General features: G+C 37.3%; 4 protein-coding genes across 11 annotated transcripts; 1 reads left to right on the plus strand and 3 right to left on the minus strand.

The window, feature by feature from the left end:
* Positions 1–442: 442 nt before the first annotated feature.
* Positions 443–28096, minus strand: TRIP11 (thyroid hormone receptor interactor 11). Its single transcript, XM_015865259.1, has 21 exons — positions 27958–28096; positions 25766–25842; positions 24578–24688; positions 23466–23741; positions 22693–22761; positions 21837–22002; positions 19892–20251; positions 18912–18952; positions 18346–18441; positions 17731–17937; positions 13789–16818; positions 12810–12950; positions 12091–12284; positions 10671–10834; positions 10232–10335; positions 9408–9507; positions 5666–5747; positions 4803–4917; positions 4128–4250; positions 3271–3418; positions 443–2571 (listed from the first exon to the last, which is right to left on the minus strand). The coding sequence occupies exons 1-21, from the start codon at positions 28094–28096 to the stop codon at positions 2363–2365; spliced, it is 5952 nt and encodes a 1983-aa protein (XP_015720745.1). The 3' UTR covers positions 443–2362.
* A 1384-nt stretch (positions 28097–29480) lies between these two features.
* Positions 29481–41609, minus strand: ATXN3 (ataxin 3). Of its 4 annotated transcripts, none has more exons than XM_015865262.2 (12): positions 41498–41609; positions 39590–39754; positions 38995–39039; positions 37907–37992; positions 37403–37469; positions 37014–37049; positions 35052–35139; positions 34670–34802; positions 33543–33718; positions 33000–33123; positions 32179–32267; positions 29481–31774 (listed from the first exon to the last, which is right to left on the minus strand). In XM_015865262.2, the coding sequence occupies exons 1-12, from the start codon at positions 41519–41521 to the stop codon at positions 31680–31682; spliced, it is 1128 nt and encodes a 375-aa protein (XP_015720748.1). In that variant the 5' UTR covers positions 41522–41609; the 3' UTR covers positions 29481–31679. The 4 variants fall into 4 exon arrangements, with proteins under 4 accessions (XP_015720748.1, XP_015720751.1, XP_015720749.1 ...); XM_015865265.2 differs by lacking the exon at positions 41498–41609 and adding an exon at positions 41342–41362; XM_015865263.2 differs by lacking the exon at positions 37014–37049.
* Positions 41610–41800: 191 nt separating this feature from the next.
* On the minus strand, positions 41801–43968 carry NDUFB1 (NADH:ubiquinone oxidoreductase subunit B1). Of its 4 annotated transcripts, none has more exons than XM_015865267.2 (3): positions 43772–43968; positions 42974–43118; positions 41801–42141 (listed from the first exon to the last, which is right to left on the minus strand). In XM_015865267.2, exons 2-3 carry the CDS (start codon positions 43111–43113, stop codon positions 42105–42107), a joined length of 177 nt encoding a protein of 58 aa, XP_015720753.1. In that variant the 5' UTR covers positions 43114–43118; positions 43772–43968; the 3' UTR covers positions 41801–42104. The 4 variants fall into 4 exon arrangements, with proteins under 4 accessions (XP_015720753.1, XP_015720754.1, XP_015720756.1 ...); XM_015865268.2 differs by having other exon boundaries at positions 42974–43115; positions 43772–43920; XM_015865270.2 differs by lacking the exon at positions 43772–43968 and adding an exon at positions 43580–43598 and having other exon boundaries at positions 42974–43115.
* CPSF2 (cleavage and polyadenylation specific factor 2) lies at positions 43935–57738 on the plus strand. 2 transcript variants are annotated; one of them, XM_015865260.1, is made up of 15 exons: positions 43935–44039; positions 44493–44678; positions 45581–45740; positions 45827–45932; positions 46342–46471; positions 47765–47880; positions 48031–48218; positions 48646–48936; positions 49986–50086; positions 50407–50607; positions 51289–51441; positions 51957–52182; positions 53748–54047; positions 54879–55013; positions 55119–57738. In XM_015865260.1, the coding sequence occupies exons 2-15, from the start codon at positions 44530–44532 to the stop codon at positions 55209–55211; spliced, it is 2349 nt and encodes a 782-aa protein (XP_015720746.1). In that variant the 5' UTR covers positions 43935–44039; positions 44493–44529; the 3' UTR covers positions 55212–57738. The 2 variants fall into 2 exon arrangements, with proteins under 2 accessions (XP_015720746.1, XP_015720747.1); XM_015865261.1 differs by having other exon boundaries at positions 43939–44043.
* Positions 57739–59597: the final 1859 nt, after the last annotated feature.

The following is a 59597-nucleotide window of genomic DNA, read 5'->3' on the forward strand; positions in this document are numbered from 1 at the left end:
GAAAAAAATCAGAGGAGAAAAAATATTTTCACAAATCTTTCAATAAAAACAAATAATGAAAGTTACTTATAGCAGTGGGTGAGACCATTTAAGAAACAGAACCAAGGCAATGTATTTGCTCTTCACTTTTCAGTGGGAAAGCACTGGCTGGAACACAGAACACATTTTATCTCCAAAAAAGAACAAAACCCACTAATGTAAATTTAGAATAAGTCCTAGAACAGAAATTTCTGACCCATGGAAGATTTTTGCTACAGTTCAACAGATCTCCTAGTATTTAAGGACCAAAGCCTCTTACATCCCCCCCCCCCAGAGGACTTTCTCCTTCTCTCCAAAGGACCTTAATGAAGAATTCTGAAGTCCTTCAGTACTTTTGCTTGGTTTTATATTTCCCTCCTCAAAGTATTTTGTCTTACTGTAGAAATGAAGCTGATTTACAGCATCCTGAAACAAATGGTGTCACCATGCTTTATTGGCATTTATAAAGTCTCCTGGAAGAGAAACAGAGATGTTAACTTCTCTATCATCGAACAAAGAAAATTATGCTAAAGATCTGCTTAGGTTATATATTCCATTTGTAATATGTAACATACACGATCTTACAAACATTTATTTGTGCTCTGACTCACCCAAAGGCAATTTTATTATGGAGCAGTTGTGCATCTTCAAATGAACATGATTACAAGAACAAGGAGGACTGCATATAAGACACCCAGTATCAGTTTTCTTTATATTTGTTATAGAAAAAAAAAATTACCTATTCCAGTTCAGTAGTTTAAATAAAGATGTACATTTGAGGTACCAAACTGAAATGTTTCCAGAAGAGATAATTTTAAATTCTCATTTCATTTCTTACATAATGCAGAATTTATTTTGGTACAACATCCGTGGCTGCCATTCTGTCCGAAGTCAGACAGCCAATAGACCTTGTCTACTAAGGGAGTAAAAAATGTAGAATAAAAACCCAATGTGGTCAATGGAGAAAAGGGACTCAAGTTCTCAAGGTAAATACAGTTATTAAAATAAACTTTGCTAGATTTCAAGGCAACAAGAGAAATTCACTACTTGACCTCTACATAAATAAATGCAAAGAGTTCTTGCATTATTTTGGTTGATTCTGTACACATTTCTGATTAATTTTATTTAAATATAACTCTTACAACAATTTAATCCAGGATCTTAATGAAAATGAGAAGGTTGACAGTTCTAATATAGAACCTGCACAACAGTTATCTTTCAACACTGACTAAACAAACAACGGGATATAAAAAGCTTTAGAAATTACACACTTTAAAGTGAAGATGTTTTACCTTGATTAGCTGTTGCTACAAGATGAATTTCTCCCTTTATTATGCAACACCATTTCTTACTTGCCAACAATGCGTACGAATTATCACAGCAAAATTTACAGAAAAAATTGACTTTGGCCTCGGTCTTACAAAGACCTATTTACATATTTGGGATAAGTAAGCATGTTCTTCCCTTTAAATTCTGTACATATGTTAAAGCTTTAAGCCTATATTTGAATCTACAAAATACAGCAAGATAAAAAGTCTGTCAAATATACATCTTAGACCATTACAATACAGCGTCTTTACATACACGAACTTATTTTTTTGCTCAGTTATCACTCTTCATCACATGAGCACCTCTAAAAAATGGAGCACTCCCACAGTTAACTCCTTGGTGCTGATGGGTTTGACTGCTGAAAGCAGTTATTAGGTGGGGAAAAAAGGATCAAATCCGTGTGCAAAAGAGATTAATACACCCCAAATTGCTCCCCAAAACTAATAACCCTGTAAATAAAGAGATACATATCTTAATAAAACTAAGCATAATGAATTCCCTGTGGGGAAAAGTACAGCTACTCAATAATCACGCTCCCGCTTACTCAATTTTTCATTCTTTGGAGTTTATATCATTAATTCAACACCTCAAATAAGTTCAATTTTGGCGAGGTGTTTCTATTCATTTATTTTTACATTTTGATTCTCGAAGCTCTGCTGCCACTGGCAGATCATTTTCACGAGGAAAAGGACCTCAACACCAAAGAATTAATGTTGTATATGCATAACTGAAAGGACTCAAGAGTAAAACTAGTGTTTAGACGTCCTTCAAACTGTCTTGTGACAATTCAGCAACAAAATCTAACCTCTGTCCCAAATGAATACTCGCTACAAAGAAGGCAACTGTGCATGCAATCATTTAAATTTACATTAGTTTGTAACTGAAAGAAAAACAAGATACAATTGCAAACAAGTATACAACTTTATACAGAAGGCCTCACTGTGGTAAATTATTTATAGCATAGTGTTCTTGTTTTACTTAAAGTGCTATCAATATCATACTGGTTCAGGGTCATCTACTGTTTTAGGAGGTCTTTTAGTACAGCACCAGCGCTGGCATCAGGGGACACTGGCAGTGGTGTAAAAGTAGGCAAAGCATCTGAAATAGGTTTCATAAGCAGATGTCCTGAACTAGAAGCAGGTGTTATGAGAGGCACTGCTGCAGATCGAGGTGCTATAAATGGGTTTGTATCTGGTCTTCTGCTCATTCCCAAGACTCCAGAATCTGAAACATAAAACAAACAAGAAGCTCCACTTTGTTGGAAAGTTTCTGTAATCCTATCCAATTTTAGAGCATTTGCCCTGAAACAAATATTACAACTGCGTATTACTTTTGCAATACAAGAATTCCACCTGCTTGCCACAGACTGCAGACTCTCTTACAGACTTATTTCTGTCTTCTCTCATATTGGATGTTACCTGCCCCATTGCTTCTTTTGATCAACAATTCCTGTGTCTACACTAAAAGTCAGCAGTTAAAAATCATGGCACTTCTAGGACATGTCCAACCACATTGTGCTTGTTGGCATGAAATTCAGTAGACACTCATGATATGCAATAAAATCTATGCATTTTTGTGACATGGAACATGAACACCCTATGCAAAGGTTCACTTCACCTATGCGACATCAAACACAAAGTATCTGCACATTGACTCCAGCACTAAGCAAAGACATAAGGGTCCATTCACACGCACTAATACACAGCACTCAGGTAATGCTTCCTATCCTATGCATTACTGGGGCAGCAGCCACAGGGTCTGTTTCAAGAAAACTCACGTAAATAAAGATCACTGACAGTGAGTCACACCTAAATCTTGAGTCCTCATGTTAGCACACTGGTCAAATTATTACAACAAATAAATGTATTTGTAGTGAATATTTATTTGTTCTCAGCGTAACTTCTAATTTTCTTTAATTGTTACCTGATAATTGACTGCTGCTTGGAGTACTGCTAGTTTTACCAGTTCCCGCTGCTCCTAATGGTTTCATATCGTGAACAGAAAGCTTGGGTGGAGGAAGACTTGGGCAAGACTCTGTTTCAAGGAATTTCACAAACAGTTCTGAAAAAGACTACAAAAAGCTGCGAGTTATTAAATTTTACATGCTCTTCAAAGGAACATCAGTAGCTTAAAAATAAATACTTTTGTTTTGTTTTTTTTTAAAGCAGCTGTCAGCAAGCCATGAAGAAAAAGAGTTTTCGTTGTCTCAGTGAGCAACATTTATGTAAAACTGATGAACTCTGAAGATAACACATACATTTCCACCATGCTTTGGAAGACTAAACTATCAACTTTATATGCTGTACATAAGAGACACTAACTGCAGCAGCTGAGAAAGATTTACAAGTAAAATTTAAAGGACAAATGGGAAATACTGTCATGAAAATATGGTATTATGGTCTTTTCTCTTGTTGAGTATTGCAGTCTTGCAGACTCCCACATGTATTCATGCATTTAACCTCTGACACTGTCAGTTTGAAGTATCAAGTTCATACTGGAAGAAGTCAGTGGTCCCAAGAGCCAGTGGAACAGTAAGCAGTTTTGCATTAGCCCAACATTTACAGTTGTGCAATTGTCTCCAATACCTATACATTTATTTAGTCAGAAGGGAACAACACATCCCAAAACCAAAACATGCCAGAGCAGCTGCACAGAACATATAAATAACATAAGATACAGTAGAATTGAAAAATTGACCTCAATATACTTATGAGCCAAACAAAAGCACTAATATGCAATGGCTCCAGTTTTCCCACACAAAATACATGATTAATTCTTACACTATTAAAACCAGTCTGGTGAGTTGGTCGTAAAGGTGTGCTCGGGACGCTCTTTGATCCTGTTCCTCCACCAAGCCATCCAGTCACCCATCTTGTAACTCCTCTCTGCTCTTCAGTGAGTAACTGGAAGGTTTTAAAAAAAAAAAAAGTTAGGAAACAAATTAAAGCAGCAGATGAAAAACCTGCAGCACTGTGCTCGCTGTATCACTGTAAGTCACGTGGGAATTCCACAGAATCCTATAGGGAACTTTAACTGCTACCAAAACCTTATTCTTCCCCTCCTGAAAACTGGCAGTCTAAAATCCTACCTCTTTGCTTAAAAATGTAGAAGTCACATTCTTCTCAATACTTAGTGGTACCCATAACGTTGGATGATTTTTCTTTCACTGACATTTTAGAGCTATTATATACAACAACACAAACTGCACAAAGTTAAATGTTTTCCTTTCTGCATTTGCACTCCTCAGTAAGATGAAATCTCGAGTATCAAGTAAAGTTATCGTAAGATTTCACTAACATTCAGCATTTCCACATAAAAAATGAATTCAGGTAAGAACAAAAAGCATAAATTTCACCCCACAACTAGAAGTGCCAGGACAATCACATTTAGTTTAGCAGCAAGTCATTGTATTTTCAGGAAAGGATACTGCAAATGAATTAGAATCATAGAATTACCTGATCAAGTTCCTCCTTTTTCATACCCAAGATACTTCCCATTAACCTTAACACTTCATTACGTTTATTTTTTGGAGTATGAAAATGTCCAATGAAGAGATTCCTCATCAGGAGCCTGCAGAACAAAGACTGTTATCCTGTCTGCTCCTAGACTGCAGGTGATAGGGAAATTCTAATGCATTTAATTCCTTATATTTTTGCTTAATTTACAATAACCCAAATAAACAAACCAGTATAGGAAGTAAAAGGAAATCTCATGAATTTCCTTCCCGTCTAAGTTAAAGCACTTCTTAAACAATGAACTGCAATTTGGACAGTATTATACGTATTGTATGCAGTAACATGAAACTTAACTGTATGTTACCAACTTCTGATTCAAGTGACAAAATGCAGGAAAGTATTATTCCAAGATCTTTACTCAAGAGAACCTTTAAACTGTCCCAAACCAAGACCAAAGGAATGAGCAGGGGAACCCATGTGCCTATCTTGGTTTCAGTTGTAACACAGGAAGATAGAAGATGATAATGACTAAGGAAGAGATCAAATCCAAACAGCATCCAGGTGATGCCATCCAAACCTTAGATGCATCATAACACATGATCAGTAAGAACTTATCTCTCTATAACTCATGCCAGTGAAGGGTAATTCTACTTAAACATATAATCTAAACTTTGATACACACTGGTTTTAATCAAGACTAATATTTACAATCACCGATTGAGAAACGTCAAAATAATCAGAGTATAATTTCAAGATTACACAGAGAAGCTCAGTTCTGTGCTGCTCTTGCAACTACTAGTAACACATCTGTACATTGCAAAGAAGGATAAAGAACAAAAATGTACACCAATATAATAACTTACTTGTCCACTTTTCCTTCTGTGCTGTTGATGAGATTCATTAGCTTGTTTTGTACATCTTCTAACATTTCTCTTCTGATCTCACCTATAAAATGTTATGTCAAAGCAAATAAAAATCCCAGACTTTGTTTCAATGGGTTGTTAACAATATGTATCTTTAAAAATAAAGACCAGCTAATATATATATTTATCTAGAACAGTATCAGCACAATTCCTCATAAAAAGTATCAACTTAGTTTGATGGCAGTCAACTGCAGAAGGTCTGATGAACCGCTCAGTTCAATCTAGATTGGACAGAACAGGAAAGAAGTTCTTTATCATGTTGTTACCGGGTCTTTGGATCTCAGTATTTAAGTATATTCACTCTCATCCAGTAATTTCATAGCACAAATTTTGCTACAATTCTAAAATTTCAGAAATGCAAATTATTTGTTAAATTTAGAATACACCTGATTAGCCCATCCTGTGCCAGGAACTCTGGCTTACTCTGACCTCTCATAAACTGAAGCTCACCATAAAGAAAAAGAATTCCCATAAGGTTTCACCAGCTAAAATATTTTACAGCATTCTGACTCCAAGGATACAAAGCTCAAAGTTTTATCTTTATAAAACTCGGCTATTTTAAAAATTGGATAAAAATATCTTACGCCCAGGTCTACACCAGTTTATGCAAAAAGCACCAAGTAAAATGTGATAAAAAAACTCATGTCCCCAAACACATGACTTACAAACGCTAACAAACTTATCTGAGAAGAAAACAAACAGCTACAAGGTATCCAAACTGCTCTTAAACACATCCAGGGACAGTGACTCAATCACCTCCCTGGGGAGCATATTCCAGTGTTTAACTACGCTTTCTGAAAAGAAGTGACTACCCTTTCTGTAAAGAAATAAAGAAAGAATACTGCACAACTTTCCATAAACACAAACACAGATTTTGGAAGATAAAGAGCAGAACAAACTAATTAGCGTCATGCTGGGAACATAACCTAAAATTGTGGTTCTTTGCAAGTGTCCTTAAAACAGGACCCCCAAATTGGAATGAAACTGCAGGCGCATCATGGAAGCTGAGCGGTTATTTAGGTGTCCATAGAATAAAAAAGAATTAAAAAAAAATGTTAAGCTACTAATTTTGACTTAAAAAAGAGAAACAACATCTTAAAATAAGGCTTAAGTATTTTCAAGATGTTGCTTTTGCTCTACATGGTGAGATAATAGCAAGCTTCCTTCTTACTTTTTAAAAACAAACCAATTAATGGTTTTAGAAGTGAAACATTACTTCTGTTTTCTACTTTTTTCTGAGAAAGTTTTTATATCATAGGATCAGCTTTTAAGGACAGCTGCACGACTACATTCATTCACAGTGATTACACAGCTCTACCCTTGGCCATACTTTTAAATGGAATATTTCCTTCTAAAATGGAACCTTACAGATGAAGAGGACGTAAGCATGTACCCTGTGTGTACAAAAAGACTGAATAACAAAGAAGATCTGAGCCAAAATTCAGCATGGACTGCTGTAAACCAGACATTTACAGCAGACTCCAATAATTTGTTAACCATTTATGGCAATCCCCAAAACTGCATCTGGTACATCTTATACTTTTCCATTAAAATCATTTCTCCTGCCAAAAAAAATCCATGAAGAAATCCATCAAAGGATCTGGCCAACAAAACTGTGTCTGGGAATGTATTTGGCTAATTTTCAATAAGACATTATATGTTTTCTTGTATAAACAGAGAAAATAGAATGGTCTCTTTTTCAATAAAAATTATGATTTATCCTACAACAACAATGAATTGCTGCTTCCTTTATAAAACAATTTCTTTTCAATTTATAACAAGTAAATTTCTTGCCACAACAACAAAGTTTGATAAAACACTGAGACCCAGTTTTCTCTCACAGTTCAAATCCATTAACACATTATTCCTTCTGCTTTCAGGAAGCTTAGCTATCAAAATTAGCCAGTAGCATAAGAGCTCTCCAAATAATAGTGCCAAATTTGCCTATATCAAAGTTATTTTCAATCTTTGAACATTTCCACTGTGATGTCTCTTGTAAGAGCGATATAAAGAACAGGCAATTAAAAATATATATATCTACTGAATTAATAGTAGATTGATGCAGAAGAAAACTTCATTCAGTTTTTAAAGTTCATACGTGAACTCAGAACAATGCTATGGTTCCCACTGGATATAAAATACATTTAAATAACACATAGTTGAGCTTTTTTGAGGAGTTCTTTCTGAAACTGAAGGGCTTTAAAAGGACTGTTCACACCACTTTTAAGATCACAAGCAGGTCTGCTTTAAGAAAATATTATATATTCCAAGAGGAAAACAAATCACAATTTAAGAATGAATAGCAATAATTAGAACAATGTGGTCAGAGTTGGAAGAGTTACCATTGCATCCAGTAGAGATGATTTTGCAAGCACCTTCCTATAGCAAGCCTTAACTAAAATACTTCACCCCCAGATCTGAAGGTACAAGATCACAGAATGTGAGCAAGTCTCTGCCCTTCAAACTGTCCTTTGAGAGCTCCCTCCATGGAGCAATCAGAAATTTTCCTCTTGCTTCATATTTATCTCACATATACTCCTGAAAGTCAGGCTGTAACAAAGGATGCTGAAGTAACAGCAAAATATGGTAGCCCACAGAAGAAAAAAAAAAAGGAAAGAAAAAGCAGAACTCAGCTGGAAAACTGAAGAGAAAAAGACAAATAACACAAATAAGAGTGATTAAAGAAAAAAAGATGTTAATACTCCCTCAATAGTTGGTTCTGTTTATCACTAATATGAGAACTGTCACACTGTTAGACCACTTCCCCTTGTGGCTCAAGGAAACACTGAAGAAGAAATTATATGTCAGGGCTGAGATTTAAGGACAGAAATCCAACCAAATTACTATTAGTTCTTAGTTATGCTTTACCTAATGATATAACTCCTTTCTCATGAAAGCTGATATTTATGAAGAAAAAACACCACAGTGATCTTATGTTATTCATATAGCTATTGCATCATCTCTAATTGAGTCTGAGCTTGTAAAATCTTACTGATGTCTGGCATTCGAATACATTGTACAGCAATCACTTAGTTTTTTCTATTTAACTGAAATAAAATTTGAGACCACAAAGCAGAGATGCATAAAAACGGTACTAGTTTTCCTACTAGTTTCCAAGGTATTCTGCTTGTACAGCTTTAATGCTTGAAGTGATTACAAAAGAGAAGGCTGTGTACCCATCACAGATTTTTCATTCCAGTGATGTCGCTGAGAGGAAAAGACCCATCTCGAAGCCATTCACAGAAACAGAATCTTTTATGTTGGAAAAGACTGCCTTAGGTCACCCAGTCCAATAACCCCCCAGTTCAAGAAGGGTCAGCTAGAGCAGGCTGTCCTGAACTGCATGCAAATGGGTTTTGAGTATCCCCATGGATGGACACACCTCTCTGAGCAAACTATTCTTTGACCACACTCCTGTGAATACTCTTCCTTTTCAAAACTGTTTCTCCAGGCAAAATCCTTTACCTCACAGTAACTTTGTCTATGTGAAATATGGTAGTTAATTTGAAAAAAAATGTGACAGCATCTGATATTTCACAAACTTTGTAGGAGATACAGAACTAAAGCTGATTCAAGGGCTTTGGTATCTAAAGAAGAAAACTTGAAGGCATTTCTTAGAGAAAGACACCTAATAGAAGGTACATGTACTTTAGAAATGTTTAATTGGCGAAAAATACGTTACCTTCTTTTTTAAGCTCTTCAATCTGCTCCTCTTTAACATCAAGTTGCTCAGTAAGCCTTGATGCTGCATCCAGCGCAGCATTTGCCTCTTCTAAATTTTCCTGAAGAGAGGGCAGGAAAAGGACAAAAAGGGAAGTACAGGAGTTCACTTACAATTATGCTAATGCAACACAGATCAAACATAGCAAACATTTGTACTTTATAATAACTTGGTTGGAAGCATTCCCAGAAGAGCACATGCTATCTTGCTGGACTTTTAGGCTCAGCCTGGCCCCATCCCTGATCTGAAGAAGAAAGAATTATCTAACTTGATCTAGAATCATAGAATCCTCAGAGTTGGAAGGGACCTCTGAAAGCCATCAATTCAACTCCCCTGCAATGAACAAGGACACCACAGCTGGATCAGGCTGCCCAGAGCCCAGTTCAGCCTCACCCTGAAAGCTTCCAGGGATGGCACATCAATCACACCACTGGACAACCTGTTCCAGTGCCTCACCACCCCCACATAAAAGATTTTTCCTTATGTCTAACCTAAATCTACTCTCTTTGAGCTTGAAAGCATTTCCTCTTGTTCTATCACAAACGACCTTGCTAAAGAGTCTGCCCCTGCTTTCCTGTAGCTTCCCTTTAGACACTGAAAGGCCACTATCATGTCACCTCACAGCCTATTCTTCTTCAGCCTGAAGAGTCCCAGCTCAATCTGTCCTTATACAGGCTACCCTTATACAGTAACAGACAATTAACACTTCACACAGCAGTTTATATATATATATATCACTAATTTGCATGCAGCTTCATTGGGTTCAACTTCATTATTCAGCCTACCTGTAGTGATACAACTTTTCCTTCTAAACTTTCAGCTTTTTTTTTCCATTCTGCAGTCTCTTTTTGGTGCTTTTCCAGCTCTGCTGAATACATGGCTTTTTCTTCTGTTGAGTTAAAAATACAAAAAGAAAAGAAAATCTCTATTCATAATACATAATTTTCTTTTTGAAGATACACAGTTGCAAAATCTCAGCATTATCACATCTGGCATTTGTGAGGCAGAATTCTAATAGTAAATAGTGTAATAAATAGTATATAAATAAATAGTCATTATTATAGTCATAAATAACGGCCAACATTTTTCATAACTCTTAAAAGATGAAAGATTTTAAAATTCAAGCTATCAAAATGAAGATCAAGTAACTACGTATTTCAAAAGCACCAAAATTCAGCAATTATCTCATCTGAAGAATGCTTGTTGTGACTGATACTTGCTTACCCTGTTGGAATTGCTCTAGTACCATCTGCAGGTTGGCCAGTGACAATGCATACTGTTTCACTTGGTCCTGTGAGATGGCGAGCTGTATTACTGTTTCATCTCTCTGCTTGGAAACCAGGTTTAATTGCTCTTGCAAGGATTCAACCTGCAGATTAGCCTGATGACTTAAATGAGTATGAAATAAATTATTTAGGACAATGACAAAAATCAAAGAGAAAATTAAACTACAACAAAATGAAGACATTCCCATCCACCCCCTGAATTCCTCTTAAAAACAAACACAAAAATCTCCTAAGAACACATTTTAAATAAGCCTGCTAATAACATTTTTGCAATCCAAGAACTTTTGTTTGAAGTGCCCTGCTTCAATTACTAAATGAATCAACAAGTCTTTCTACCAACTTTTACTGTTAAAGGCAATCACCAATAACTTGGTATAGCCTGCTCCATACTGACCACTGAATATCCATTTAATTTCCCATTATACAGAAGTATTATGAACCTGATAACCTATGAACCTACATTAGTGGGTGCCTGTCAAAAAATAAGTTGTATTTCTTGAAGGACATTTGACAAGTTCCTACAAAGCAAAAATACTGTGCCAGTTTTTACACAGCCTTCTCTTAACTCTTCAAATTTCTGCATTGTTTTCTGCAACATATTCTGCTCAACTCAGAAATCTCTTTGCTGAGAATGTTACAAGCAGGAAAGGCTGCAGCTGCATATACAGATATATATATATATACATATATATATATGTGTGTGTGTGTGTATTGTACATCACATATATATATATATATATATTTATATTTATATAATGTTTTAAAATTAAAATATTTGTTCATCTGGACAACTGTGGCAAAACTAAATCTTCTGCTTGAAGTAACAAACATGTCTATATTAAAGACAAGCCTTGAGTAATTTTAATACTCTGATTTTCCTTGTTCTGAGAAATATAACAAAAAAATATATACATGCATACAGTACTATACACCCTTCTGTGCTAAAGTATGAAGATGTGTAGTCATATTGAAAACAATATGAAAGTACCACAAACACACGTGTTTTGAACTGTGCTCTTTCCAAGTGAATGAAACCTTGATTTTGAAGACAATTAAGATATTGCTTCGTCCTTCCACATGCAATTAAATTCATGGGTTGAGGAATTTTTGTTGTTTCTAGTTCTAAGCAGTCAAAGATCTGAGATACCTATAGCTGCTATAAAAAGGACAAAATATAGTTTGTGACAGCTATCAAGGTTATTTCATATTGCCTCTCTGAATCAGAATAACACTAATTTGCATATTTTTTGTTTTCTCAAGCGCCTAGAATGCTTTAGAATGCTAATTCAATAGAATCAGTATCCAGCTAAGTGCAATATTCACAGACAACAGCACTGCTGGATAAATGAAAAGATTACCTGGCGTTCTCCACTGCAGTGGATGAAGACACAAGCTTTTCTTCCAAAACTGAAACTTTTTTTCTTAGTTTGGCCTCTCTGTCTTCTGCAGCTAAGGCTTCTCGTGTATAGGAGTCCTCCATTTCTATAAGGTGGTTACGCAGCCTCTCCAGTTCCTGATTTAGGCGCTGCTCCTTCTCACGCAAATGCTGTATCTGTGTAGAACACACCTTAAGTTGCTTGTATTACCAACTTCCACAGAGGAAAGTAAGCAAAGAAAATGTACTTGGAAATATATTGCTTTTGTAATGATTTTGAGCCCTTTTACAAGATATTACTGACAAAAATTATGCAGAAAATATCATAGATGCAATTTCTTATCATAGAATCATAAAATCACAGAATGGCCTGGGTTGAAAAGGACCATAATGATCATCTAGTTTCAACCCCCCGATATATGCAGGGCCGCCAACCACTAGACCAGGCTGCCCAGAGCCACATCCAGCCTGGCCTTGAATGCCTCCAGGGATGGGGCATCCACAAACTCCCTGGGCAACCTGTTCCAGTGTGCCACCACCCTCTGTGTGAAAAACTTTCTCCTAATCTCTAACCTAAACCTCCCCTGTCTTAGTTTAAAATCATTCCCCCTTTTCCTATTACTATTCACTCTCATAAACAGGGTGACATTCGTAAACCTTCTTTTTTTATTTCTTACAATTCTAAGTGATGTGGTGACATACCTCACTCTGTAGGGCACTGCTCTCCATTTGCTTCTGTTTGAGTGCTACCATAACTTGGTCTCTCTCTTGCTGAAAAGTAACAGCCTTTTCCTGCATCGATTTAACCTCATTCAGCAGTTGATTCAGTTCCCCTGTTTTGCCCTGCGGAAGACATAAAAAAGCATGTCAAACACAGCAGGTTTTTTACACAGGAAATGCAGTCTTGGTAAATGTAAAGACAATACTAACTTAACAAGGAAATGGGCAAGACACACATGGCCCTTCTGCACAGGAACACATTCAGGGAAAACATCATTCTGAAGCCTTTTCACTCATCACTAAAAGATGAAATACAAGTTATTCCTAAAGGACGCTACACAGTTGCTGCTTTAATTAACTGCTGTGAGTAGATACCTCTTCAAAAAAACTTTTTGTTTCTTTTAAAAAGATTCTCCTCAAATTACTTCCACAGTAATTAATAAGCTACTGCAACCTTTCTCTGGATGTACACTGAAACAAACCTACTTTTCCATATGTTTAATTGTGAGGAGAAAACATTACTTTTATTTTTTTTCTTCCAGTGAAGCTTCTTCAGCTATAAAAAGATGCGTGAACCTGTTTATCTCCTACAGATGCTCTGAAGCAGCCACATTGAAATGACTGGAGGTTGAGGAAAGAATACGGAGAATTTAGTCCTCCTTGCCACCTCTGCAAGTTTTATAAAATAAATATAATGTAGTTAATGCAGAATAGGCAAAAGCAAAATACTAAGCAGCTCTTCAGTAAATTAGTACTTTCCAAATGAATGAAAAATGTGGTTTATAGATACAAAATTAACAGATGAAATCAATAAGCCACTCACCCGCTGATTTTTTTTTTTGCTGTAATGTGATGCAGTAAGGAGTCATCAACTTCAGGCAAACACATGATGTGTACATATCCATGAAAATATATTACGATGAAGCTTATTTCAAAAGAGAATAAACACGAACACACGTACCTGTTCTTTCTCTTTCAATAGCTTCTCAAAAGCTAAAGCTTTCTCCTTCATTGAATGGGACTCAAACTCTTTCTCTTTCAGCATCATTGAAAACTGCATATTAGTTTCCTGAAGCGCTCGGAATTCTGTTTCTTTTTCTCTACTCCTTGCAACTATCTTTTCATTTTCTTCTTTCAGTTTTCGAATATCCATTTCTAATATTAAATTCCTTTCTTTGAGATTAGTCACAGCTTGTTTTAAAAGCTCATTTTCATTTTCTTTGTTACTGAGATTTTCACTCACAGAAAGTAACTGATCGCTTTTAGATTTAATCAGTATGTCTTTTTCTCTAAGAGATTTCTGTAAGACATCATGTTTTTCTCTGATCTGCCTCATCTCTGAATCAGTCTCTTCTTGACTCCTTCTTTCAAACTCTGATGCTGTAGCCACAGAATCAGATAATCGCTGATTGTTTTCCTGAAGAGTCCTAATAGTTGAATCCTTTTCTTGCAGCTTTTTTTTCAGTTGTTCCAGTTCCTTTTGAAGGAGTTTAGATTCCTCACTGAGTACTTCAGGAGCACTGCTTTGCATGACTGCAGGTTGTGAAATGAGAGAAGCCATTGTTGCAGATGGTGTTACCAAATCAAGTTTACCCAGGAGAAGATCTTTGGTGTTATGAAGCTGTCCTATGGTGTGCTGAACTTGTGCTAATTCTTGACTAAAACTTCTCAGCTTTTTCTCGTTTTGTTCATAACTCTGAATCAAGCCATTATAATCTACCTGCAATTTTGAATTACTATCACTTTCAACTGAAATCTGTGCTTGAAGCTTTTGTAGCTCTTCTTGGAGATGAGCTGACTCATGCTGCATGTTCTGAACTGTGGTTATTACCTGCTGCTTCCACTCTTCCATCTTCTTTACTTGCTGTTTTAATTTATCACGTTCTTGTAAAAGTTCCTCAAACTGGTTATTGTTAACACCTCCTGAACCATTATCAGTACCCGCACTGGATGTCTGCAAGACAGTCAATAAGGTTTGGCATTTTTGACTTAGAGCATCTATTTCAATATCTTTTTCTCGAATTATACGGGATAAATTTTGAATAGTTTCTCTGAACATGTCTTGACTACTATTTTCAAATCTATTTGATAATTTTTGATTCTCTTCTTGCAACCTTACCAAAGCTGCTTCTTTAGCAGCCACCATATCCATGATCTTATGATACTCAGTTTTCAATTGACTGTTCTCTCTCGTCTTTTCACTTAGAACTGCTAGTACTTGTTCCCTTTCCACGACATAAGCTTGCAGCTGCTGCTGAAGACCAAGAATATCCTGTCGATAGGAAGCCGAGGAAACTCTAGCACTGAGAGCTTGTATTTCTAAGTCTTTCTCTTGAATGATTCGAGTAAGTTTACCAACTTCATCTTTAGACAACTGATCGATTTGTTGACTCAGAGAAACATTCTTTTCATTTAGAAGCTTAATCTCCATCTCCCTTTCTTTGATACCTTTTACTAGTCTTTCAATTTCAGCTTTAGATAAATCATGCTTTTCATTCCCATTTTCTCCATTAAGTGTCTGAACTTTTGTTTCCTGAAAAAGATCGGTGGAATCAGTCTGAATAACCTGCCTCTCCTTGTGCAACTGAGTTTTAATCTGCTCAATTGTTTTCTGTAAATTTTTAATTTCCTCATCTTTCTCTAAGGATAGTCTTTCATGTGTGACATTCATTTGTTCACACTGAAATTTAGACTCATCTATTTCTTTTCTTTGCTCCTGCAAGGACTGCTGAAGCTGCGCTGTTTTTTGATTCTGGTCTTCTATTGTTTTTTTGTGGACTTCTATTTCTTCTTCAAGATTATTCTTTAACACTTTTAATTGTGTCACCTCACTTTCAAGTTCAATAATAATATCTAGAGTTTTAGGCTCAACCACAGGTGTAGCTCGACTTTGCTGATCCTTAAGACGTTCGATTTCTTCTTTCAAATGATTGTTTTCTTCCTTCATGATAGCAAGACTTTTGTCTTTCTCCTCTAAATTTTGTTTTAAGACATCCTGCTTTTTTGAAACTTCCATATATTCCTCAAGTTCTTGCTTCACCTGTGAGGCTTGATTTTTAAGTTTTTCAATAAATTCCTCTTTTTCTTTTAAGAGCTCAGTCAACTGCTTTTGTCCTCCTAAGCTAGTAGTCAACATCTCTTTTGTTTCTTGATGGTCAGCTTCCATCTGCTCCATGCTCCTTTTGAGTTCCGCAATCTTAAAATCTTTCTCCTGATTGAGTTTAACTAGACGCTCATGTTCACGCTGCAATGCAGTGGTATCCATACTACGTGCATTTGATAGTTCCTTAATAGTTTGCTCATACTTCTGTGCTTGTTCAAACAGTCGTTTTTCAGTCTGGTTTAATTCTGTTTCTAAATTCCTTTTTTCCAATTTCAAAGCTTCCACAACTGTGTCTTTCTCTAAGCAAACTTTATTCTTCTCAGAGATGTTATCGTTTAACTCCTGTTTTAGCTCTTCAAGGGCTGCTGTTAGCTTTCCATTTTCTGTTTTGAGATCAGAGACAGATTTCTCTAAGTCTTCATTTAGTTGCTTATTTTCCAGTTGTTTATTCTGTAGTTTTACAATTTCTATTTCTCTTTCTTTCAAAATCAGATCTTGACTACTGTGGCTAGATTCTTGTTTAATATTTTCTGTTAATTTGCTCAAGGATAGAGAAAGTTCCTCTTCTCTTTCTTTCAGTCTTTGCTGCAATTCTCTAATTTCTTTTTTATTATGCAAGTTACAGTCCTGGGCCTTCTTCAATTGTTCCTGAAGGTTTCTAACATTATCTTGAAGTTGCTGCTTACTTATATGCAAATCATTAAGTGCATAGGAACACTGACTTAGTTTTTCTTTCTGAGTATCCAACTCCTTAAGAGTTTCCATCTTCTCCATTTCTAATTTTGCTACTTTCTTTCTTTCAATATCTATGTCCAATTTCAGCTGTTTGGTGATGCTGTCAGTCTCTACGTGTTGTCTTGACAGCTTCTCTTTCAGCGTAATCATATGCTGAAATGAAGACAAGAATTTGTTAGGAAAAGGGGAGAATCAGCAGACCTATGTGTTTGATTTTCATCCTCTGAACAATTAAAAATTTGCCTGGAAAAAAAAATTCTTCCTACTTAAAAAAAAATCAACTTGACAAATACTATCAAGTAGTTGATGCTAAGTGACCAATTGCTATTTACACAGGAGAAGAGGCTGACTACCACCTTGCTACAACCACCTTTCAGGGTATTGAAGTGAACAATAAGGTCTACCCTGAGCCTCCTCTTCTCTACACTAGAAAATCCCTGTTCCCAAGACTTGGGCTCCAGACCACTTCACAGCTTCACTGCCAGTCTCTGGACATGCACCAAGGCCTTGATATGCTGCTTCTTGTACAGAGAAGCCTAAAACTGAACACAGTACTCTAGATGCAGCCACTCAAATGATGACTGACTATAATGGTCAATATAACAGAATAGTGACATAAAGGTATCATTTTAATTTCATTATAGATAAAATGACTTCCTTTGCTCCACAAATGTTCATATTATGAAGAAGTTGTGATGCAGTAGAATAACTATTCAACAAAATTAAGAATAATGAGAGGAAAAGACAAAAAGGTTTTATAAATCATTCACCCTAATTTAACTATCATAAGAAAGTGTTAATAGGACAAAAACCTCTGAACTACATATAAACATAAATTATGTGGTATTTATCTGGACTTTAGAAATTAATACGCATTATGGCCAGCCGACATCATATGTCTTTGTAACAAGCAAGTTTCTTACTCTTCATAATTTCACATCAAGATAGTGAAACACTGGCCACAAACATAAGTTATCTCTGTGCAAAGGTCAACTTAAAAGATAAACACGCACAAATATAAACATACATTTTTGAAACACAACAAGTAATTTGAATGTTTGTTACCTGAGTAGCTTCTTGATTCTGCTTGTCTAGTTCTTCCAATTCTGCTATTAATGTGTCTCTTTCAGCAATACTTTCATTTAATTCATGTTCTTTCCTTTCCAAATCTTGCTTCAACAGTCTTAATTCTGAATTCTGATCCTCAGTACATGCAGAAATAATACTCTCATTTTTATGTTGTGCATTTAGCAGTTCCTTCTCAAGTTCCTCCTTAAGTCAAAAAAACAAATCTAAATATTAGCCTTTCTCTTGATAAAACTTGTAATGTCCCACTGTGAAATGCTTTCTTTTTTCCTCTCATGCAGAGCATGCATTTTTATGTTGACATCTCTGAGTATATATGAACATTATCCCAATTAGAAATTCTTTATTACAATGTATTCATCTTTAACACTCATATATACACATTTTTTTCATTACGTCTTTCACAATGCTCATTGGTGTACTTCACAAAGTTCTTCCCCAAAAGCCATAGTCTGACAAGGACATTTATATCCACCACTGTAATATAAAATATAGTATTAGAGGACTACATGGAAGAAAAATATACCAATGTTTACCGCTATGTAGAAAAAAAAAACATGTAAACAACACAGTTCAGAAATCTGACACACATACCTTTTCATTCCTAAGTTTAAGATTTTCTTCTTTAAGAACTTGGAGATCTAGCGTCAATGCCTCAACATCTTTTGCCATGTAAGCGGGGTTGTCAGCCTACAAAAACAGTATTTAAATAGCGAAATACTTAAGGTAAGGATCTGGAGCATTTAAAAAGCATCACCTGTACTAACTCTTTACCAATAAATATCAGTGGAGGAACATGGAAGAATAAACACCTGATATGAATACAGCTGTTTATTGTCTAAAATATTGTTTTTCTATTAATTTAAAGGGAAGTTATGTACAATACTTTAAGAATGTATATTACAGTTGCCTAAGTAAAGAGGGCTAAGTGGAACTCCACGTTTTCTTTAACAGAGTATACCATGGAGTTTTACAAACCAAAACTGCTCCTTTGACCACCATATGTAATTATAAAAATAATCTAAAACTCCTTCCTTGGTTACAAGGTTATTTACGCACAGTGTGAATGCTCCAAGAATGTACACTACCAAGAACATGTATTTTCCCACAAGTTACTGCTGTTGCTGCTTTTGGTTAGCTTAATTCAGAAATTGCCTTACCTGGTTTAAACTTGAAAGCCTTGCTATTTCTCTTTCTGCTTCTATAATGGAAAACAAAATGAAGTTTTACCACTTTCAAAAAACAAACGAACAAACCAACCAACCAACCCAAATCATCCTCCCACCTTGTCCAGCCAAACTCTGCTACTTAAAAGAAAATAGTTTCATACCATTGTAATAACTTTTTTTTTTTTTTTTTTTTTTTTAAGGAATTGGTGCTGTAAACAATTTAAAGGCATGCATTAGAAAGTAAAAGTTCACTTTTTCAACTGAATCCACAGCACGCCAAATTTAGTACCAAACTCTATCACAGAAAAAGCGTACTTTTACAATTTAAATACAGCTTCTAACTAAGCTTACTTCAAAAGGTAAAAACGCTATTGAACAGTTGACACATGACAACTACCTGAATGAGAAATCTCTACATTTATCATTCCACGCTTAACTGCATCCTCTTGCTCTTGCCTCAGCAGACAACCCTAATTTAAAGCAGCAGCTTTTAAAGGCCCAAAGTTGAACATTCAGTTCCAAATTCTTAAATTATAGCGGCCTTCCAGTGCCTAAAGGAGGCCTAAGTAAAAGCTGGAGAGCGACTCCTTATCAGAGAGGGTAGTAACAGAACAAGGGGGAATCATTTCAAACTAAAAGAAGTGAGATTTAGACCAGATGTTAGAAGAGAATTTTTTAACATTACAGTGGTGAGGCTGTAGCACAAACTGCCCAGAGAAGCTGTGGGTGCCCCATCCCCAGAGGTGTTCAAGACCAGGTTGGATAGGGCAGGGCCCTGGGCAGCCTGGTCTGGCAGAAGGTATCCATGCTCAAAGCAGGAGGTTGGAACTAAATGATCTTTTAATGTCCCTTCCAACATAAACCACTCTATCATTCTATAAGAGCAAATTCTAAGCATTAAAGATGGAAGTATGTGACAACATATTATTAAAAATCAAAAACAGTAAAATAAACCCACATCATCTTTGTACCTAACAGTGCTTGTTGTAGACTGACAACATCTTCTGGTAGCGGTGTCTTGGACTGAGACTTCTGTTCTTTCAAGAGAGCATCTTGCTCTGTGACAGAACTTTGAAGCACACTGAAGTCAGATTTTAGACTTTCATATTCCTGGGTTAGTTGGATTTTTTGTACCTTTAGCAATTCTTGCTCTTTCAGAAGTATTTTGTTTTCTTCTTCGGCAGAAGATAATTTCTGATTTAATTTTCTTATTTCATCCTCTAGGTCCTTTATAATTTGCAAGTCTTCTGCTTTCCCTCCTTCTAGATTCTGAGCAATCTTTTTCTGTTCACTAATTTTAGAGTCAACCATGGCATCAGTGCTTACACCATCTAAAAAGCAAAACAGATCGAGTTTGCAATACTAACCAAAACCAGAATGGTAGATCTTTTGTTTAAAAGTCTCTTTCATCCCTTCTCCTGACAGAGGAATAATCTAAAACAAAAACATGAAAATCAACAGAAAACTAATGTAAACAGAATTAATATTTTAAGCAATGTCATGCATATGACTCATTTGATAAACAGTTTTTTAAATACTTAGATCTCCTTTGCTCTAATAAGTTTCAAAAGGTGTTGCAAGATGCACATTGTTGAAGATTTCATTAACACATTCTTGATGAGGAAGAGTAGGAAAGATGAAAGAAGCCAATTTATCAGGACACATAATCTGCCCATTTTCTAAGATTGATTTATCAAAACCCATCCAATTCAGTCTGATGCAAAAACACTGTTTATAATTTAATGTCGAAGAGATGCTGAATGGCTGTCACAGAGTACAATACTTCGTATATGCAACTCATTTTTGCTAGTAAATCTTAATGACAGAATTACATTTTGTCAGTTTTTAAGTTGCTGCAAGAAGTACAAACTACTTGATAAGCTCATTTGCCAAACAGTGCACCAGCTTTTTCACCTAAAGACCTCATTTTGCAGATGTGTTTTTACAGACCCACCATATTATTATTATATAGTTTGCACAATTCCAATAATGCAATTTCCACATAAGCTGGAGTATAAAATAGTAAGAAAAAAATATATATGGAAGAAAAACGAAAACACACTGAATGAGAATTCAAGTGTAAGCTCAGATGGCTTTCCCCTCCCCCCAGTCCATATTACATTCTCAAGCAGAACCAACAAAATATCAGATATATTCTACAGTTATTTGAAAGCTGAGAGTAGCGCTTGTTTTACAGATGACTTCTAAAGGAAAGATGTGATTCCTGCCTTCAACTTTAACAAATGTACCCTACTGGTATGTGTAAGTGCAGTGTACATAAAAGACAGCTACCATTTTAAGAGGCATCTGATTCTGAAAAACAGATTACCCATATTGCCTTAAAAGTTATAAGCCTGCAAAAATACGTCCTCTCTTTATTGCTATCTCTTACCAAAAGCAGAATTTATAATCTTCAGAAGCCAGAGTTTTAACAGATTAAACAAAGGCTTAGAGGCAGATCTTACACACTTATGCAAAGAAGCTCCTAGAGGAGATCCTCATTGACATTAACTTCTTAAGGAATATGAAGTACCTTCAAGATATAACAAAGGCTTCTTCTGATAACTACTGAGCTTCTTCAACACTCTATTCACGTCACATACACACATGTGGTTCTTATAGCAACCTCAAAGTTTCAATCTAGTAACCCAAATAGCACATGGTACTTTTTATTATTTTTGTGCTGAGATTTTCTAACCTTGCTATTCAGATGTTCAACCCAACACAGTGAACAAATGATAAGAGGACATGTGCCTGTCTTGAACATGAAACTGAATAAAAGTTGAAATTCAAATTCCTAAACGTCATCTACTTCCTATTTATTACACTGTGCATAACATAGCATTTACGCTTTAACCCAAATTCACTGCATATTAAATCAGAAAGGAACCTGAACAATATGCATGCAGTAAAGACCTTGCTGTAACTGATTCTCAAGTTCTTCAATTCGCTCTTCATATTCACTCAGCTCCTCTCGATGTCGACGACTTATCTCTACTAACTTTTGTCTGTGTGCATCTTGCAGCACTGAAAGTTCATGTTGATGTTCGTCTATTTCTCGACTTAAATTCTGTTTCAGCTCCTAAAAACATTGTCAGAGAAACAGAATGGTAAAACACAGCACAAAGGCTTAAGAAAGAATAGAAAAGAAACAATTTTTTTCCCTCACAAAATCAAAGGATTTATTAAAGGATTTTGCATAGAAAAGGTCAGGTTTTTTAAACATTTAAAAAGACATTCCTTTAAATATATACTTACACAAACAATATATTATGTGAATAATAAAAATATAAAATATTTATTATAGATTAAAACTGTTTCCAAATGAAGCAGTTATGTTAGGACATTTCTAACAACTTTCAGGAATCCATCCAAATTTGTATTATGCACTTTCAATGAAAAAAAGGCCAAGATGATTAAGGAGGAAAAAAACAACCTTACTTTGAGTATCTAAATTCATTCTTAAGTCTACAACAGCTTCTGAAAGTAATTTGCTCTCATAAATGCTGATGGCATTCTTTTAAGCTTAGGTGCTAAGTTTAGCAAATTACAGAAACAACTCACTTCCTCAGAACACTTGGCTGTTTTGTAATCTAGCACCACATTTCATTCAATGGTACATACAACTACGTTACATGACCACATGCATTTTTAACAGAGAAAACATGTTAGTGTTAAATATACTTAACTTTATTCCCATCATGTGACAATACAAAAAATCATTAAGAATAATGCATAAGATAGGACAAGTCTGTCAAAGTCGTCATCTTACCTTAATGATATTTTGAAGTTTGCATATTTCACTTTGTTCAGCATCATTTGTTCCTTGCACTTTGGAAGACTGAGAAAAGAAATATTACACCTCTGAGTGAAAATTGTGATAAATACAAATAATTGCTTCCTTTTTTTAACATGCAAGTATGTAACAGTTGGGAGGACTGGCCATTATTGCACCTTGTAAAGTAACAGGGTTGCTTAATTTTCCTTCATTATTTCCATATAAAGAAAGAAGTATCTTTGAAATTGGGCTATAGCTTGAGGGATGACGATTCATATCAACAATGGCCTAAAAGATTATATTCTTTCTTGTCTCAGCAGATCATAAATTACAACTGACATCAAGTACTGACTGAAAAGTAGGTAAAACCACTATGCGATATCCAACTATCACTTATGATAGCATTTTGTTGTCAATAAGTAGTTGATAGCACAGATAGGCAGAAGTGTTCTTTAAAGGCTGAATAAAGATGAAACACTTAATCAGTATGAATATTCTACATGAATGTATGTAACACCTTCTTCCTAACTTGACAAACCATGGATAAAAGCATCATGAAAGGGCACTGGGAAAATAATCAGTGAATGTGTCTCTAGCCGCACAATGGAAAAAAAACAAAAGAAGACTAAAACATTATTAAGCTTCAGCTTCCACCACATCATGTTATTTCTGTGAATTTTACAACATGAATGTTAAAGACCCACTCCAAAAATGGTCAGTACAATTCAAACAGTATTTTGGAGGGGAGACAGAAGAAAATCACTCACCTGTGCAATCTGCTTCCAGTGGTCAACCTCAGACTCAAGTCTAGAAACTTCATTGGACAACCTGTTTATTTCTTGTTGAGACCAGATTATATCCCCAAAATCCATGTCATCACCTTGGAAACCTGAGGAATGTCTAACCACAGGAACAAAGGAGGCTGATGTAGTGGCTGGCTGTGAAACACCACCTCCTAACTGTGCTGACTGAGCAGCGGTCTGAACTTTCTGCAACTGCTCCTGTAACGCATTCTGTCGAGCTTTTAGATGGCTGATTTCCACCTGAACATACAGAATACAAGGCACTGTTTCAGTAAGAATATTAAAATATACCCTATTTGTACTTTTACAAAAGAATAATGAAATTCAGCTCCCTCCCAGCATAAAACAATGGTCACTTCCACAATAAAGTGAAGGATAAAAATTATAAATGCTTTTCTGAATGAGAAAAGCAGTCATAATTACAAAGTATCTCACACAAGACTAAAGGTGTTAATACTCTTGTGGTTAAGTATTACTACATATACTTCAGTGGAAGTTTCTGCTGACTTTTCAGTACTGAGATACCTGTGTACTTACGCTGTTTCCTCTTGTTCACTCATGCATTTACAAATAAAGCTGAAATAAAATTAATTTTACATAATATTCTAGGGATACTTACACCCTTCTTCATTTACAAGGCTATGAAATACCACATTACACAGTGGGTGATAAAACTGGAATGTTTCTATCAAAGGGACACACTCCCCAATTACGAAAGGTAGCTCTGTTTCCTTTAATTTTACACTTTGAGAAAAACAACTACAATATCCACAGACTGCTTATCTGAGTTTGCTACCTTTGCACCTTCAGAAGAGAACTGAACTAGAAATACAGAGCAGTTAGTCTATAATTTCTCAGTGATTACAGAAATTCTGACACACTGTTTGTATTATGAGACTCAATTAAAAAGTCATGTTTTAGTCAGGTTCTATATTCATGAACAACCAAAACATAGCACTGTTTCAGAACTGTGACTAGTAGTTCACCCAGAAAGGGCACAGATACTGTAACTCAACAACAAGGAAAGCAATGCAACACATTGTAGTTGTACTTACATCATTTACTCTGTATCATACCTCTTTCTGTTGCAGCTGATTTCGGTACTCCACAGATAACTGTTTAATTTGAAGCTCTGCTGCTTCATGCTTTTCTTCTAAGTCACTACAAACTTTTTTCAGTCTCTCATTCTAGGAAAAAATGAGAAATGGGTATAAGCAAATTCTGAATAGTTCTTATGGAACTGGAAAAACACAAGTTTGATGAAGACTTTAAAAAAAAAAAACAAAAAAACCCAAAAAACAATCCCAACCCACAGTTGCTGAGGTAGTGCAGATTTCTCACATTATTTCACCCAAAACACACAGTAACTATAACTTCTAAGTGTGGCCCCAGAATCAAGTTCACACCCAATCTTTCCAGTTTTACATAGTGTGGTATTTTGTGGTGACCAGAGGTAAAGACCAAGAAGAAAAATTCAAAGCTGAGTTACATGTGGAACTTAAAAATAGCCACACAGTGTAAATTGGAGTGAATATCCCTAACAGCCCAGTATTTCAACATTGGTCAACAACTGTCACCAGCCATGAAGAAAAAGCAGCAGGAACTGTCATCTCTCCAAAACACTGTCTAATTGTTCAGTGCTCTCAAGAGCAGATGATATACGTGAACGTGGTTGGTTTACAGACATAACGTTACAAGACCAGCAAGTCCTTTGTAAAAATACAGAGATCACTTTCTGCAAGGGCATATGGGATTTGTAAGAGACACCAGAAGAGTACAAGCATCTGTAGCTATGTCAAAAGGAGCATCAAGTGGGGCAACAGGAGAACTGCTTCAATTCAGACAGATACCCACTCATCTTCAATGTCTGTAACAAAAGACATGCTGCCACACATGGTTAGGCATTGCACATATACAAAACACTATGAACCAATTCAATCTTTACCAACCAAAATTTACCAAAACTTAACAAGAAGTTTGTATTTGCAAGCTCTTTACAACCTGTCTACCACTGCAAATCAGTAGGAACAGCTGCACAAAGCACTAGTTAGCACAGGATGAAAACATGCACCACATACATACTCTGGTAAATAAATGTGCCCCCTAACCATGATGGCAGCTAGTCACCAAAGGAAAGAGGCACATTCTAATACTACTATTACCCTTGTTTCTAGATTTTCACAAGGCTGAACAACTCTTATGCAAGATTTCATCTTTACCAGAACCAATTTTTATTTGTATTTTCAATTACAGTAATTTCTTACTTCGGACTTCTGTGCTGCATTTATACTTTCTATTTCTCTGAGTCTGGAATTGGACACATGTAGCTCTGTTGCTGCATCTGAAAGAAAAGTGAAAATTTTCAGTTTTATTAGCTTTGTTATTAACTTTTATCAACTGCTGAGCAGATATTAGTTTAGACCACAGTTATTACTAAGTATCTTTTCTTCAGACCGCTTTAACATTTGTTTGCCTATAAAAACAAGAAGTTGCCTTTATCAGAATGCTGTTGTAATTATTTTTCAGGCCAGAATCTTTCTGGACTTAATTTAATTCTCTCACATCAAGTCCTTAAGTCAGATCACAAAAACAATGGAAAAAGCATGAAATTAAGCTTTAAAATAAGTGTAACAGTAGTTTTCACTGGGCTGTTACGTGTCACTGAGTCAGTTTTTTCATGCAGGACTTTGTCCCTGACATAACTGTTGCATGTGATTATTTCTCAATAATTTCATGTGAAGGTTCAGAACAAGGATTAGTTCCCTAAAATACAGACAGTGGTGACTAAATTTAGTCAGGAAAACAAACAAAAAACAACAGCTAAAAATCCCACACAACAGAACACTAATCCTGTCCCTTATGTGAGAGGGCACAAACCCTTTAAGACTCATCATTTACAAAGGCAATGCAGTTTGACCACAGCAGTTTATCTAACACAGAAGTGTGCATTGTTCTCCCCTTGCCTCTTGTTCCCTTAAAGATTAATTTTCCTTAAATAATCTATGTTTACTTCTCCCTTTTCCCAGTTTTAGTGGGTATATATACAGCACTTCTCTTTACTAACAAGGAATCACAAATACGTGGGTATTTTTTCAAAACTTGAAATAAACACAAACGTGCACCTAAATGCTGTATTTTAGTTTCCTATACTCTGTTTAAACCCAGCATTGCTGCAATACAGCCATTAAAACGAAGCTGTTATTGTCTGCTATCCACCAACACCATCATGAGTTAGGCCAGCAGTCAAAACAGAGAATAACATTAAAAGTCAGGGTAAACAAACCACAGAATCATTAAGGTTGGAAAGATCACTAACATCACCTAATCCAACCACCAGCCCATACCTGAGACTGCTCTAGACCCCATCACTCAGTGTGATATCCTACACTGTTCTTTAACACCTCTAGGGATGGTGACTCCTCCAGCTCCTGGGGTAGCCTGTGTTCTTAAGGCCACATGGTACGTGCAGGCCTTTAGTGATCAGAGCAGCACTTAGGTGATGTTGGAGTTTTACACCCCAGGTCAGTAAGCCTAGGATCCCATACAAATGCACTGCTCCAAAACTAGTAGGAAATGAAAGCTGTTCTCTCAGCAGCGCTAGCAGTCAGGTGCAACTGGAAGCAACTGCTGACCACCAGTTCTCTCTCACATAAACCAAAGCACAAACCTGTGAAGCAGAATCCTTATTTATACTCTACTAGCCAACAAACCTGGCAGATGACTGCACAGCTTGGCAGCACAAGGTAAGTTTCCAAATGAAGCCAATACAAAATTTAGGATATTAAATAATTTATTGCATATCCTTCAGAAAAGTGAGGAAAAAGATTCCTTCTCAGAATAGAGATCTCTCTTCTTAGCATTTTACACACCAAAAGCCTCATCTGCATCAGAGCTCCAGCATCAGCTTGCTAACATGATTTAAGCACCATGAATGCATTGCTTCACAGCTGCAGACAAGGTATGGTAGTTGAAATCCGCACTCTACAGTGAGAAGCACGAGCAGCTCCGTGTCGTTGCTATTCATTATGGTCACTGCAGAACGTTCTCAGCCCCTCCGAAAGATCCGCAACGAAACCAAAACACGGGACCTCGGTCTGAGTGACACGTCAGAGCCGATAACACCGCTGCTCTGCAGCCCTATGAGCTCACTGCCAAAGCAGCTCATCAAACCGGGTCTGACACAAACGAGGCCCACGCAAAGAAACAACGTCGTGTACTTCCACGACGGACAGCCCAACACTTCACGCAATTCAGAAACTACATAATAACCAACAGAGCACTGGTTGGCCTCTCATACAGCAGCCTGGAAACGCGTTTGTTCATTCCCCCGATCCCGAGCCCAGAGGGACAGAACAAAACCCAGAGCAAAGCGGGCAAGGGCAATAGGTGCGGGGTGAGCCCGGCACGGGTTTCCCTGCCCAGCAGGCTGACAGGCCCGCGGAGCAGCCCCTCTTACCGCCCACTTCCTCTGCGCCCTCCAGCAGGATGTCCTTGGTGAAGCTGGAGATCTGCCCGGTGAGCGAGGACAGGCTGCCCCCCACCTGCCCCAGGGACTGCCCGAGCCCCGAGCCCAGCCCGCCCAGCCACGACGCCATGGCTCGGCCGGCCGCGGGCCTCCGCGCTCAGAAGCTCCTCGCCGGGCGGCACCGGCAGCACGAAGAGGCCGGGCGCCTCCTTTCTTCTCCTCGCAGGGGAGATGGAAGCTCTCACACGGGCTCAGCGCAGCGCTCCCGCCGAGCCCGCCGCCACAGCCACGCGCATCCCCGGCTCAGCGGCTCCGCCCGGCAGCGCCAGCCGCTGCCACCTCGACGGCCGCCATGACACCGCCAGCCGGCGAACCATCGACAGCGGCCGCGACCGGCTAGAGCGCCCCGCGGCGGCTGGAGGGCAGCGGAGGATGCCGGGATCGTGGCGGAACCATGGGGGCGGGCCGGGGGGAGCCGAGCCCGGCAGCGCCTCTTTGCGCTCCAGGACCGAGTCGTGGAGAACGGAACATCATCTTCACTGCTCCTTCTGAGAAGCATCTTCTGCAACCATATACATCTGTGCCTAGTTAGGCACCACTGTGACAATATCAAACAGCGCTGCCGTTTTCCATTCAAAATAACGACAAAGGTCGGTGCGTTTTTGTTTTGTTATCAGCACGGTTCAAGCATAATGAGAAGTGTGTGTCATTGAAAGATGCACACAGAGAAAACAAGATCAGCTTTTTATTGACAACAGGCCCACACACTTTGAGCTTTGGAACTGAGTCAAAAAATAGGTTAAGTTTGAGTGCAGACCTCCATGCTGTAGGGATTATAAAAAGCACGTAGAGGTCAGTGCTGGGGCCCATCCTATTTAATATCATATCATTTGGATGAGGGAACTGAACGTACCATCAGTGTGTACCAAGTTAAGGGTAGGAACTGAACTACTTGAGAGTAGGAAGGCCCTACAGAGGGACCTGGTCAGGCTGGAGGGCTGGGCTGAGGTCAATGGGATGGTGTGCAACAAACCTAAGTGCTGGGTGCTGCACTTTGATCACAACCCCATGCAACACTACAGGCTACAAAGCTGCACAGAGGAAAAGGATCTGGAGTGTTGGTTGATGCTCAGCTGAACATAAACCAGGAGGAAGCTCAGGGGAACATGTTGTCTCTGCAACTGACTGAAAGGAGGTTGTGGTGAAGTTGGGGTTGGCATCTTCTCTTAGATTAACAGCAACAGGATAAGAGGAACAGCCTCAAATTGTGCCAGGGGAGGGTCAGATTAAATAAAATGAATTTATTCTTAGAAAGTGGGGAGACATTCAAACAGGTTACTCAGGGAAGTGGTGGAGTCACCATCCCTGAAGGTGTTAAGAGAAAGGGTAGATGTAGCACTGAGGGACATGGTTCAGCAGGCAGTAGTGGTGGTAGGTGGATGGACTAGATGATCTTTGAAGGTTTTTTTTACAAGCTTTATGATTCTATGATGTAATTGTCACAGATTAGTTAATGCAATTCAAGGGATTTTTTTTAATGTTTAAATATAGGACCGCTACATTATGTAGCTACAGAAATGATATTTTTATGATATTCTTGTAACAGAAAATAAAAGGTTCAATTTCAAGTATTAGTATCAAGTAAATATTAACAAGCTCTGCCAGCCTAAACCTATTTATTAAAAGGAGAGAAGTTTCAAGGTCAGTTTATGGCACAACAAAGGAAGGAAAATTAAAGTTGTGGATAATTTGCAAACAAGCAAAGAAATAACTCACTCCTTTACATACTTCTGTTTGCAGTTTCATATAAACTTCAATCAGAAATCTACATCCTGAAAAATATAGCATTTCAAAGTGGCGTTTGCACACATGTGACTTCTCAATGCCATTGCTTGGCTGTATTACTTCAGCACATTACAGAGATGACATGTGCACAACAGGATTATATACAAAACAAAATCTTAATTTTTAAAAAGTAGTGCTGTCATGTCAAAATTCATGTCATACTACACATACCAGCAGTGGAAATTCAGGGAACAGAATTCAGACTATATGTATAATGTAACACTCTAACCTATCAAGAAACCATCGCTGTAAACAAATATTTACTGAGAGGTAAGAGCCCTTTCAAGTGAGTACTACTTGATGTTGAATGCATACTTTCAACTAACTACCATCCAGTTCATGCTAATTTTCAATGTCACTATTGTGCAATGATACTACATTAGGATATTTTGATAAAGAAATTTGGGTTTATTTTCAAAAGATATTCTTAGAATGCCTGTGATGTTAATGCATTGAATACGGCTTACATACTGTATCTATAACATATCTCCATATAATTTATATGTAAACAGAATTGTATTTCAAGCACCATTTAGTAAAACGAAACATCAATTTTTGCACTAAGTTGGAAGTCAAGTTCGTTCACCCCATCACACACTCATCCTGGGTATCAAAACAAATGTGTTACAATGAATAGAACAACCTATCTCCCATCCTTTGCTCCCTGTTTTCTTTGTTTTTTTTTCCTCAGCATCAGAAACAGCATGATAAAAAATTTTAAGGTGCATGAATAAAGGCCATTCCTGAAAAAGCTACAACATTCTGACAGACAGTCAAAAAGCATTTCAGAAGGAGCACCCACACAGACATAAATATTCATTCTTAGAAGAGCTACTTGCACAGAGGTCATTGCAGAATGCAGGAATGCAACTTACGGATGTGGCACTGATTTTATGGCACCCAGATCTTCCCCATTTTCCTTTCTCCTAGACTCAGTTACAGCTCTATGATACTGAAAGGCCAGAATTAAGGGTTGAGTTTGAAGAGGAAAAGATAACAAAGTAGAAATATAAAAGAAAACCTGTTTAACCCATCGTGATACTTTTATGATAAAAACAGTGGTATAACCAGAAGGAGTATAAAAAAAAAAAAACAACAAACCTAACATTAAAAAGAAATTAAAAAGTTATTTACCAAAAGACAAAACGGCAAAGCAAAAATCCTACCTCAAACATGAACTTGGAAACTACAAGTAAAACTAAAAGTAAAACCAAAAAGTGTTAGAACATCAGAAGTACTCTGGAATCTTTCAGTGAAAGTCATGATCTACTGTACACTGGAGATTTTAATTGCCAAGCAATACATTTACAGATTTAGGTTTCTCCTGCAGGATGGGCCATTTCAAAAGCAGACCAGCAGGACTAAAAAGTTGACATCAAGTCATTCGAAGATTGAATCATAAAACAAGTTACCTAAGATAAACAGAATGTAGGGTATTTTTTCCCCTATCTGAAGTGTTTTCTTATATCTAGCAACCTATGAATACAATTTATTAGTTCTATCTATTTTTGTATTAGTATGGGAAAAAACTGGTTGACAGCAGTTTTTGGCACCTTTTGTGTTCTTCATAGGATTTTTCAAAACGATTTTTTTTTTTAAATGCAAGTTACAGCTGCTAGATGTGTATGTTTGATGACGAGTAATTTCAGTAACTTCAATACTGTTACTCTTGTAGTAGGAGTGCTGTGGTTTTTTAGATTAGCGCCAATTTTTCGGTATTTGAAGATTCCCCCAAAACTATGAGCTCCAGCCAACCTTTCATTCCTGCTTCCACAACTCTGAAATGAACCCAGTTTGTGCAACATCCACACAGTAAAATGGTAACAGAGACGTAGTGTTTTGACAATAGAGGGGAAAAAATCATGATGTCATTTATTCTCTTCCGTACTCAAGTGGTTTCTAGCAGATTCCAGAGACATATTCATAGCTGCTTGAAGCATGTCTTCCTCACTCATATCACCTCCTAAAGGAAACAGATGTATATAAATTGTAATAAATGCACAGATTCAGTTCTTAACCATAATTAAATGCTTTAATTGCTCCTTTTGATCAGGCCTACACTTTCCCAGTCAAACTAAATAACAAAAAGCAAAGCCAGAGCTCAGTCTAATAGCTCGCCCTGGAACAAAGTACTGACATGCACAATAAAACAAACTTTTCAAGAAAGTGGTCCTTTCCTTCACTGCCAAAAAGAGCAATGGCTGTGATGCACAGTCTGAACTGCTGCTGGGCTGAGAAATAAAGCAGGTAAGGAAAGTGAGGAAGAAGAGCACAAAACAAAGGAAAATAAACTATACTGAGGTCTGTCTATTTACAAACGTAAATAAAATATATTTCAGTGTTGGAAATAAGTTTAAAAAACAGTACCTGGATCAGCTTCCAGAGTGCTTGAGTTTATAGTTGGTTTATCATGTAGGTTCAGGGTCAGATCCTGCTGCTGTAGCTGTTGTTGCTGCCTGAAATAATTACACATTTATTAGGAAGAATAACATCAGTGTGACTCCTATATCAAGTCTATTTCTTTGTTAAGGAAGGCCTAGTGTTAGATGTATAAGCTGCCATTTGAAATATTAACCCACCACACCTCCTGAAACCTCTTCAATTGTTTCCTCTGCTAAGCTTCATGTTGGGATATCTGAAATTACAAATTACAGGCCTGTTTCCCCAGAATTCAGGCATCCTGCATTAGTATCCTCTCATGCAATATCTGTCACCTCCTTTCTGCAGCATTTCTCCCTTATCTAAATTTCCTCCATCACTGGGAAGTAGAGACAAGCAAAGACTAGAATAAAACCACAAATATGTATTAAGGCAGCACTCCAGAAAAGAGGAATGAAGTATCATCTAGAAATTTTCTGTGTGATGTTCACTAGAGACATAATTACCAGGCGTCTTAGAGAACAGGTATTCTGCAGGAAAATTATTATTACAGTAGCAGAAATACTCTAACATATTTCTTTGCTTTCCTTCCTAAGACTAATGGTACACTACTAACAGCTCCCCTCTTATTTACAGGCTTCATTTCTAAAGAACGCATGGGAATAGCAAAATTGTAGCACTGCCATGAAAACAGGTTGAGGGTTAAATCAAGCTGGATCTCAGACAGAAATCCACCCACAGCCCCAAAGCACTGAACAATAAGACATTTACTTCCAAATGCAGTTTTAGTTTTCTATTGGCTACTTTACTTTTCAAAATATGCTTGTCTTCTACTGCGCAGATCTTCTGAAGAAGGAGAGTCTGTCTGACTGGTATGTGGTGGCTGAGAAGCATTCTGTGGTAACGAGTTTGAGAACTCACTTTGACGACTACCTAAAATCAGAATGAGACATGTCCGTCCTACAGTAAAATTATAGCTTTTTTCCTTAATATAAAGACAAACAACACAAAACCCAAACACATCATTCTTCAGATTCGATGGAAACAGATTTGTTAATGAAATAAGCACCTAGGCTAATTTCATAGTCATCTTCTCACCCCAGAACTGGTTCCCTTCTGCCACCTTTTGCCTACTTGTTCTTGCCTCCTAAAAATCCAGCGTTAATATTAAAGTTGTAACTTTTCAAACAGCAGAAAGGAGACACTAGAAAGTCTGGATTATCCTTCTGTGTCTCAAAGCCAGTCTTTTCAGAACCTGAAGCATTCTGAAAGCAGCTGTCTGCAGCTGGTTTCAGTAGCTGCTAAAGCATAAGCAACAAGAACACTGCAAGAGATTTAAAAAAGCACCGTACCTTGCATGCTGAGTTGAATGGCTCTACGAAGATCAGCTTCTTCATCTTCCATATCAATTTCCTGCCTACTTAGAGCCAGAGCTCTTTGAAAATTCTCCTCATCTTCATCTAACATGCTTGTCCCATCAAAAGGATGGCTAACTTCTATTGCTTGGTCCACATCACTTCTGGGTAGCCTGTGAAGTTGATGAGATTTATAACATTCAAACCACAATAATTCTTTCTTCTACTGAGAGATTTAAAGTAGTTTGTGCTGATTTAACTCTTTTTTTAAAAAAAAACTTTGGCAAAAAGTGACAATTATGATAATCAGAAATATTTTATTCCTATGTAAAAGAAAATAGCATGAAAGAACTGCAAGTACTTTTCAGCTATAAGAATGAAAATATCGACACTATGAACATATGCTTAAAGTAGATTCTCATCAACATGTACAGAAGAAACTTCAAAAGCGCTATTAAACAAATGTTCAACTCATTTGAACCTATTTCAAGACAGTTACACCCACAGATAAAAGTGCACATGGTCTCTTCCTCAGAAGTCTTTGATGATAACACTACAGCAAAACATCTTCTGTAATCTATATGTAATTTTGCATCACTTCCAAGTAGTTCACTGTTTTTATTAGATCTGTTTACAACACCGTGGTTTACTTTATGAAGTGTTAGAAATAACAATGTATTCATTCCTCAAAATTAATTCCTCTGAATTCTTCTGTCATATGATATGTAATATTCCTTTGGCCTGTTTGGATCAGCTAACCTGGTTCTGTCTCCTCCCAGCTCCTTGTGCTTCTCCCCCAGCACTTCACTGGCAAGTCAGAATGAGAAGCTGAAACATTCTTGGCTTTGTGCAGCACAGCTCAGCCACAATTAAAGCATCAGTGCGTTATCAACACTGTTCTACTCCCAAAGCCAAAACATAACATCATACTATACACTATGAAGAAAATAACTCTGTTCCAGTTGAAACTAGGTCATCAACTGATTTGGCTTTATAGTGTGCAATAGAACACATTGATCTTGAGGTACTTCTAATTACATCTTAAAGTGGTTGTTTTCATGTTCTCACTAATCATGGAAACAAATCTTACTAAACATTATTAAAAGGAAGTCTGTTTACCTTACCTCTGGTCTCTTGATTGTGCAGTCTCTTCTCCAATGAGTTTTGGTCTCTGCACTTGCTGAACTCGAATCATCTGCAACAGTTGATCAGCCTCACAGTCTGGCAGGTCACCTTTTACTACAAATATGGAATAACCTGAAAAATAGAAATCGTAGGTCTACAGCATTAGGCTGCACACATAAATTATCTGAAATGCACACTTACATGGAATACAATGATGTGCAGTCTATTAAAATATAAGGCTCAAACTCTCATTGCAAGAATTTGGGTTATTTCACTATTTCAATAACAAAACTAAGGCTAGTTAACTGAATAGATAAGTTCTAATAAATAATGATTACCTGCTTTAATTAAGGAGATTAAACATCTGCAAACTACTATTACCTTCCTGTTGTAATTGCGCCAAGAAAAGTGCAAGATATGTATCTGATATTAGTTCTGGACCCATCAAGAGAGAGTTCAAGTTAAACCACTGCAATTAAGAAAAAAAAGTTTGAGAAAATAAATTAGCATAAACATGACTCAATAATCCATTTCTGTACATTGCGGTCGTTTTCTAAAATCAAATCAAATCATCAAATAAAATAAATCAGCAAATTAAAAGTCTACTGAAGCACAGTACCTACACTGCTCAAAGTTTCCCTTCAAAAACTCTTCAGCTAACAGGAGATGTGAAACATGTAAGTGACTGCATGCTCTATCCCCTTCCTGAACACAGGCAGCAGGCAAACAGATCAAAACACAAACCTAAAGATGGCAGAAGAATCACTTCAGGCATAGTTTCAAAATACTGCTTGATCTTTCTTTTAAAACTGCTCAGAGATACATGAAGAAAGAAGCCCTTCAAAAGTTAACCCTGTATCTCAATATATTTGTAGGTACAGGAAACAGAAATTGAATTCACTCTCTTCTATTAATTAAACATGCTGCCTTTAATAGATGATGATACTACAAACTATTGTTTACAACTCTGGGAGGTAACTGTCGGACTTAAAAATTTAGAAAAATGAACTTTAAGTTTAATGTGCTACTTATACAGCATTACATTACAATGTGAGTCACTAGAGATTAATACGTATGCAGGTTACTTTCAGATGCCTGAAAACAATCCATTATATATAATATTTCCACTAGGGGGAAAATATACTCAATAAGTATGGCAAAATGAACTACCTAGTGTATTCCATTTATATAGCAATCAATTTGAAGAATATTTTTATATTCCATAGCCATTCAACATTAGCCAATTTGAATGAGAATGCACCATTTCAGACAGAAAAGTCCTATCTCTATTGTCACAAAAATGCATTTGTCTGCCCAAACTACTGTATATGAAATTCTACACTTGCAGCCAGGGCTAAACTGTAATTCACCTGGCAAATTCAAAGTCAACTATCTACCATTCTTAAATTGTCAGTCAAAAGCCCCACTTGCACTAAGATAAGGTAAAGAAAACAAACTGCGTAGGAATGGGGAAAGAATTAAAAGTTACGCAAACATAGACAGATTACTGACAAACTATAAGAAGTACAGAGGACAGAACTTTAGAGAACTAACTGTGCTTTAACTGTAACAGAAAAGCAGCAGGTGAAAGCAAAAGTCAGGCTGTTTTGTCTTTCCCTTCTCATTACTCTCTAGATAACAGAACCTTGTGTTTTCTTTCTTTGGCTACAAACCACATGAGAAAACAAAATGCATACCCCATCCAATTAAACATGTTGTAAGCTACAACAGTATCTCAAACAAATTTCAGCTGATGTGGCTGTAATTCTACCAGGGAGCTTATCCAACCCTTTAAAAGGCCATTCAGCCTTTTCAATTTCAAGCACACCAAAAAAATGCCTGTAAACAATAATCAGCCAATCTCTGAAACTACACCAGAACTGTAGAGTTTAGTTTGCTTATTTGCAGGCAAAATTATACTACTTCACACTGGATGACAACATAAGTAATCTCCAATTGGAAAATCAAATGGGCAGGAAGACTTTTGCATTCTCTTTTCTAATTTAAAAGGCTTTTGTGTTTTGTTTTTTTAATGGGACACTTTCCATGACCAGAAAAACCCAGCAACAACAAAAAAAAATATCAAACACAAAGAAAATCAACCCCAAAACACTGCACTAAACTAACTAATTTATGTTGTATAAGAGCTTTGCACTACAATCCAGAACAATGGCTGGCTACTTAAAGACAGACTGCACTGACATTATAAGAGATCTGTGTGTGATTTGTGTTGTTATACAGATACTACACATGTGTATGGCCATAACCTTTAATAGTTATTTCCTGCTAATAATCCAGCTGCTTCAGATAGATTTATACAATAGTGAAAATTTTTGACTCTACCTTGCTCTGCCTTATCCCTTGGATACCCTTAAATACCTGCAATTATTAATATTTATTAGTGCAACGGAACTTTGCAATCATATTTTTTTTCTGTTATTTCACACACAGAAAGAACTAGAGAACGTAAGAGCTCACAAGGGCTGCCTCAGCTACCGTTTCCTATAGGACAGGTTCACAAGCAAATTGATCCTGGGATGTTTCCCTAAGGAAAAATGCAGGGGAAGCTGCCTGGCATTTCTGATATAGCAAACATTTACTCATTTATTTATATCTACTATTAAATCAAATAGCAGAAAAAGCCTGCAAATGGCCAACATATGGTCTACTTGAAACCACTTCTTCCACCCCCAATCTGAAGTCAATTTTTAAATAAAGAAAGACAGTGTCACCTGTTTTCCTAACTTTCGAACTGTAAACCAGTGTTCCTTATAATTACAAATAAATGATTTTTCATTTCTGTAAAAAGAAAAACAAAAGGTATAGATAAAATTAAATAATATTGGAGTGCATATTAATGTTTTAAGTTCTTTGCCACCAGTAATTTAAACTTACAAAACAAACTTTCAGTAGTAAAACTGCTGATTTGGTGCTACAGAGGTACTCATACTGCTTTCATAACTTATGGTTATATCATTTCATCACATCAACATTACTGAAATCTCATAAACCTGATGCTACAGACATTGAGATGTCACAAAGGCACAAAGGAGAGGTGCTTATATACACCCTCAAAAGAAGAAAAAACATCAAAGGGTCAGGGTGTAAGAAAATAAACACCAGAATGCAACAGAGCTTAAATACTGATTTTAAAGAAACAAGTAACTGTTTTTCAGTATTTTTCCTAAAATTAAAGGAAACTCTGCTTAAAAAACGATGATAACAAAAAGTCTTACATAGGGTCGATCCCAAGCCTCTGATACTCTGGGCTGTTGAAGAGGATTAGTTCTAAACCCCAAACTTTCAAGGCATTGCTTATAACCTGTCAGAACAAACAAATGAACAGAAAAACCAACAACACCTTTTATGAGTCAAACCTATCCAATCCAACTTGAGCAAGAGCAACCGCTTTAGCTACTATAAACACTTATATTATTCTCATTAAGCTTTGATCTTAAAATCCTGCAGGGAAAATTAGGAATCACATTATTCAAAATGCCACCATCATCAATCTATGTGCAAATATAACATGCCTACCAAATCTAAGGGGGAGTATCAAAGTTGTGATTTAACTAAGACACGTTAATAAACTCACTGCTCCACTCAAAGCTGTAATTTCACCTCCCACAACTACTGCTTAAGTTGTCATCTCGTTGTTCTCCAGGTACCTCTCCTGTCTGCCCTCTCCTTGTAGTGCAATGTCATCAGCTTCACCAGCTTAGTGTTCAATACCACTGTTTTGGTTTGGTTAACGTATTTCCTATTAATTATTTTCCCATTACATTCCTTTAAAAGCAAAACAAAAAAAACGAACAGAAAAACCCACAATTCAAAGTGCCCTGAAAGAACTGTAAAAACTGGATCACAGATACTGCAGCTTCTCTCATTCTGCAAATCATGGCAATAATTCTGTAACCTCTGCCAAAGACTTCACAGTCTATAATTTGAGAAGACAATCTCGAGTCTCTTTTTTTCACCTGTATCCCATAAAAAGCGATTTGGAAAGCAAGCTTATTGCTAGCAGGTATGAGGGAGTCTATGCTTTGACTCTTTATTTAAAGACCCATAAACTGAATTATAGAACTGCTCAGGTTGGAAATGACCTTCAAGATCATCAAGTCCAACTGCAACCAAGCCATACTACCCTAAAGAACAAACACAAGTCACCACTGCTCTTAATGTAATTCAAGATTCAAGTCTAACCATTAATGTCATTAAGCCTATAAAACAGAAACTAGATAATAGGTCAATGTCATTTAAATTGTATGACAACACATACATTCCATAAAGAAGAAAAAAATTGCCAGTCTAGGGCACATCTTACTTGAATTGAGAAGAATCCACTGTCATCCATGTTTACAGAAGGCTGCTGCTCAGCATATGAGGTTGGAGGAAGGAAAGTTAAAAGTTGTGTCAGCATAAAAGTTCAGAAAGAATTTCACTTAAAAATAATAATAATAATAATATGACTGTACATACATAAAACAACAATGAAATATATTTTACTCTGTATGCTGATTACAACACCAACATTTGCATTTTTGTTAATAACTCAAACTTTTAAGCTGCAAATACTTACTGCTTAAAGGACAGACATGTACAGGGAATTCTGTTACCGTCTCTACCCCTGGCTTACTAAAACAAACAGTCAATCTCTTAGTCTTCTCCTTGCCATGCCTAACCATCTTACCCTTAAGATGAGGAGATAAGGTAACACGGCCCCCTGTAGAAGCACTATAAAGCTGTACAAATAACACTAAAAACCTCAAACCTGAAATGCCTGAATGAAAATATCAGCAAACTTCCAAAACATCAGCACTAGAAAATGAATCTTCTGTAATTATGCAGGCATAGCAGGCCTTTGCTATACAATATTAGATTTTAAGAAGACATCATGCAACGTCAAGTTAAGATTTTACCTGTAAAAATGTTCTATATTCTTCGCTAGACACTCCTCCCTCTGCCATTCTCATTCTTTCTTCCTCATCCAACTGCTGTGCAATGGAGGATAGCTCAACCGGACTGAAGTACTCTCCTTGTAGCAAATTATTCAGACAGTGTTGAGCACATAATGAGCCTTCTTGCTAATATTAGGAAAGGAAAAAAACACCACTATGTCAAAAGCAATAACATATAGATGTTAATGACGCACTCTGCAGAAACATTCAATGATTTCATTCCAGCCCCCACTTCCCAGAATACTGTATTTTTTTCCATTTTTATTACAGTGTGAGCTGTAGAATACATTCCTATGTTCCATTAATCTGACGATGGAAAAGAAAACAAACATATTTCCTGGAAGAAAATAAATTCTAAGTGAAAATGTTTTGGGAAACAGGGTAAAAATCACCTACAGTTTGTCCAAGTCACACAAGTACTTTGCAACCATCAGGAGAATCGATTCCGCTCCCTTCAAATCATCACTGTATGAAATAAGAAACTCATTCTTTTCTTTTTTAAATCTCTAATTCCCATTAACAAATATTCTCCACAAGGGACACTCTTTTTCTTTGTTAAACTTGTGTTCCCTATGAGGTTTGGGAAATATCTGCTTTCCACATGTGGCTAAAGAAAAACAGAGCATTGAGACTTTGCAAAAAGAGGAATTACAGTTTCCCATGAAAAACAATCCCTCTCTAAAAAATAACAGGCGAGTTAGTTAACCTACGAGTGCAAGACAAGTTTAACATCAGCTATAAAAAGCAGCTTTCCTCTTTGCATCAATGCTTGTTTATATTAACATTAAGAATGTGCATTAGGACAAAGGTGTTGGAAACAAAACAAAATTGTCAAAGAATTAAAACTCCACAGAAAGTAAAGAATACAAGAGTGTGCCTTGTAAGAATGTTATTTAAATGTCCACTCTTCCATCATACAAGTCAGGTGCACAAATCTCCCTTGGTCTCCCTCACAGCAGGATCCCTGAAACTTTATAGATTACAATCCCTTCTGAAGGTACCACCACTCAACTGAATATTGAGTTCAAGCTGGACAGGCTGTACAGCCTAAGTACAATGGAATTCAAAAGTCTCATCTTTCACAGCTTCTCCAGCTTGTGTTTATCCCACAAAAAGAAACTCCAGACTAAACAGCAACTCCTGCCCTGCTGGAAGCACGTTCCTGCTGCTGGCCCCATGACACAGCTGAGACCTGCCAATGGTCACAGATTGTTTCCACCAGAAGCATATGAAATAATTAGGAACAAATCAAGCCTGGGATAACTTTGTTAAAATGAGTCATGTTACAAGTTTAGGCTCTAATTTCTTTGAAAGGGCCCTTCTGTACTGATGTAATAACTTATTAAAAGCAACAACAAAAACCCACTGAACTGTACAGCTAACTCTATTTATTTGTTAACTAAACCAACTACTACGCATAAGAACAACGGACAGAAACCAGTATCACCTAAACAGATCCCACAAAACAATACAAAAATATCAGCAAAGCTGCAGAGTGACCGGCAAAGCAGATAAAGGGCACTGTAGTGTAACAACAGAGGTCGCAGGCAGCTGCTACGTGTGAGCCCTGACACAGCACAGCAGTTTCCAGAAGCATTTGTTCTCCCAACAGGAAGCTCAGCTCAGCTCAGCACTCGATGCCGTCCCTCACAGCGCCGCACACCCACAGCGGGCAGATTTGGTGTCCGAGCTCACGGAACCCGCCCCACGTACCGCTGCTCGCCTTCCTGCTCGGCCACAGACGAGAAGCAGCCCCGCCGGAGATGGGGCAGGGGAACAGGGCAGCCCCAGAGCAGCGCAAGGCCGGGAGATACAACTGCCGCCTCCCCAGAGCGCAGCCCCGCTCCCGCCCCACAACACCTCACTCACCCGCTCGTGGAAGATCGACTCCATGTTTATTATCAACGGCACGGCCTCCGCCTCACATGACCCGCGCAGCCAATCGCGGCTCGCCTCGCCGTGCCGCAGCAGCGCCCCCTGGCGGCGGGAGGTCCGGGCAGCTCGGCAGCACGACGCGCTTGCGCAGTTCTGGAGCAGCCGGAAACGTGCGGTCCTTCCTTCCGTGTGGCGGTGAGTTAATAAAGCGCCATGTGTGAGGTACCGCCTCGGTTAGCTCATAAACCACCTATAAACGCATTAATTCCACACCACACAGACTAAGAAAAAAGGAAATTATTTTTGCATAGTTTTTTTTTTTTTTTCTTTATTACATGACGTCTTTTCTCCCCCAACTCCAGAGCGGAACCTCTGGGGGCAGATATTTCTCAATTCCATGGGCTTCACAGAATCAAAACAGCTTTATAATAGATCACCTTCCATAAAGTAACAATAGGAATTAAAGTAGCAGTGACAAACTGTAGGTGTTCTATTCTGTAGCTTGGTAGGGTCTCAGGAGAAAAAACATAACCATATTGTTTCAATGCATGAGATCAGGTGATGAACAGAGCAGAAAGTTTCCCCCATTCATTAGCAGCCTTTATTTCCAGGTCTTTTCTTCGCCGGGTCTCAGCTCCCTGTGTGGAAAGAAAACAAAGGGTGGAGGCTAAAATTAGGATAAATGGTGTGGGATAATTAACAAGCATTTAAAATGATTCTAGAATCACAGAATCACACAGAATCACAGGATGACCCGGGTTGGAAGGGACCTCAAGGATCATGTAGTTCCAACCCCCCTGCCTGGCAGGGCCACCAAACATACACATTTACTAGATCAGGTTGCCCAGGGCCCCATCCAACCTGGTCTTGAACACCTCCAAGGACGGGGCATCCACAACCTCCCTGGGCAGCCTGTTCCAGGGCCTAACCACTCTCCTAGTGAAGAACTTCCCCCTAACATCCAACCTAAATCTTCCCTCTTTTAACTTAAAACCATTTCCCCATGTCCTGCTATTATCAGCCTTTTCGAAGAGTTTACTCCCCTCCTGGGAGTAAGTTCCCTTCAGGTACTGAAAGGCTGCAATGAGGTCACCCCGCAACCTTCTCTTCTCCAGGCTGAACAAACCCAACTCCCTCAGCCTGTCCTCATAGGGGAGGTGCTTCAGCCCCCGCCCTCCTAAACTTTTACTTTACGACCCAAAGCTTCAAAGGATTGAGTCCTACCATTAATTATAAATAAACCTCTGCTGAGTTAACAGATGGTGTTTCTTACATGAGACCCCAAAGGCAAAAATCTAACTCCTTCCAATCCAAAAATCCATTGCTTTAGTGGGAAGACAAATAGAGGCGAAAGTGGAAAGCGCTTAGGAGATATGGTTGAGTGGTTTGTTGTAAAGAAGTACTTTTAAAAGTCTATCTGGGAAAGCAACCTATAATACATATAATGTTAAAAGGCAGGACCAAGCAGACCTCCTGTACAATAAGCTCTTGTTTCGGAAGGCTGACAGCTTCTCATCGTTCCATCTGTCCAGGTAGCATCCAACCACAAATCCCAAGGGAACCAGGATGTGAACCCAGTGGTCACGCACAGCTTGGGCAAAATTCACCATGGCTGCTAGAAAGAAGAAGTACAACAGTAAGAGTTGGTAATAAATTTGTACATGGAAGCTGGAACATTTAATCACACTTAGTAGAATCCTACCCTGGGATAATAAGTATACAGGCCATTAAACACATCCAATGCAGGCTGAACAGACTCATGTCTCAAAAGCACATGCAAGTCTCTTAGAAACAGCCTTAAACAATGGTCAGGTCTTAGAAATGGGATTTTAACCTAAAATGGGAGAGGAACGCCTCTTTTAAGGCATTAGAGGTGAAATGTATGTTCAAAGCAACCTAGATCAATATACTCATTAAAATAACTCAATTATACAGCAGCTTGTTGCTTTACAAAACGTCAGAAACGCATTCAATAATGCACCATCTCACAGATGTAGGTGTTATTATCACAGACAAAATATAAGCTGAAGTCAACGGGGGAAAAGCGCTTATAAAACCCACCCAGCCTTTCCCAACCTGAGCACAGCCCCACACCGGTGTCCTGCAGGAAGGTCTGGCAGACCGAGGAGCTGGGCTGTCAGAGGGCAGACACAAGCCCCGCCCGAGCCGAGCTCCCAAGGCGCCCCCTGGGCCTACCCTCCCGGTACCGACCCTCGGGAAGGCGGCTGCCAGCGCACCAACAACATGAGACGCCACCCCGTCACCTACCGAGACCCGCGAACACTCCGCACCGCACCAGGCCCCACGCAGCGGCCACCCCAAGGGCAACAGGCGGCGCGAGCAGCTCGGGAGAGCTCACGAGCTGGGGGGAGCAGGGGGAGCCGCCTTCCCCCCCCGGGAATGGTGCCGTCCGTTCGCCTCTCCCCTTCCTCCTCCTTCTCCCCGCCCTACGCAAGATGGCGGCGAGCGGCGCCGGTGCCGGCGGTGATGGGCGCGCGCCGCGGTGCGCGTAGTGAGGCCGAACGGGCGGCTCGAGGCAGGTAGCGGCGGGAGGACATACCGCTGTGGAGCGGCCCCTCCGCGGGAGGCGAGGAGTGAAGGGCCTGAGCGGTGCCCGTCCGTCTTGTGTTCCTCCTCTTGCTCGTTCGTTCTGGGCCGGGGGCGAACGGCTGCTCCTGGCCTCGCTGGAGCCGCCCTGTGGGGCCGGGTTGCCCTCGGCCTGGAGGGCCGCGGTTATCTTGTTATATTGTTAACGTTCGTCTCTAATAAGTTCCGAATCCTTTCTAATCACCAAAGGCCCCCAAGTGTTACCATCTGAAACTTATCGATAGGTATCCAACCGCTGTAGTCAATATCGCGCACCTTAGTTGTGTGCATCCTCAGAAACGTTAGCAGAAATAGCTCTAGCTCTAATTTATTGGATTTTTTTCTAAGTAAATAACCTTATTATTGTTTATTACTCAGTAACACGTTGTCTTCCCCTGCTCAGATCAGTTCTTTAGGAAATCAGACACTTGGACAGAAGGATGACGTCCATCATTAAGCTGACCACACTCTCTGGAGTGCAGGAGGAGTCTGCCCTGTGCTACCTGCTGCAAGTGGATGAGTTTCGGTTTCTGTTGGACTGTGGCTGGGATGAGAACTTTTCTATGGATATTATTGATTCCCTAAAGAAGTAAGTACTTGGTGTGTATGGGAGGCTAACCATGGCTCTAAAATAATTCAGCAAGTTTTAAGTAAAGGAGGCCTTGTTTAGCATTGACTCTCTTGTAGCATTTGAAGTTGTTTAACTCAGGATTATTGTGGACTGGTTTCTGAGATGTTTCAGGTGTCTTACCTGAGAAGCAGTTAAACACAATCCCTGTTTTAATAATAGCTGCCAAGAAGAATGTGTGCTCCAGTCACTTTGTAAGGAACCAAAAAATTTTGAGTCCTTCAGCCCAATTTGTGTTTTCACTTGTTGCGTTTGTTTGAGTCCCTTATGTTATTGAATAACGATAGCTAGTCTTTGCCCCAAGTTCTTAAGTTATACCACAGTTCTCAAGAAAAAGCAACCTGTGTTTTTATCTATATAAATTAATTTTTAAAATGAAGCCAAAGCTCACCCTTATTTTTAACCCAAATGTATTTTTATTTGATTGGCTTTTGCAACCTGTTATTTGAACTTTCGCATTTGAAGAAAAGTTGTGATGCATTTTAGGCATTAGATACATAAGCAGTAATATGTCTGCACTGACAATACCTTTGGATTTTCAGTTAATGAACTTTCTGCTATCCAAATATATGCTAAAGTCTTTCTAATGAAGAGCATAGTACAGAACTTTTGGAAGTTCATGTATCACCCGGTCCTTGAACTTTTTTGTGATCTCAGATATTTAAGTTTTTATTTTATTTGAGATTGTTTGAAAATAACCATAACTTTTGATTCATGTTTAGAACAGTGTTTTAAAAAACATAAAGGACTTTGGTTCTCATGTTTGGTGTTCATACTGCGCAGTTATCTCAAGACACTTGTGGTAGGAAGTGTGTCATACCATATACAATTCATCACCATCTTCTGCTGTCCTTCTTTTGTAGACATGTACACCAAGTTGATGCTGTTCTTCTTTCTCATCCTGACCCTCTACACCTTGGTGCTCTTCCATATGCAGTTGGAAAAATGGGATTGAATTGTGCCATTTATGCAACTATTCCTGTGTATAAAATGGGACAGATGTTCATGTATGATCTCTATCAGGTATTTTTTAGATTCACATCTTCAGCATCTTTGACAAGGAAGAAGGCTCAAGTTTTTGAACATTCTTTGCTTCTTCTTTGTTTTAGTCTCGCCATAATACTGAAGATTTCACACTCTTTACATTGGATGATGTAGATGCAGCATTTGATAAGATACAACAGCTAAAGTTTTCTCAGATTGTCAACTTGAAAGGTAAAGTTCTGTCAGCAGAAGTTTTGATCATCAGTGATTCTGTTCCCTTTCATTGACAGTTTAGGTAACTTTTTAAAAGGAAAACATTCTTCAAATGTTGTGCATTTCACAGGTCTGAATTCAGAAGCATGGTGTCACTCTACATCAGCAAAATGTTTGCCTCAGTAATGCAACAGTCAGTAGGGTTTCCATTTAACGTGGAGAAGGTTATGGCAAGGTTGGTGGGTTTTACTGCATAGATAGGAAGGAGAGAGATGTTACTGGTTTTCCTACCTCATTTGACTTCTTTCCAGATGATAGCTATGGAATTTAGCTACTTACTTACTTATTATTTACAGTAATAGATTTTCATACATGTGGATCTATCTGAAATATTGAGAGATATCTATGAGGCCATTCTTTTTTGTAGGCAAAGGACACGGTCTGTCCATCACCCCATTGCCTGCAGGTCACATGATAGGAGGCACAATTTGGAAGATTGTCAAAGATGGAGAGGAAGAAATTGTTTATGCAGTTGACTTCAACCACAAGAGGGAGATGTAAGTTCATTGTAAATAACTATATTTCTCTGATGCATTAGGTGTGCATAATTTGTGTGATAAATAAGTATGGAAGTAGCAGTGCCTTTCCAGATATAAGATGACCACTAATACTGCTTGCATTCATATCAGTGAATTTGAAATGAGCTTTAGCCTTGGGATTCTTCATTCTGTTGAGATTTATTTTAGATTGAAGCAGGAAACATTCAGAAAGCATTTGTATTGTGCAATTTTGAAAAGCTTCTCTTGTAATTTTAAGGAGGAAAATAACACACAGTTTTGTCATGTAGAAAACAGTTACTGCAAACTCTGTTTTCTGATTCTCAGAATCTCACTTGACTCGGAAGGAAGAGGAACTCTTAAAACAATATGCAGAAACTCAGCCTATCAAGATGGAATTTGCAGTATAACCATACAGTGTAATTGTTTTTAGGGCTGGGATACACAATGTTTACTTTTTGAAAAAAAATCTTGGAGGCTGCAGAGCAAGTGGATGAGTGATTCTTAAAAATTACTGCATGGTTACTGGATAGTTAAGATTTAAGAAAGTTTATGGTTTTGAAATTCCTGGAAAATGGTAAAAAAGAATGTGTGTTTTCTTCTGCCTTAGAAAGCTGACAGAATATTTCTCATGTCCTGTCTTCCTCCTACGAAATGCTTATGTGGGAGAGGAAAAAAGGCAAGAAAATGAGAATTAAGTTATGTATGTTGGTATTTGTTACTATGGTTTTAAATATGCATCTTACCCAATTTAAGCATAAAAACAGAATCGTAGAAGATCCAGAGTTGAAAGGGTCCCACGGGCATCATGGAATCCAAACACTGGCTCCACACTGGATCACCCAGCATTCAAGCCCTATGTCTGAGAGCTTGTCCAAATGTTCCTTGAACCCTGGCAGGCTTGGTGTTGTGACTGCAGCCTTGGGGAGCCTATTCCTGGCTTAACTGAAGTTACGCTAAAGAAACTTTCAGGGAGTAAGAAAAGAGGAAGGAAGAAAAATGAACTCAATTGAAACTGGCTTTGCTAGTAATTGTAAATATTTATTACCAATTGTAAATATTTATACTATTTTAACCTCCTCGGAATTACTTATTTAATCAGACTTTGTCTCTTGGACATCTTATTCTCAGCCTGAACTATTTTCTTTAAGCAGCTCTTTGATTTGCTTATATGTGATACCCTTTTTTTCTACTGTTACGATGTACATGCAATACTCTGTATATTTTTTCTGTCATATTTTTTCCTTGTAAAATATAAACACTGACAGTGAGTTTTGGCTTTTTTTCCCACAGCCATCTGAATGGATGTTCATTGGAAATGTTGAGCAGGCCTTCATTGCTTATTACAGATTCATTTAATGCTACTTATGTGCAACCCAGGAGGAAGCAAAGGGATGAACAGCTGCTAAGTACGTATTCTGTTTGGGGCTTAAGATAGCAGTAGCAGTGTGACTTATTAGTCACTGTAAATTGTTTTCTTGTAAGAAGTTTACTAACATCTAAATTAAGAATCTTTATTCAAATTTAACAAATTTTCAATTGCTTTTTGCTCTTCTTAGCTAATGTTTTGGAGACATTACGAGGTGATGGAAATGTGTTGATAGCTGTGGATACAGCTGGCAGAGTTCTGGAACTTGCTCAACTTCTTGATCAGATCTGGAGAACGAAAGATGCAGGATTAGGAGTTTACTCTCTAGCGCTTTTGAATAACGTCAGCTACAATGTAGTGGAGTTCTCTAAATCACAGGTTTGTTTTCATTTTGCAATGCAATTGTGTGGGGGGGTAACAGGATGTGTATTCAAGAGGTTTTTGGGTTTTTCTTTCTTCTTTTAAACAGTAAAAAGTGGCTGAAAACTCAGTATTTTCCTTATTCTAGAGTGGCTGTTTCTCTCAGGTGAATATTCTTCTTTTTAATCAAGTTACACGAAGTCCAGTCATGGCTGTTGCCATATGTCTTGATATCAGTTTTATCACAAAACTTGCTAAAATAGATTATAGCTATTAAAAACGTGTATTTAAGGTATTCCTTTGTGTTGTTTACCTTGCATTATTTCTACGTATACTAAGAAACTTTGTAATTGCGAATATTTCATTCCTCTGCTTTATGTCAGGTTGTGTGTTATTATATAGCTTGTATTACTGTAGATAAATTTGTCAAAATATTATATTTCAGGTGGAATGGATGAGTGACAAATTGATGAGGTGCTTTGAAGACAAGAGAAACAACCCTTTCCAGTTCCGCCATCTCTCCTTATGTCATAGTCTGTCGGATTTGGCTCGAGTGCCCAGTCCAAAAGTTGTCCTTGCCAGCCAACCTGATTTAGAGTGTGGGTTTTCGAGAGATCTGTTCATTCAGTGGTGCCAGGATTCCAAGAACTCTATAATTTTAACTTACCGTACCACACCTGGAACATTAGCACGATTTCTGATTGATAATCCTTCTGAAAAAGTTATAGATATTGAGGTAAAAATTGCCTGCATATCTTAAAGTTTTTGTGGTGGGCTATCTGGGGGAATATAAGTAAAATTGAATTTAGTTCTTTTTTTACCTGCTGAAAGTGCTTCTAGTGGCAGAAGAAAGTCTGAAATGAGTATGTTGCATATATAAAGTGTTAGAGATAAATTTGTATAAAACAGGTCTTAGTAGGAAGTGCAAAATATTTTTTGTTGATGCAGTTGAATTAGCATCTAATGAGGTGAGCATTATGTTGCTTTTAAATATTTATCTTCAGACAGTGTTTTTTATGTCCTCATGTTAGAAAAATCTCTGCTTACAGTTTAGGTGCAGATCCAGCTATGGATGGATTATTCTTTCTGGAATCTACTTTGGTTTTAGATTAGGGGAGAATCAAGTCAAATGAATACAGAGTATTCTACCAAAGTAAGATAAGTGAAATTTATCAATTAAAAGAATACAATTTTTTGTTAGTTATGCTGTCAGATTATATTCAAATAGTTTACTTGTGCTACTTCACTCCAGTAAATAGTGGTAATTTCTTGGGAGTCCTTTGTGATTCCAGTTATCAGTTCAGTCCTGATGACGCAACTTGCTTTCAGTTTTAGGTTGGATTGGCTCAGTGTTACTAGAATTGAACATTATCAGATGTGACCTGTAGTCTAATCTGTCCTGCAAATTAGCAAGAAACAAGGCCTGATGTTGCTTTGCCTGCTAATGTGTGTTTTTGCCTGGTTCTTCTGTTCACATTAGTGACACAAAGGTCAAAAAATAGTTTCTTGCCTTGGTATTTGCATTTATTTATTGAAGGGAGATGTTTTCTTGATTTTAATACTTTACATAAGAACATGAAATTAATTCTAGTCTGTACCAATTGATAATGCTGTCATGATGTTGGCATATGAAGGTGCCACGTGTTTATGTAAGTTGTTACAGAAAGGACAAGATGGTATTTGTCCATGGTACTTAAATATAAATATTATCTTACCAGCAGTGTGTAGGAGATGTATTAAAACAAGTCAGACACTCACAGAAATTCTTATTTATTTATTTGTAAGTTGAGAAGACGTGTCAAGTTGGAAGGAAAAGAACTTGAAGAATACCTAGAAAAGGAGAAACTAAAGAAAGAGGCAGCTAAGAAGTTAGAGCAGTCTAAAGAGTAAGTATATTAGCTGTTGTGTTCTGCTGTTGTCAGAATTGAAATGCATGTTCAGCCTGATGTTTCAGCTGCTTACAAGGATAAGTGAAAGTAATAGTTTTGGTAGGTTTGTCTGACTGCATCGAGGAGTCGGAATGGTTGTCTTTAATCTGTTGTTACTATAAACTCGTTTTGTCTGAACTTTGTGAACAGTTTCTTGGCTACGTCAACTGTCCTTTCCCTTAGTCTTAACTTGTTCTGTCCAGTCAGTGTGTTTTTGTAATATTAAATGTGAAGAAAAAAGAAAAGAAAATGTTATTGTTCTTGGAATACCGTTTCAGGGCAGATATCGATTCCAGTGATGAGAGTGATGCGGAAGAAGATATTGATCAGCCAACTGTGCATAAGACCAAACATGATTTGATGATGAAAGGTGAAGGTAGCCGGAAAGGAAGCTTCTTCAAACAGGCCAAGAAATCTTATCCAATGTTTCCAGCCCCTGAAGAAAGAATTAAATGGGATGAATATGGCGAGATTATCAAGTATGTGGGGAGAGCAGTGGTGATGCTTAGCAATGTGTAATAACCATGAAATAGTTCAAGAATAGAATAGAAATAGTATTGTCTCTCTTTTGCTATGCTGTTGATTGCTCTTCCAAACACTCTTAAGTGGCTTCTGAAAGATGATTCCAGCTGAGTTTCACAGGAAGCTGATGATGGGATTGAAGCTGCAAAGTATTCATCTCAGGTCTGATTTCACATTTATTAGGAAGCGATTCCAGTCCAGGTTTTTGTTTTGATGTTTGCTTCATTTTTTTCTTTTTATGAGAGAAAAGATTAAGAACTTCTTTTAAATTTGGCATTTTTCTGCTTTATATTCCACATAATTTTGAAAAATTTATAGAGCTTCATTAAGGAGCATCATTCAACCTAGAAAAACCTGGCAATATTTGTCCTATTTTTATGACACATACATGGTAGGAAACCCTTAACTTAGTAGTATTCGGCAAGATATCAAAGTTCTTTTTTTAAGATACGGAGGTAACATTTTCCAAATGAGCTCTGTTCATATGGGAAGTTATTTAAGGAAAAAGTGATTAAATTGTTAACATTAAATTTTTTAAAATAACTCAGTGATCATGTCAGCACTGCTTGTTTCTGTACTGTGCAGTGCTTTGGATTTACTATAAGACTATTAAAAGCAAAATGCTTTTCCTCCTTTAGACCTGAAGACTTTCTAGTTCCAGAACTTCAGGCAACAGAAGAAGAAAAAAGCAAATTAGAATCTGGTTTGACAAATGGAGAGGAGCCAATGGACCAGGATTTATCAGATGTTCCTACCAAATGTATTTCAGCAACAGAATCCATGGAAATTAAGTGAGTGGCTTCGTTCTTGTTTTCAGTAATTTCATAGCTAAGAGAAGGAAGGAAGGAAAGTATATATATGTATATTTTTTTAAAACGTTCTGAGACTAGATAGTGGGTTGCCATATTTTTCTCTCTACACAAGTGTGTTCTGCAGAAGCATTAATAAGGAATCTATGCGATTCTAGTATTGGGCTGTTAATAATGCACATATTTCACATTCTGTTTTGTTCTGTTTGTTACCTGTGTCATATAAAAGAGATTGTGGGTGAATTCCAGTACTGCACGTCTCTTGAATCCTTCCTCCAAAGTCTCAGCTGTTTGAGGATTATTTGGATACGTGTGTACATGTTGGTATTGTACAAATCTGTATTTTACTAATCTATAATGTACCTTTTGCTGACATTTTATTCTGATATAGAGTAATTTTTTGCAATGTTTTCCATTTTTAAATTAAATCTCAAAAATACTTAATCTTTAAAATATGTGGTTTTGCTTATTTGCGTTTTTGTTTGTGTTTTTTGTAGAGCCAGGGTTACATATATCGACTATGAAGGGCGCTCAGATGGGGACTCAATTAAAAAAATCATTAACCAAATGAAACCAAGACAACTAATCATTGTCCATGGACCACCTGAAGCCAGCCAGGACCTTGCAGAATGTTGCAGAGCTTTTGGTGGAAAAGATATTAAAGTGTACATGCCAAAACTACATGAAACTGTAGATGCAACCAGTGAAACTCATATCTACCAGGTAAGCTGCTGGAATTTGTTACTTGTATGTAAAAGTACTGAGAACTGTAGAAGAGCTGAAGTGGCAGACTTTCTTACTTAATCCTCAGTTTTTTGGTAGAGGTGATGCAAAACTTTTCATGTGTATGTTTGATTTTGACATTAAGAGCGGTTTCTTTTATGTGTAAGTATTCTCCTATGCTCAAGTGAGTATTTCTCATAAGAAGTGTTTAAATCAAAACTTGATTGTGAGGTAAGCGTTCTTTAATTTGTATTGCAGAAGGCCATGCTTTTACCTATGGGAGCATCAGTTTGTTTGACTCAAGTCTTAATAGCTTTATTGTGTTTATATTTGAAGTACACCCATATATGACTTGAAATTCAAGATTCTTTTTGGAATATCAAGAGGAATCTTAGGAAAAAAAAATCATATATTGGACTCTTTGTACCCAAATAGTTTAGAGGAAAGCGTTTTGCATGCAGTTTAGACATCAGTCCTTTATTCCTTTTATCCTTTTAAAATTAATCTAAAAGCATCATTGGAATTGTTGAAAGAGGTATTTTTGATGCTTTCCAAAGAACAATCACAGAATCACAGAATTGGAAGTAAAAAGTTCCAGTTACTCAAAATTTCCTTGTACTGACAGTAAGACAGCAGAATTTTGTGTTGGCTTTTTTTTTTAAAGGGTCGTGACTGTGTAAGAAATGACAGATTTCTGATTTTTCACAAAGTATTTATCTGAATAAAACTATAATAGCTCTGTATTTCATTTCAATTTTGTGGTTATTCGTAAAGGTGAAATCAATATTTCTAGATTTGTGGATTTTTAATATAGTTTGTTTTGTTTTTTTTCTTGGTGAAACAACTGAACAGATGGAGTGCTCTGGAGACACTGAATTAGAAGATAATAGATGAGAGATGGATATCAAAATCCTGATGTCTTTTGGTTGGATTGTGCTGTAGATAGTTAATTGCAATTTCATTTGTACAGTTGCAGCCTTGATTCCTCTATTGTGATAGTGCATCATCTCATTTGCATAGAAGTCTTTCAGGGTAGGGCTTACTTAATTAGTTCATGTCTTGGAATGTGCCGAAGAAATCAAAGTCATATTTTGATAACATAAAGTCTGAAATTGTCAACATCTTCTTTTGCTATAAAATACATTTTTTAAGAAGGTTGAAATTTGGAGCAGTTGTTTAGTAATCTGAATATATTTTTAGACATTTCCCTTAAATCTGTTAAGGCCAACTGAAGAACCCCTTGGCCACAAAAAAATAAGTTGTTTTAAATGGCAATGATTGTTTCTCCTGTGAGTCTGACTTATTTTGCAGTAACATTGGTTCTTTTTTTTAATCAAGATAGAAAAAGATATAGTTCTCTTCTACTGTTGAAGTTGACTTCTGAAATGAGATAATACAAATTGTATTTCTTAAATGTAGGATTTCTTCCTTCTTCAAAAGACTATGAGCCAAACCTATACAGAGAGAGATTGGAAGAAAAACTGCTTTTAAAAGCATGAAGTAAGAATCTGTTTGGTTTTTTTTTCCCATGAAACCAATACTGCTTTTATTTTTGTGCACCCCAGGTCAGGTTAAAAGATTCTCTTGTCAGCTCACTTCAGTTCTGTAAAGCCAAGGATGCTGAGTTGGCATGGATAGATGGTGTCCTGGACATGCGGGTTTCAAAAGTGGATACGGGAGTTATTTTGGAAGAGGGAGAGCTGAGGGAAGATGAAGAGTTAGAGATGCAGGTGGATGTGCCCTCTTCAGACTCTAGTGTCATTGCTCAACAAAAGGCCATGAAAAGTCTCTTTGGTGACGATGATAAGGAGATGTGTGAGGAGAGTGAAATCATTCCTACTTTGGAACCACTGCCACCTCATGAGGTACAGAAACTTTCCTGGTTTAGACTAATTCTGTTTGTTTTTTTTTCCTGAGTTCCGTATTCTAATACTGTTACTGTTGTTTCAGATTTTAAGCTTTTCAGCAAGCACTATTGCATCCAGTAATGGTGCCTAGAGTACAGTTACCTATTGGAGTACAGTTATCTATTGGTCAATATTAGATTGCTGTGTTCCATATTTGTAATTAATACCTGTGGTTTTTTAAATCAGTTGATATTTAGTTTTTCTTGGGTTCCATTATGTTTTGTCGATGCCATGGGAAGTATATAATGTACCTAAGTAGACATATGTCTGAAATTCTTACATCTCTGCCTCTGAGTGATCTGAAAGCTCATTAATTTTTTCATAATATTACTCTTAAATGAAAATTCTTGCACGTGTGAATAGAGAATTTCATTTGTTCAGTTAATGAAGTACTTCCTACTCCTAGAATTACTTAAGGTACTATTGAAGAGTCTTGAATGTAGTCTGTTCTAGGAGCTAGATAAACATGAGACAACTCCTAAGTCTCTTCAGATTCATGACAACTAGTATGGAAGCATGTACTGATCAGCAGTGCAGCTTACTGCAGCTCTGTCCCTGGCATAACTTGGCTCAAAAGAGTCTTCAATATGTGAGCTCAGAAAGAAGTCTCTTGCTTGACAGATGACTTCTGAGGCTTCCCATCCTGGAATTGTCTTGCCAGTTTTCTCCTTTGTAGTCCTTTAGCCTATCCATAGGCCCCGCTGCTGCCAACACAATAAGGAGATGATCTTTGGAAAAATGAAAGGCAATAAGTAGCAGAAGTTTTAAAACTGTTTTCATTGTTTAAAGGTTCCTGGACATCAGTCTGTGTTTATGAATGAGCCAAGACTGTCTGACTTCAAGCAAGTTCTCTTGCGAGAAGGAATTCAAGCCGAGTTCGTAGGAGGAGTGCTTGTGTGCAACAATATGGTGGCTGTTCGCAGGGTAGGTGATCTGTGTCTTAAAACTCTTTGCTAAATAACATTCTAAATGAAAATTAAGCTTCTTGTTTGTTTAAAGGTATTGAATTGAAATGTCTTTTTGTTTCAGACTGAAACGGGGCGCATTGGATTGGAAGGCTGTCTCTGTCAGGACTTCTATAGGATAAGAGAACTTTTATACAAGCAATATGCTATTGTCTAAAGGAAGCTCTTAAAGGTGTTTTGCTTGAACTTCTGAACGTGTGGAGGATTTCTCTCTGGACTTTTTGTAATTTTCTAATTTATACAAGGAAAAAGTAATTCATAAAGATCAGTTAAGTACCCTGGATGTGTAAATAATGGCCATTGTTGCTCTTCATAAATTTGTTGGTATGTTCCATGTTCTTGACTTTCAAACTATTATGACTCATCTCCCACATAACGTGTTAGAAATGAGTTTATGACCACAAACTGTTTCTCAGGAAGGCTTCACATTGATAGAATGTGTTTTGATTTGTTAGATTCCCTGCCAAAGACTACAAAACAGATATAAGTCATTCTTCTGTTCTCAGATAAGTTTATCTAGGGAGTTGTGGTTTCTTTTTTTTCTCTCTTTTTTTTTTTTTTGTTAGTTTTATGTTATTTCAACAAGTTTGATTGATAGAAGATTGTCTTGAGTTGTCTTGGTTTTTTGTTTGTTTGTTTTTGGTTTTTTTTTACATTTTAAATGGGGTCTAGTTAAAATATATTTTTAAAAGCCCACTTAAAGCTGTCTACCGGTATGTTCCACCAGTGTTAATCTGGCTGCATCTTAATTTTGTTGCTTGTCTCCTCTTAATGACTTGTTCCAGTACAGCATTTCATATTCTGTATGAAGTATTAATCTGCAGGATCAAAATATTACTTTGAAAAGGTAAGTTAAGAAGACTGGAGAAGATCCTCAAGCAGCTAAAAATCTAGCAATTATGTCCATCAGAGTAACTTTGGTACAAACTTAATGAATTTGTACCTTCTAGCTTTTGCAAAGTTGTGCCAACTATCAATTATTTTAAATTCTGATTTTTGATACCGTGGAAAACTAAAGCCTTTATGTACGCACTGCTGTTTGTTCAGAGTGCCATGAATCAAGTTCATCATCTTCTAACTTGAAATCTAAGTTCATGTGATACATCTAATGCTTTTGTGCCACATTGCATTTTAGTTGCATGTTTTGACAGTGGGATTTATTCTAGCTGATGATGCTAGAAATGGAACTTACTTTTTAGGTGAAGATGAGCAGTTCTGTCTGATTTAGTTTCTCAGAAATTAATTTACGCATACAAATAGCCTCTTGAGAGTTTCTTTAATCCCATTTCCCCCAGTCCACGTATACACCACCAGTTTTAGTAGTGAAAGGTCACCTGCTTGTTCTTACATACAACAGCAATGTAATATGTGCTTTCTGTCTAATGCTTAAATAAAATATTTTGGCAAAGTGGCAAAAAAAAAAATCAGCCCTGTGGGCTATCAGTGGAAAGATAATTTGCCTTCTAATTCGTTCTTTGGGCTAATAGTTTCTTATCTGATCTACAGAATATTTATTCTGTTTAAAATAGGAACTTGAAATTCAAGTCTGCATTTTAAACAGGAAAAAAGCAAACTACAGAATACCCAAACTGCTAGAACTAGATAAAATGTAAAACACTTGAAAATGTTAAGTGAGAATGTACTTCGTTACATGGAACTTCCTGTCTAGAACTGATTAAAAGCTCAACACTTCTTTGGCAACAGTATAGAAAAATGTTTTCAGTTATATTGACAGCCAGAACTACTTAGAGATGCTTTGGTTTTTTAGCTGTTTTGTAGCAATGCTATGTAAATCTACATGATTTGGGATGCTTGCTGGTTAATACTATTGTATTACTATTGTTGATACTAATACTTTTATAAAGTGCATTACTTTGTACATAATAACACTGGCCTTAGAACTTTTAACCTTGGGTCTTGGGTGGGCAGAGGTCCCTGAAGACTGATGGGAATACCATAATAAGTAATTTTTTTTAATTACAAACTTAGGAAATGGGAATCAAACTAAAAATAATGCTGTTCCTGAGGAAGAGATAAAGAAAAGACAGCATGATCACAAATCTATTTTAACTGGATGAGTGCACAGTCATATCAGATAAAGAAAGTTATCCAGGGAACAGAATTGTAGATCTTAGGTATCTAAAAACTATAAGTAACTGATGGCATTTAAAGCTGGATTCATTTTGTAGATGCAGCTCACTGTTGTGTATGCCTCATTACCTGTAAATACAGGAGAGTTAGTTATGTCAATGTGAGAAGTGTAAGTCTGAAAGAATGAGTACATTTATTCTCTCTTCTTTTATAATACAAGTTTACTTAAAAAATCGCCTCCCAAGAAGTTTGCTGGCAGGGTACATTTCTCACTGAATGTTTTGTCTAGTCTAACATTTCACCCTCCCTGCATTTTAAACAGTGTACATTATGAACTCTTGTTATACATCACGCTGCTCTACCAGCGTTAATGTAAGCACGAAAGAGTGTGTTGTTTTGGATCTATCTAAATTACTGATAACATTTTACTGATTTAATTAATTCCTTGTCCTAAAGGATGTGTGGATGTGTTTCTGGCAGAGAAATCCTGCTGAAGAGTGGTTGCACTTCAGTGGTAGGTGAGCCAATCAGTATTTCCAGCTCTATAAGGCTCACTGTGGAAAAGAAATATAAAAGCGATATTTAAATATTAATGACTTGACAAATGTGTTTTCTTATGCGTAGTGAGATTGCGAGAGTTTGATAAATATGGGTGGTATCAAGATATGGGAGAACTATATTATTTCACAAAGTGCACTGCAAATTATATTCTCCTTGATAGGTTATAAAATTATCACTGCGATACACAATAAAATAAATGACAGCATTTCTGAGTAGAACTTGCAATAAGCCATGTATCTGTTTTCCCTGAATGAAAGATCACTAGAAGCTCAAAATGTTATGAAGAAGCAAGTTCGGCATATGAGCTTTAGCAGTAATAACCTGCCTGTTGTTGCATAATCCTCTTAGATGGTGCAAGCTGGATCTGTGGTTCAGCAGCTGAATGATAATGAGCTAAGCATCTGCCAAGAAGTATAGTCTGCAACTGCAATCTGGTGTTCATAAATTTTAGTAATGAGCAAATAATTGATTTTGGTAGTATAAAATTTTCTTACGTGGTTCTCATTTTCAGCACAGGTTTTCTGAAGTGCTGCAAACTTCTCTAAGAAGTGTTTCTGACGGACAGTTCTGAAGCAATTTGGAAAGCTGGTTGCTTAAAAATCAAACACTTTCTGTCCAACCCTGTTTATTAAAACTCGCTTGTCAAATAATACTGTCATAACATTTGTAGCAAAATAACTGCATCCTATGTCCAACGTAGAAAGAACTTTTTAAAAATACAATCAAAGTTTTTTGGGTTTTTTTCCTCTATGGCCAATGAGTACAGGGATCGTTTATATGTTAACTAGAAATAGACCAAGACTGAGCTTCAAAACACAGATATTAAGTGATGGCACTTGAAGCCACTAACTTCAGAAACCAATTGCTCCATCAGTGCCTTCTTAGAGTTAACTCGGTTGCCTTTTCTGCAGGGAGCCTGGTTTAGCCCTAAACTGTAAAACTGTGACACAGGACAGTGGTTTTCTTGTCTGCTTTACAGCTGTGTAAATCCAAACAAGAGCCCTAGAGTGAGCCAGCTTAAATCACTGGGAAATGAGTTCCTGCTAATAAAAAATGATTAATGGCTTAAAAGTTGAAAGCCAATTGCTTATAAAGGTTTGTTTAAAGTTGTACTTTTATATAATGATATTGCTGTTAATCTAATCTGGAGAAATTACTGCTTCCTCTCCTGATCTTTCTAGTTTAGTCAAAAGACCAATTGGCTTCAGAAGTTTCAAGCCAAGTATCAGAGATAGTACCTCAAAATATAATTTTATAGTCATTGCTTCCAATTTGACCTTTTTCTTTCTTTTAAATCCGTCTGGATAAGCTGTAAAGTGGTCTTGTCTCAGCTGTGATTTACCCCACAGTGTTTCTCAGAAATAATTGTGAAGAAGGCTGTGTAATCTCTTGTTATCAGTAGTAGTACTCAAATAGTGCAAATCACTGTATGAAGGATTTTGAAAGATTTTTAAAGAAGTGGAATGCAGAAGGACATCACGGGATTCAAATATCATCCATTTCATTTTTCTGTCAGTAGTGCGTAGTAGTGGTAGAAACAGGTGTATAAAGGTATGCTTTTTGATGGCATAGTGCCAGCTATTCGGGTTTAAAATCATAATAACCACAAATAATTGTGCCTGGCTAATTGGTTTGTTACCAGCTGCTTCAGGATGTGAACCTGAGTGTTTTCATAAGATAGCTTCTCTCAGTGGATGGGTGGTAGTACATTAGACAGTGCTGCCCTCTGTTCTGCAGTTTTACAATTCTAGCTGTCCAAATCAATCCTGATGCGAATAATCATGTCTTCTTTTGTTTTAAAGGATCATGTTTAGCTGCCAGGGGAGGGCGAACCCAGTGCATGATATGATCAAAACTTTGTAAATCATTGGCAGCTGCTATGCAAGCCATA

This window comes from Coturnix japonica, chromosome 5 (genome assembly GCF_001577835.2).
Source record: "Coturnix japonica isolate 7356 chromosome 5, Coturnix japonica 2.1, whole genome shotgun sequence".
NCBI lineage: Eukaryota > Metazoa > Chordata > Aves > Galliformes > Phasianidae > Coturnix > Coturnix japonica.

Excerpts from the sequence above, each read along its gene's own strand:
- TRIP11 (XM_015865259.1), bottom strand. The coding sequence starts at position 28,096 with ATGGCGTCGTGGCTGGGCGGGCTGGGCTCGGGGCTCGGGCAGTCCCTG. Across the intron at positions 10,336-10,670 it reads ACTAGAGCAATTCCAACAGG|AAGAAAAAGCCATGTATTCA; the intron begins GTAAGCAAGTAT and ends TTAACTCAACAG. Across the intron at positions 9,508-10,231 it reads GAAAAGTTGTATCACTACAG|GAAAATTTAGAAGAGGCAAA; the intron begins GTAGGCTGAATA and ends CCCTCTCTTCAG.
- ATXN3 (XM_015865262.2), bottom strand. The coding sequence starts at position 41,521 with ATGGAGTCGATCTTCCACGAGCGG. Across the intron at positions 39,755-41,497 it reads AGTCGATCTTCCACGAGCGG|CAAGAAGGCTCATTATGTGC; the intron begins GTGAGTGAGGTG and ends TCCTAATATTAG. Across the intron at positions 39,040-39,589 it reads AATATAGAACATTTTTACAG|CAGCCTTCTGTAAACATGGA; the intron begins GTAAAATCTTAA and ends TATGCTGAGCAG.
- NDUFB1 (XM_015865267.2), bottom strand. The coding sequence starts at position 43,113 with ATGGTGAATTTTGCCCAAGCTGTGCGTGACCACTGGGTTCACATCCTG. Across the intron at positions 42,142-42,973 it reads AAGAGCTTATTGTACAGGAG|GGAGCTGAGACCCGGCGAAG; the intron begins GTCTGCTTGGTC and ends CTTTCCACACAG.
- CPSF2 (XM_015865260.1), top strand. The coding sequence starts at position 44,530 with ATGACGTCCATCATTAAGCTGACCACACTCTCTGGAGTGCAGGAGGAG. Across the intron at positions 45,741-45,826 it reads TCATGTATGATCTCTATCAG|TCTCGCCATAATACTGAAGA; the intron begins GTATTTTTTAGA and ends TCTTTGTTTTAG. Across the intron at positions 46,472-47,764 it reads TTCAACCACAAGAGGGAGAT|CCATCTGAATGGATGTTCAT; the intron begins GTAAGTTCATTG and ends TTTTTCCCACAG.